The sequence below is a fragment of the Petaurus breviceps genome, unplaced genomic scaffold (assembly GCF_028583685.1).
Source record: "Petaurus breviceps papuanus isolate PSGF00001 unplaced genomic scaffold, PetGlider_PUasm1.0 77, whole genome shotgun sequence".
In the NCBI taxonomy this organism is placed as follows: domain Eukaryota; kingdom Metazoa; phylum Chordata; class Mammalia; order Diprotodontia; family Petauridae; genus Petaurus; species Petaurus breviceps.
Genome location: NW_027186492.1, coordinates 16,081,285 through 16,153,373, shown reverse-complemented (window position 1 = coordinate 16,153,373; position 72,089 = coordinate 16,081,285).

Below are 72,089 nucleotides of genomic sequence, written 5' to 3'. Positions count from 1 at the left end.
CAAAACCCTCTTCCAGGATTTCTCTAAACATACAACAAGAAAATCCTTCTTCAGGGCTTCTGAACCAACAGCAAGTTCCAGCACTTCTGCAACAACAGCATTGTTCTTCACCAGTGGACAAATCTGGCAAAACAACATCAAAACCGACAGACAAAGTACCAGCATAACAGCCATGTCTCCTCAGTCCTTGGCAGCTCTGGGTGGCAGCTCTCAAAAGTCCTGGGCAATTCGAAGTGGCCTTCAACAATCTTCTCAGTATCTCTCTGCCTCCATGATGCTGCTTTCAAAAAGTTCTTCTGCCTCTCTCTTTTCTCATGTCTATCTAAATTTATGTCACCAGCTCCTCCCAGTTCAGCCCTCTCTTTTTATATCAACAAGTCCATCCCACAAGTGGGATTCACAAGCTCTGGGTTTTAACACAATCAAACCAAAAACCAAGCCAATACAGGGGGATCTTTAAATTCAATTACTATTACATATGTACAACTACTTTCATGAATCTCTTATTTCACTGATGTGGTATTCCCTTCAATAGTGCACATCTTAATTCATGGAAGTGAGACATACTAGGTGATTAATCCATATCTGTCCATAAATCTCTCACAGTGGATCTGCGAAAGATCCTGGGGGGAATGGGAGGTGGGGAGAAAACTTTCATTAGGATTTTTTTTATTGTACCTGTCATTTCTCAGGTATACAATGCTAAGGGTATGCTGGTCCATGTTTAACATTGCCTCTAATTAAAAAAAAAAAAACAAGAAAACCTGCACATGACGCACTTTTAAGTTGTCTGCTTATTAACATTTTTCCATCACTTAAAGTATAGATAATCAATAAAACAATAAATCACTGATTTGCTATTCTTGCCAACTTCTGAGGGGTAAATGCTGACCTGAAAATTTTATAATTAGCTCTCTTAAGCCTCCAGCCTACTCCTGGTACCAATCAGGAACTCCCTCTCCTAATGCAGATCTATGCTTTCTCTTAAACCTAGAGATTAGACTGGGACATTGAGAGACTAAGTGACTTGCTCTGGGCCACATATACAGCATTCCTCAAATGTGGGACTTGAACCAAGATCTTGATTTTGATGCCAGCTCTCTATTCACTATGCAAAACTATTTTCTTAGCTAGGCATCGAACAATAGGCTAGTGTAGTATATTAGCTGCCTTTCTATTTAAGGTAGCTGTTGATTCATAGCATAGAGTATTTGACCTGGCATAGAAGGACTAGTCCAAATCATGTCTCAGATATTTAGTAGCTGTTTGACTCTGGGCAAGTCAATTAATCTCAGTTTCCTCAATTGTAAAATGGAGGCTAATATCAGCACTTCCCTTGGAGGGAATGTGATAATATTTGTAAAATGTTCTTGGCACAGTGGTGTCATAGAATAATAAATGTTTATTCCCTTCCTTTCTTCTAGGTCCCACAAAATGGTCAATCCATCTTCTTTTCTTGTCTTATACTATATCTTTTCAATGATATGTTAGCTTCAAACTCTTGCTCATAATTATTGTCATTAATATGCTGCAGCCTATTAAAAACCACCATGCATCTTTCCAATGACTTTTGGATTCATTTAAATTTTTTTTTTCACAATACCATCTTCATGGAGAAAAAGCATCTTTGATCTTTTAGAAAATGTGGCATGCTGTGATTAATAGTCAGAGTATCATGCTAAGACTATTAATGTTATGATGAATTTTTGTTTCAGGAAGAAATTTTTTAAAAATTCTGTCTAATTTTCCAAATCAAGTCATATGTGCTTTCTTCCTCCTGTTTCATTCTAAGACAAGGTTATTATCCATTTTCATTCCATGTCTTAAGCTTTAGAAGGCTGAAACTGCATAAAGACTTATGGGACCCTTCATAAGTATCAATGGACCAGTTCTATGAACTGTTCATCCAATTGAATATCACCTACATATCTGGACAATGGGCATTCATTTAAAATTTATTAAGGGCTTAACAAACATCAGAAAGTACAAACAGTGCTATCTTCAAAGAAAACAAAAGAATATTCCATGTAACTGTGTATTTCTGTTGTATAGTTTTTTTAAAGCAAAGTTTTATTTTCCTCAATTACTTTTAGAAACCATTTTTGATATTCATTTTATTTTTAAGTTTTGAGTATCAAATTCTAATCCTTCCTTCCTCCCCTTCCCTTCCCTGAGATGATAACCAATCTGATAAAGATTATACATGTGAAATCATGTAAAATTTTCCATATTAGCCATTTTGTAGAAGAAAACTAGAACTAAAAAAGAAAGCAAAAATAATATGCATTGGTGTGTATTCAGATGCCATATATTTCTCTGGATCTGGATAGCATTTTTCATCATATATCCCTCAGGTTAGTATTGGATCATTGTATTGCTAAGAGTAACTAACTCATTCAAAGTTGTTCATTGTACAATCTTCTTGTTACTTTGTGCAATGTTCTACCCACTTCACTCTGTATCAGTTCATGTAAGTCTTACTAGTTTTTTTCTGAAATCATGCTGCTCATCTTTTTTTTTTGTATCATAATAATATTCTATTACATTCATTTACCACACATTGTTCAGCCTTTTCCCAATTGATGGGCATCCCCTCAATTTCTGATTCTTTACTATCACAAAAAGAGGTGCTATAATTATATGTAGACATATAATGTGTGTATTTAACACATCACTTACAAAGGTGCCCTGTTTTATCATCTTCTGAACTTGTTTCTTTCTTTTGTATACTTTTAAAATGTTTCATTAACATCATTTTCTTTCTCTTATATTTTGCCTCAATATCATTACCTATCAACTTCTCAAAATTGAAATATCTCCCTCAATAACATAAATATAGTGAAACAAATGAATCAACATACTGTCCATTTCTAAAAATGTGTCTCATTTTGTACCTCCAGTTTTTCACTTTTCTGCTAATGAATGAGAAGCATGTTTCATTTCATCATTCCAATATGATGATTAAGTCATGATTAATCATTGCATTGAACAAAGTTCTTAAGTCTTTTTCCTGCTGTTTTCCTTCAACCTTTCATAGTCGTTGTCTAACTTGTTCTCCCGGTTCTGCTCACTTCCATTTGGATGAGTTCTTTCAAGACTTTCTAGATTCTTCCACATTAATTATATTTGTCATTTCTTACAGAGCAATAAGATTCTGTTAATTCATTTTTGGTAGTGCATTTAGCTATCCTCTAATCAATGGGTACCTATTTTGTTTCCATTTCTTCACCATACAAAAAGTGCTACCATAAATACTTTTGGTAGATATTGGTTATTTCCTTCTGGTTTTCATCTCTTTGGTGAACAACAGACATTCTTCATCCACTTTTTTCTTGTTTGTTACTTGAACTCTATTGAGTGGTTATGAATATAATTGAAAAGGCTCTAAAATTCAGGGGATTGATGTGATCCCTGTCACCTTGATACAGGAGCACAAAGTCAGCTTGATACAGGAGCAACTGAACACTCTTTCCTTCCATGGAAAGTCCTTTTGAAAAATTGACTCTGTGTTGGATATCCTCAATGCTGGAGATAGAAACCTTTCAAAAACATATTTAACCCTATTTTATGCTTATTTGGTATTAAAAATCAGAGGGTTCCCACAAGTTTATGTTTGTTGTTGTATCTCTAAAGGAACCTTGTATGATCTTTACAGGTATGTGGGAGGGACCTTGCTTGCTAAGAGAACTAAAGGCTTTTCTGTACAAAATAAAATCCTTTGCAATAAATAAAAAGTGATATCTTTTAGCCAATACATCTGTCAGTCAATTGTATATCTAAAGTTGTGATCAGTTACAAAATATTGTTTATGAAAGGCTATACATTTCTATCTCATATTTTCACTAAGAATGCCCTTATTATATACATTGCTCACTCTGAGAAATAGGTGTTTGGGTTAAAAGTTACCAATGTTCTCTTGGACATGTATTTTCTGAAGCAAAAAAAAAATATATATTTCTTGTTGACTTTTTCTTTGTTTAACTCTTCTAGTTTTTGTGATAATCATCTATCATCAACCCTTGAAATTATGTCTTGTCCAAGCATAGACCTCTACATAATTTGCTCATATTGTTCTTCCAGTTTTTGTCCTCCTTAAGATCACTTCCACTTCCAAATGCAGTACATGTATTTTGATATCAATATAGAAATGTCATGACTCCACCATCACTGGTTAAAAAAATAATACCAAGTTATTGCTATCGTTCATATTTGTCCTTTACTTTCCATTTCGTCTCTTAATATTCTTGAATAATTCTTGAGTAATCTGACTGGAATTCATACTCAGCTTTCTGTAAACAATTTTTTCTTTCCTACTATCTACTTCAAAACCAATGCTGATGATAATCTTTCATGATATTTTCCTGTAAAGTTTTGTAAATGAGTTTATATTCTTTTTTTTTTTTTTTGGCTTTTGGAGGGGGGAAGGCAGGGGAAGTGGGGTAAGTGACTTACCTAAGGTCACATGACTAGTAAGTGTCTGAAGTCAAATTTGAACTCAGGCCCTCCTGACATAAAGGCCAGTGCTCTATTCACTGTGCCACCTAAGCACCCCATTAGTTCATATTCTAAACTTGTGTTGCCCTTAGCTACTGTGTTACTCTGCTTGGTAAGGAGATTGAATGTTTATTCAGTCTTATGGTTTCTGTGCTCTTTTGTCCTCCTCATTGTATCAATTGCTTCACACAGGTTAAATGTTCCTAGAAAATAGAAATGATCTGTTTTATTGTCTGTTCCTTTCTTTCCCATTTAAAACATAAAATGCCACATTCTAATTGTATATTTTGCTTGCAAAACAAACTTTTCATACTATGCTCCCATATTCTCTTATTTATTCTTTTTTGCCTATATGTTGTTGATTTTTATTTTTGTTCTAAGAAACTGATGGTTTCATACTATTTTATCATATTGACATATATATTTATATAATATGATCATATATATAACAAAATAGTTACCTAAATATATATAATAAGAGTAAGATCCATGACATGATTAGGCATTGGCATAGAACTCTTTCAGGAAAAAAATATGATTTAAAGATAAGTAGAAATGCCTTATACATAGGCAATTTTCTGTTTTGGGGAGTGTAATGTTAATGCTAATGGAATTTGAAGATCTTCTGTGCCCATTAATAGGCAGATAGAATCGTTGCTCAGAGCAAATCAGGCTCTGGGCTATGGGGAATTTCCAATTAAGTTCTGGGGTATGAGGATTTTCAAGCTCCTCAGCATTTAGCCAATCTGATCTTGAGTCTTTATTACATATTCTGGGAGGTTGGCATTTTGCTTTGGGGGTTCACTCATGAGAAGGATTTTTTGATTTCCCATTTGAGACTCTGAGTAGCTGTTTGTTCAGAGCTCCACTCTCCCAACTGCTCAGATGTTTGTGGTCCTTCGATCTAGTGATGTATTTAAAGGGAATAGCAACATCACTTTATTCAGACAGTTGGAACCCTGTTTCTTGGTCTTTGTGAAAATTTCTCTGCTTCTATTTGTTTCACATTCAGGGGGCTGACTTTTCCCCTGAACTAGTGAATATAATTAGAAGTAGTATTGTTAACCCCCTTTGAACAGTCTTTCCTTTAAAAGCAGATCAAAGAACCTGTGGTAGTAGGCCATCCTGGGTGTGCTAGGGTGCTTGTTCCTACAGGGAGCTTTGAGTAGGGGAAACCAAGAGTAAGCAGTTCTAAGACACTTAGTGGCAAAAAATGTTGTAAGCAAGAGTGTTGAGTACAGTTCCCTGTATGAATGCTTACTGAAGAATTATTTGAGCAGCTGTTGGAAATGTCTGCATTGATCCCTTGGAAACCTTTGCCTCTGGAAAACATTCTGAGTATATCTGTACTTTACATGGTAGCACAATCCTAGGTCAGTTGTTGAGGCATTCTCCAACATTTATTCTTTATTCTCATGAGACAACTGTAGTTACTTCCTCCTTCATTCTAGTCACTATTGCACTCCATCCTTATGTTGTTTCTGACTAGCTAAACTCCTGTCCTTGAATGCACCCATTATCCTTCTGAGTCTGCTCAGTGTTATTGGAAAATATCCTATTACAAATGCAGCCAAATCCAGGTTCTCATTCTTATTTTGCAACACCGCATTAGCCACTGTAAGATAGGCTTCCTATCCTCCCCTTATTTGCTGTTTGGGTCATATGATATGCTGGCTGTTTGAATCTTGCAACTTGTTGCCCAATTCCTTTATTTAAAGTTCATTATCCCTTGAGCTACTTCTCTGGGAAGTCTAAAAATATAAGGTTATTTGCTTGCTGCCCTGATCTCCATTCCAGTACAATATTATCTCTGTGTCCACCTTTTCATTCTTCCCTACAGTCATATTTCAGGAAATGCTTTAACTCCCCCCTCAAGAAGCTTCAATCAATACTTTTGATTCTGACAGTTGTTGTCACATAAAGGCACTTATACCCACTCTATTTTTCAAGTGATATAACTTTCTAGTTTTGGTCAAAGGCTTTTCCTTCTCTTGATTTACATGATTCTGTTGATGCACAACCAAAGTAACCTCAACTTTTCTTCTTTAGACTCCATTTAATACACCACCATGATGTGATGATTCTTTTTGCATGATGTCTCAGCAATTTGCTTCTTCCTTTTGATTTTCACAACTATCCCTCCAGTCCAAAATATTTTCTCGTAGCTGTATTGATGGGAATCCTTATTAGCTGGACTTCTTGGCTCTGATCCTCCTTTATTCCAATTCATCTCACATACAGCTGCTACAATAATTTTCCTCAGATGCCATTTGATGATAGTTCTTGAGAACTGTCTACCTCAGGACTTTTTAGAGGCACCCTACTACTTACCCATAAAAGTAGGTTTCCTCAGTTTTGCCATAAAAGTTTTCTGTTTGCCAACATGTTCTCTTCTTCATGCATGATGTTATTGTAGTTCCTTTGAAACATTGCTTAAAACCAATATTTTCTGTGCATTGTTCTACTATTAATCTTATTTATTCTATATAGTAGGTCTTTAGTACTTACATTCTCCTCTAATCCTTCCCTTACCTTTCCTTTTTTTCTTCCCTTCTTTTCCCCTCCTTTCCCTTACTTTCTCTTTTCTTCCTTTCCTTTCTCCTCCCTTCCCTTCATCACCTTCCCTACAGACACACACATGTACACACATGTCTCCTCTTTCAACCCATAAACCCTATGTGAGGCTTAGGCATTCCTGAACAACACATAGTAAGATATTCTTCATGAAGTGAATAATATTAAGTCTTGCCTACTAACTGGAACTTAAAAATTCCCTTGGGGAATTATCTTCCTTGATGCTGACACCTCACTACATTTCTTGCCAGGGCTAGATTGCAACTAGATTAATTGCCTAAAACAATGCCATATGGCATTTCTTGACCAAGTACTTAAATCCTGTACCAGGGTTCAAGGACAGTTTTGATCTACCACCTATATCTGTGAGTAGCTTCAGGGTGTGGTGTTAGGGACAATTTCATGACATTATGATTTCAACAATTAAACAATGTGAAAATATTCTTTATATCTTCTGGTTTCCTGGTTGTAAAATTTCATTGAATGTGTCTTATACCAATGACTCCAGTATTGATGGAAAGAATATCCTTTCCATGATGATACAGGGCATGAAAATGAATCTATTTCCTTGATATTCCAGAAAAATAAGCAATCTTTTTTTTCAGAATCTCAATTTAGAACGAAGAGAACAAGTTGAAAAGGAACAAAAACATTCATTGTTGTGCAGTATGTGCACAAATACACTGTGATCTGCAATATATTTATTCATGGACAATTGATCATTAACTTCTTTTAACTTTCTGAAGTTACTTGAAGTGAGGGCACCCACAGCTTTCAGAACATTGCAGTACGGGTCTCATTCTGTGATTGGAACACTTTTACTAATGGAAGAATATAAAGAAACAGAGTGGAAAGGTGTGCTATGGCACAGAAATAAAGGATATTAAGGGAACAAATCATCCTTTCCACTTAACACAATCTGAAGGTTAAATGGATGAGAAATGGAGACTTGAAATTCATTTTCCAGTTTCCATTCCAACAGTACTTGACTACTAAAATACCAAGTGAAATAAACTTACAGGCCATAATTTAGTGGCTAGTAAAAATAGACCTTAAATAACAAGTACATTGATCATCATAAATAGCCATCACTTTTTAAGTATCTGATTGATGCTCTAGTATTATTTTTTTCCCCTTCTCATTGGATCATGAAACAGCCTTTATAAAAATCATTCATCAGGAGATTTTAATTCAGTGCCTACTCACATAGAGAATTAGTCAGTGGATAGAGTGCTGGGTCTGGAGTCAAGAAGATCTGAGTTCAAATCCAACCTCAGACAGTTACTAGCTGTGTGACCCTGGGCAAGTCACTGAATTCTGGTTGTCTCATTTTCCTCATCTATAAAATGAGCTGTAAAAGGAAATGGCAAACCCCTACAGTATCTTTGTCAGGAAAATCCCAAATGGAATAATGAAGAGTGGGACACAACTGAACAATAAAAGAAGAAAAGCAAAATCTGTAAGGCTTTCAGTAATCCTAAATAACTAAAAGAATGATTAAGGTTATTCCTCTTGTTTGAGTTGACAAGACCCCAATTGGTTATTTTATCCATTAAAATATCCATGATACATTGAAATCATTTAGGTGTTTTTGATGGCTACAACTACATGTGAGTTAAATGTGTATGTGATCTTAATAACATAAAATTGATCAGCTAAGTTTCTGAAGAATTAAAATTAATGATCATTCAAAGGGCGATGGAAAGCTGTATGCTGGACATGAAAACAGGCTGTGATACAGTTTTGTTAATGTTTTGTAGGTTAGTTGTGCCCCCGATTCTTTATGGCCCCATTTGGGGTTTTCTTCACAAAGATACTGGAGTGGTTTGTCATTTTTTTCTCCAGCTCATTTTGCAGATGAGGAAATGGAGGCAAACAGGGTTAAATGAATTGCCAGGGTCACACAACTGGTAAATGTCTAAGACCAGATTTGAACTTAGGTCCTCCTGACTCCCAGGCTGGCACTCTAGCCACTGCAATACCTAGCTGCTCCTATGATACTTTATAAGTAAGGAATTATGAATGAGAAATGGTATAACAATGTTCTAAAAAATGAATGAGTGAAAAAGATGAGTTGGTCATGTGGCAAGATGGACAATCTGTGTCTCCAAGTGACACCATCATAATACTAAGAAAAAGCGAGGAATACTTCTAATACTTTGGAAAGACTTTCTGTAGTGAACTCACAGGATTAGATTAGCATCAAGTATGGATGTAATTGTTATCTGCATCATTACAGAGAATATCTGCATTGGTGAGAACACAGTGTTTAAATATTTGAATCAATTTCAATCCATGTCACTGTTAGTGTCTTTGAGGGGTAATTTTTTTTTCTTTGAACACGTGGTAATGCTGCTTACCTTTTAAAATCAATTTTCTAAAAAGACGGATTTAAATTCTAATATTAATTGCCCATTCTGATGAATGAGGTGGGGCAATTAATTCCTACTCAATCTTTTAGACCATTCCCTCTACTTTATCTGCAAATTTAATAATCCTTTTTAGAATCTTATCACTTAAAATTTAATGAAAAAATTAAGAAAATACTAATTTTTTTCCTCTCGTTTTTTTTCCTGAGGCAACTTGTTGGCATAGTGGATGGAGCACAGGATCTTGAATCCTGAAGACCAAAGTTCAGATCTGACCTCAGGCACTTATTAGAGTTGTGACCCTAGGAAAGTTACCTAACCTCTCTGTGTCTCACCTCATTCATAAAATGGGCAAATAATATTCCTACCTTTCAAACTTGTTGTAAGCATAAAAAATGAGTTTGTAAAATGCTTTGCAAATCTCAAAATGCTATGGGAAAGGGGAAGGGAATAAACATTTATTATATGTCTATGATATTCCAGGTACTGTGCTAAATGCTTTACAAATATTATTTCATTAGATTCTCACAACCATGTGAAGTAGGCACTGTTCCGATTCATTCCCCTTTTGCAGGTGAGAAAACTGAGTCTGAGAAGGGTTAAGTGACTTGCTAGGGTTACACAGGTAATAAGTGTCTAAGGTAGAATTTTAACTGGGATCTTCTTGACTCCAGGACCAATGCTTCTCCATTTACGACCTTTATAAATGCTAGCTTTCATTATTATTATTGCAAAAGTTATTATGAAAAATATACTTCACGATTTGTTATAGGGGTAGTGTAATGATCTAATTTACTGTCCATGTGGCATGAATATATTCACTATTTTGTGTTGTTTTATATTTTGCCTTTCCTCTAGTAAAGGAAATGTTGAACAGAATTGGTTCCATAATTAGCAATTATAAGGAGTTATTGATTTGAATAATAAATCCCCATGATCTATCACAATTGAAGTACAATATCAAACTCTTGTACAAATTAACTGGAGTTCTATAAATTGGCCATATCTGTACACTCTTACTTTGTCTTTGTGACCTGCTTAAAACAGGCCTATGGAATATAGGTTTGACAGTCTATAAAATCATGCAGTATAGAAATTGCCATTTATAAAGATTATGCTATAGGCCAGTGTCTACTATTGATTAAACTTGTTTCTTAAAGGGACTGGTTATTTAATTTCTCTCAGTTTTAGTTCTTCATAATCTGTACCTACCTACTTGATAGGGATACCTGAAGATAAATGAGGAAAGATGTTATCAAAAATGAAAGATATTGAAATCACAACATCTTGCAGACAGACGCCATTAATACTGGACTGCCATAGTTTCCTTAAAGAAATCCTTTTTGTGGGTCATTTGATATACTTGACTGGGTAAGAAAATATATAATATCACCAAAACTCAAGGGATGCTTTCTGAATATAAACTTAGTATCAAGTCAACAAGCATTTATTAAGTATCTATTTTTCCAGGCACTGTGCAAAGGGCTGGAGATACTTAGAATGCTAAAATAAAACAGTTCTTGATCTCAAGGAGCTCCCAGTCTAATGGGGGAGACAACTTGTAAACAACTACACTTACACATAACATATCAGCAGAGGGAAGACACTGGATTTAAAGGGGATTGGAAGAAATTTCATAGGATTTTAGATGAGATTTGAAGTAATTCATGGAAACCAGGAAATGGAGATATCAAGAATTTCAGATATGATGGACTTTTGGTGATAATACATGGAGTAAGGAGATTGAGAGTCTTGTGTGAGGAATGGCAAAGAGGCTAGTGTTACTGAATCACAAGATGTGTGGAAGGGAGTAGACTCGCAGAAGACTAGAAGGTAAGAAAGGGCTACGTTATGAAAGATTCAATTCTTTGAACACAAAACAGGATTTTATATTTGATCCTAGAGGTAATAGGGAGTCACTGGAGTTTATTGAATAGGGGGATGACATGACCCAGCTTGTACTTTACAAAGATCAATTTGATAACTGAAAGAAAGATATACTTAGGGTAGGGAGACATGTGAGGCAAGGGTTAATGAAGAGTAGTATTTTAGTGGTAGAAATGAAAAATATTATGCCATGATTAAAAGGGACATAATTTTTTTTTTTTGCTTTTTGGAGGGGAGAAGGTAGGGAAATTGGGGGTAAGTGAATTGCCCAAGGTCACACGGCTAGTTTTGTGTTGTGTCTAAGGCTGAATTTGAACTCTGGTCCTCCTGACTCCAGGGCTGGTACTCTATTGACTGTGCCACCTACCTGCCCCAGAAATTTTTTGAAAATGATAAATAAGACAGCATTTACTACTCCCATTTACCACCACTACTGTGTTTTAAGAATTGATATAAGCCCTATCGGTGCCCAAAGAGTTGGCCCTAATGTGTTTATAAAGTGTTTTTCACTCACTGAATGAAAATTACTGTTGAAATACAAATTTTTCCTAGTATCATGCATACAAGTCATTATTACACATGTTATATTACTATTGTAATATATTAAAGTCAAGTAATATAGGCAATAACAATAAACATCAATATTAACCATAGTAGAAGATAAGAATAATGCCTGGAATTTGACAGAAGTTATTTTCATTATATCAAGGTAGTAGTGAAACCTTTGACATATGCCACAAGCTGCTAAGAAACAAAACCAGAAATAATTAGGCTTCATTATTTAGAGTGGGATGGGCCATATGAGTTGTGTGTGCATGTCGCATGGGGGTGGAGGGAGAGGAAGAGTTAGAAGAAGAGGCAGTGAGGTAATTTTACCCTGATGAAATGACCATGATATGTATATTATAAATGTATATGTTTATATGTATATAAGTATGCATATGTTTATATATATGTATATAATGTTAGCTTTTAGTGTGTGAACAGGACTATGTGCAGATTTTGTAGCTACTCATTAAAAGTCACTCACTTGCATTGCAACATATGCATTATATGACACATGTTACATCGTAATTAAAAGTGTCATGGTAACTCTTGCATTACTTATATTGTTTTCAGAGGAAAACAATGTTTTCGGAAGATGTTTTTTTAATAACTATTTTGCTATTGTTTTGTCAAATGAATGTCTTTTTTCCTTTACTTTTTTTTTCTGTTCAGAAGTTGAATTTGTTGATAGAAAACATGGAGCAAAAGGTTCTGTTTGTAGAACTAGAAAGGAGTATACATGAGGGGCAGAGTGTGTTTTGCTTGGCAGTTCTTTTGCTCCCATTTTGTTTTTGTTTTTAGTGCTGGAGGGCAGTAAATTGGCAGGTGTAAATAAGGCTCTAGCTAGCTGCGTACTGTATTTACAATCAGTTATTATGGGTTAAAATGTCTGTGGTGCATAGGGAATTAGGCACACAACTTCTGTTAAGAATAATAGAAGCTTGCTGCCTCATTTACAACCTAGCACACTGAAAAATTGACTTCTTTAGCTTGATCTTGCAGGTATTCCCACTAACTTTGGTGGTATTTGCACACATTGATGGGTTACTCAGGCTGGGGCTGTTTGTGTCATGCTTTATTTAGATGAAGTTTGAGATTTTTGAATGAAGATACTTTGCAGTGAAGACTCCAATTTAGCCTTTTCTAGTTCTAATTCGAATTCTAATACCACAAGACTGGAAAGAAGTGATAGGTAAGGAAAAATATATGTATATAGAACTTCAAAAAATAAATCAGGATTTCTCACTTAGCATCAAGACAATTTCTTTTACAGTGTCCGTTCATCTTGATATTATATACACTTCTTGTCTGTCTTCATCAATGGATAGTAGTGGCCTGTGATAATATGACTTATGCTTAGGTAATTTGAATGTTCTATTAGTCAAACTGTGTCCCTGGAAATATAGCATTTAAAGATAAGTCTTACTTTGTGGGGGGCATAGGGCATATACTATGTCATTCCTCAGTGATAGGGTGGTAGTATATGTATATAATGGTTTTAAGAGGTATTATATGAATAGCTATGTATAAAATTAATTTGTATGGAATATCTCTCTGTTCATATACACTGGTGACATGAAGAAAAATGTGACTTGGGAAAGCTATTGGATTCATGGACAGTGCATGGCATTGGATAGAGTTTTATGTAGACACAGACAAAGAGCTAACATATTCCTGGGTTTTGAGGAATAGGAGTAGAGTAGTTTACTGTAGAGGTGGATGAAATAAATTGCAAATAAATAAGCTGCTCTTTAATAAAACAATTAGCTTGCCCTGGGCTTTTGCAGCAGCTTATGAATTCTTACCAGTGTTCGTTTACAGCTGTAACTTCGGGATATAATAGGAGACTGAATCTTACACAGGCAATGAAACAGATGATCAAATTCACAAGGGATTGTGTCAGGCTTTTTCCAGTACCAAAGAAACATATTAATCCTTGTCACTGTTTTCAGAAACGCTGTGACAGAAATAAACCTGTACTGTAACTTGGCCCTTTTAATGAGCTTCTGGAGTGTGGGCTTTCCACTCAGCACCTGAAAAACACAACAAAACACCTTTTATATTAAAGATGTGAGGTTTGCTGCTGGCTAAATTTGTACACAGAAGTCTATAAACCAGTGCTCAGCCAGCTGGGAAGCAAGAAAGCAAATTCAGATTCTGCCATGAACTTCACAGACCAATTATCTACTTGGAATCATGGGAGTTTAACAAACAAATACCAGCTCCTGCTGAGCCTTTTCAGTCCAGCAGCTTATGGGTGATTCAGTTGCATCCGAGGCTTTTAAACTGATCAATTCTTAATCACAAAGCGCAAAAATTATTCTCAGACACGTCAGTTTCTTTGGACACCTTTGTTAGCAATCTGCTTCAAATCATTTTTTTTAAAGAACTGCAGACACTGTTTTTATTGACTCCCCACTTGTAAAATGTTTATAGCTTGTTAATTTATATTTACCCCTTTACTTTTGCCTGCAAATCAACATCACTTAGCACAGTTTGGTTACACTTTGTCCAAAGGAAATTACAGAAGCCTGCTATGGGGCTAAAATGAAGGAAAGCTGCGGAAAATCAATACGCTGCTGATTAAACAGATCGTAGCAAATTCACGGCTGTATGCTACAGCATGGAGACATCAGTGTGATGCCTATCTAGTAGTTAATGTGCTTTCAGTCAGTTGAAGGAAATTTCGGGATAAGGCAAAATCTCCCAGAAAAACATGAGCTATCTTAAACAAGCATTTCTACCCATGTATGGAACCTACATTTTGTGTAGAGTGATATTTCACTTAAGACTTTCTTGGGAATCTTTTATTTTTTTTTTTAGAAATAAAACAGGTACTTTAACTCCTTTGTGCTGCTTTCTCTGAGGATTTTAAAGGAAATCATGACATTGAAATGTATTTGCTATTATATCACTTCATTTCTTTCCCCTCCCCCCTTTTAGAATCTCAGGCTTGTGGCTGGTTCATGTATTATTTCGATTCTGTGATGATGATAATTAAAATGACAGAAAGGTAGAGCATCTGTATAGGTTTCCAAATAGAAATCACGATACCCAATGAAAATATTTAATACAAACTTCATATTGTCTGATCCAATGAAAATCATCTATCATTACTCGGGGTAATAGAGCAAATATGCAATGAAATCAGGTGGGGGGAAGAGAAAGGTCCTTGTTTATACATAATTGGATTTTTAAAAAATGCACTATGAATGAATTATGAAGGCAGTAGGATGTAATGAAGAAGACATTTGCTTTGAAATCATAGACAAAAGCAACATTCAGATGACTGGCTTTGACTTAACAACTAAAGCAAACATTGTCTGAGTTAAAAGTATAAACTCTTTTTTTCATGCCGCCTAATAGTGGACTTTCCAGATCCAATACCATTTCAGACATAGAGAACCAGTGGTCAAAAGAGGACCAGTCAAGATATGGGACCTGTATTTCACACAGTATCTCATGATGGATAAGACTTTAATACTTTAATCTCATCAATTTATCACAGAGCTAGTGAAAAAGAAAAGAGAGGGAGGGAAGGGGGAGGGAGAGAGGGGAAGAGAGAAAGGCAGGGAGGAGAGAGAGACAGAGAGAGAGAGAGAGAGAGAGAGAGAGAGAGAGACTTTTGCTTAGTTGAAACAGAATACTTTTGGAAAAACCTCTTGGCAAGGCAGTTTATTTCAATATTTGATTAGTCTTTATTTGGACATACATATAGGTAGGTTAGACTACAAGCAGAACTATTGATATGATGGTTCTACTGACCACAATTATTTGAAACCCACTGAGGCTTGAGTATATTGTGATATTATGTAAGATTAATATCAGTAGTGAATTCATGTTCTGCAAAAAATAAAGTAAAAAAAATACTTGAAAAAACTTATACAAGAGCCAAATTTAAGTCATAATATCTCAAAGTTGTTTTTAATTCTCTCTTTTCCCAAATACCATAGACTTTCAAATCATAACATGGTTTCATCCTTTGCCAATTTTCATGTGTAAAGATGAAGGTGTTTTTGAGTCATCGAAGCTCATAAAAAGACCTTTAACTAGTAAACAGCTTTTCCTTTTCTTTTTGAAGCTGGAAGATCTGCTAAGAGAAATGGATAGAAGAAAACATATTCATGGATGCCATGTGTATATTAAGTTTCAACCCAAGATTCCAATTTTAATGATACTTGAATTCCTAGAAAATGAGTCTCTTGAACTCATATTGCCAAATGACCTTATATAATATGTATATACAATATATACATAATCTATGCATTCACACATGCACACACATGTATACCCATGTACATGCACACTTATGGATGGTATATGCAATACAAATGCACACTTACACATATACACAATCTACATATTATATTAGACCTATACATTTTAATATTTACAGGGTAATTTACATAATCATTATGATTCAAAGAAAAAATGTTAGTCCACTGTAGGAAGGATAAAGCCTACAATATTTTATAAATATATAAAGTAATATTCTACATTGAATTTCCACATTTTTTGGTTTTTAACATGAATAGTATTATTATATCACTTCTTTCACCTCACCCTACTCCTTATCTCATGTTAAATGTTGCTATTAACTCTTCTTTATATTTACTTTTACTGGTAGACCAAAATTTAACAAACATGGCTATGTGACACTGATATAAGAAGGATGATAGGATGGAAAATATGGGGGGGAAAAAAACCTATGCCTCAAATCCTCTAGGGTTTGCCAGGTTAATTGTACTCTTGAGTGTGGAATTTAAGATTTCCTTTCATTGCGGCATTGAAGGAAAAGTAAAATGAAGTGACAGATCAGATTAGAAGGCGATAATGGAAGAAAAAGTCTCAATAAACCAAGTGTAAACTTTTGATTGGAAACAGTTTTATAAGTTTAGCTATTTGTGTGATATTTTCTTCTTTGCAACCCCAACAAGTTGCCAGTGGTGGATACTAAACACTTTTCCCTTTACTTCAAATAAATCTACTAGCTGGCTAGCTTGGGACTAAAATTCTCCTTTGTATAAAATACTTTTGTGGGGTTATTAATGCATAGTCATTTATTACTATTAAATATCTGTTCCATGATCCTTTTGAAAAACATTTTGATGAACATTGATCCTTAGACTGTAATTTCAACTGGTATTCATGGTGCTACGCTTTAATTGAATTATAGTTATTTTAGAAATGTATATCCTTAATTAAATTGCACCATGCACATAAAGATGAATTGACTATGGCATGATTCAAATATATTTTTAAAATGGAATACTAAATTTTGAATAATTTCTTCTTAAATGAATGCCTAACTAGGCTACAGAAATGCCTAAAAAGTCTACTAAAAATTATCGAGTAAAACTGTTTAGCCCTCTAAAGTACAATGCATTAAAATGTTGGAAGGTTCCTCTATTAAATCTAAATATACTTCTTATGGTATATACAGTATTACATTTCGAAATTAATTGCCATGTTCCCATTTGTTAAAGAATTTCACTCCATGTGAAAAGCAAAGTCTCACTAGATGTGGATTTTACACTGCACTAGATCAATCCCAATACCAGTAAATGGATATTATTAAACAGCATGGGGTAGTGCAAACTGGGAAAGAAAACTTGTAGTGTGCTGCCTTTGAGCAGACCTGGCTTGCATGCTGTGACAGGGCAATTGTCGACATGCTTTTTTCATGCCAATCTGCAGCTTTTTCAACTCTAGATGCTATGGCAACCAGGGTTTAACAGACTAAGCAGCTAACAAGCTTCCCTGATGGAATTGTCTGGTGGTGTGATTGCCTTGTCTTAGGGAAAATATAAAATAGAATGAAGACGCTTGTGGACATTTGTCAAACTGATTATAATTTGGACAGTTGAATCATAATTGTCTGTTGTATATGGTACAGTAGTGACACACACTCTCTTCCACGTCCTCTGCAGAGGACACCATTGCATTCCCGCATAGGCACCGTTTTTCTGTGGAAACAATGGGTCCTGGTTACTGACGGTTTGGTGCAACATGGCGGGCCACATCTTACACCAGATCATGTGGGCAGACAAAGTGAAATAATGCTCAAGGTTTTGTGTTTTTTCTTTCCTCTTTGAAAGGGCTTGTGTTTGATTTGAACTATATTTGTATGAAATAGAGTAATGAGAACAAGCTGATGGGAAAGTGCCCCCTTAAAAATGGTTCATGTTTTGTACAGTAGGTTGTAGATCAAAATATGCAGGTGAATTAATTTGTTATTTATGATTGGGCATAATTTTAGTTCTTTGGGAATATTGATTTTTAAAATTTGCAACCACTTAAAAATGTATTTGTGTCACCAATCATATGCATAATTTAAAACACTGAGAAAATAATCAAGCTCCTCTGATGGAATGGTCTTGTTTTAATATTGCCTTGTCCTATTGAAAATGAATGGAAAGATGCTTCATTCTATTTATTGTTTTAAATACTGCATCAATAAAATCTTAGAGTCTGTGTTAAAGAGTGGAAGATATTGATCTGGTCAAGACCATTTAATATCTTAAATTTTTTTAAACGACTATCTCTGTAACAAACACAAAATCAAACTATTTCAAATAAAGACTGAAGCATTATAAAAGTAAGACACATCTTCCCTTTTGTGAATTGGAAATCTGAAATAAGATGAACAAATCTATAATCTGTTATTGATAATTACCTTATAGAATTTCATGAAATGAATTATTTTGTACTTCTTTGGAACATGTCAGTTAAGTGGTAATGGTAATGAGTAATATAATGGTAATGAGAGGGAATTTTCTTCTCTACACTCCAGGAGTTAGCATTTCCTTAGGATGTTGATAGTCACCAGTCTTCTTCATCCATGAACAATCAGGGTTGGACTTAATGGATTCTATAAATTCACTTTACCTCACTAGATCCCCTCCAACTACTTCCCCTGTCTCCCATACCCCATGAAACCTTGTTTCCTTTCCATCTTACTGGTAAGGCAACAATTTAAATCTTTTTTAATAAAAAATACTTAAAATCCACTTTCTCCCAACCATCACCATCAATCTGAGTTACTACAGCTTCCCAAGAGGGTAGTTGTTTCTTTAGTTTGAGTTACAAAGATGATACTATAGCCTCAGGTTGTTTTCTCTTAGTTTTTTTGTTACTGTTTTCATGTTAAAATGCATACAATTTCGCCAGTTTCAATCAAAATAATTCCTAAAGCAGACAAATTGCCAGTTTTTGAAAAATTATCTTTTCCCAAATCTGTGGATCTCATAAAGAGCATCTTCTAAGGATTATTAACATCCCATATTGAAGGTCAAGAAAGAAATCGGGCACATTAGGGCCTCCTCAAAGAATACCTAGTTTAGTCTAAGGTATGAAGAACCGCTTTGCAGAGTTAATCCACAAAGATCAAGTGATCAAAAACCAAAAACAATAAAACAAAACTCAGTTTCCTTTCTTTCTTTGAGATTGACTTCCCTGAGAAAACAGTCTTTCTTTACTTGAAGCACTTGGAGTCTTCTCAAAGTGCTTCTTCACTTGAGATACCTGCCCCATTTATTACCCACACGTATGTCTGTCACTTTCTCTTTCTCAGCTGATTTTGGACTAGAGAGCTCTTTTCTGTTTCCTTCCCTGAAGAACATAACTGTTTTTCCCCCAACAGGGAGCTCAGTTGAGTTGCCTGTTGAACTGAATTAATATCATGCAAAGATAAAGGGGAGGGGGGGGTGAAGGTAGAGAATGTATTTTCTGTGAATAATGTGAAAAACAATTCTGCTTTTGGTTTGCAACATCAGGGATACAAATAAAGTAAGCAAATATGCTGAACTTTCTATTCTTTATTACGAAAATTTTTCTCCTCTCAATTGAACAGAAGTAGGAGAATAAGCTACATTTGCTACTTCTAAATAAAAAAACACTATTTTTCCTCAGAGCACAGCAATTCTTTCATGTATAAAGCAAAAGTAAAATAATAATAGCTAGCGTTTATATAGTATTTTAAAGTTTGTAAAAGCCTTTACATATGTTGTCCGACTTCATTCTTAAGGTAGGTCCTATTATCATTCCCATTTAGCGGTTGAGGAGTAAAGGCTGAGAAAAGTGAAGTGGGAGTAAAAAAAAAAGTCAAAAGACTAGCCTAAGATTACACAGCTAGTAAAAGTGACTGAGGCTAGGTTTTAACTCAAGTCTTCCTGACTTCCAAACTATTTTGATCCAAGTGGTTCAAGATCACTTTATTCACTTTACCACCTAAGTGTAAGTAGATTGTCAAGTGTTCCCCAAATATTTTTTTAATCACGTACTACCAATATATTTGTATTTTAGTTATCTAAAACTATGTATATGTATATATGGAGAGAGAAAAGTTTGGGAGAAATAATTTCTGGGTAATTAATAATTTTATTAATCATGACTGGCAAGTAGTTAATAAAAGGATGGTCATTTGGCTGTCTCAAATAAACCAAAGACCCCTCATGGAATCCACTGAACACTTACATGACTTTGGAAGAGTGGGCATTCCTGTGGGTGGAAATCAATGCTGATTAGTTAACAAGTAATGAGGGCATGAATATTATAATGAGAAGTGGGCTTATTCTAACGAGGGTCTGGGGGACCTGACTGATGACTTAGTCTTGGACAAAGAGACTTATCTGTACCATACTACCTCCTGTCTAGGGCAATCACGACAAAAGGGGGAATTCACTTCTATTCAGATCTATCTGACTAAGGCACAACAGGACAGAATTCACCACTTACCCTAGAATAGAGTTTAATTACATTTTGATAAGATCTAAGTTTTTCCAGGTGAATCCCATATTTCATATTATCATCAGCCCTGCCCTTCAAAGGCTAAGGTACAGGAGATAATTTCTGAATGAGGAAATAGGAAGGGGAAAAACTCTAGTTCTAATTCAATACTTGGTCATTAATATAAGAGAGAAATAATTTATCTCATTATATATATATATGTATATACATGTGTACGTATATTGGTGAATATAGTAATATTCATTTACATTATAACACTACACAAAATGTAGAAAAGGATGAGATAAAGATGAAACTATATTTGATTATAGAGTCAATAGGGAGCCACTGACATTTAAGGAAAATTACCTTGTCAGTTGTGTGGAGGATGGATTGGGTAATATAGAAACTCAAAGCAAGGTGATCGATTAGGAGGCTATTACAGTATTATAGGCAAGAGATGATGAAAGCCTGTATGAGGGTGGTGACTCTGTGAGTAGAGAGAATGGGAAATATGTGAGGCATTTTGGACATAGAATTGATGTGTAGAGACAAAAAATAAGGAGTTTAGGATGACAAGAAAGTTCAACTGGTGAACATTTATTGAATATCTAATATGTATAAGGAACTATGCTAGGTACTTTGAGAGAAACAAAAATGAGTGAGATATAGTCCCCATCCTTAAGATGCTTAGGATCTGAGAGAGAATACCAAAACAAATATGCAGTTAGCTAGAGTATGAAGCAGAATATACTATGTGCTGTTAAAGGTCACAGGAAACATACAGAAATCCAGAGACCAGAGAGAAATACCCCTTTGACAGGGTTAGGGAAGACTTCATGTAGAAAATTATACTTGAAATGGGCCTTGAAAGATGAGTGGGACTCTGATAGATGGAGGATTCATAGTGTGTGTATGTGTTAGGTTGATGGGATAACAAAGCATAGTTCCTACTCAGGGAAGTTATAGAAGAATAGTGGAATAGTGGGAAATAAGCCCATCATATTTTGAAAGAACTTGAGTACCAGGCTGAGGATTTGGGGCTTTATCCTGTAAGCAATGGGGATTCTTTGAATGTGTTTGAGCAGATCACATTAAAATCAGATTATCATTGCTATTTCTATTGTATATATCCTTTAATTCATTTACCAAAGATCATACACTAAGACATTTAGCAAGAACCTAAGATATCACCTATTTTAATTATTTCATTTTACATTTAAAGAAACTGAGTGGGATGGCTAAGTGGCACAGTGAGTAGAGAACTGGCCCTGGAGTCAGGAGGACCTGGGTTCAGATCCAGCCTCAGACATACACACATACACAAAAACTAGCCATGTGACCTTGGGCAAGTCACTTAAACCCACTTGCCCTACCCTCCCCCTTGCAAAAAAAAAAAAAGAAGAAACTGAGACTCAAAAAATGGAGAGGTCAAATTATTTACATAAGACCATAGAGTTGGTAAGCAGAAGAACCAGAACTGAAACTTAGGCTTTATGGCTCCAAATTCAGGGCTTTTTCTGTGTTATACCACAAGAGCAAAGAATCACAGATATTAAAGCAGAGACCTCAGAGTCCATATAACTTAAAGCCATCATTTTATAGATGACCAAATCAAGGCACTGGGATATTAAATGATTTGCCCAAGATCATACAGATAATAAGTATTAGAAAAAGATATTTGAATAAAGGACCTCCAACTCCAGAGGCAGAACTCATTCCATTGTACCATGTTTCTTCCCTGTTCTATATGTGTATGTATGTTTATATGCATGTGTATGTATGCAGATGTGTGCATATATTGATAGACAGATACATGTTGCCTCTTTTTGTTGGTCACTACTGACTCTTTTTTATTTTGATGGAATTATTTCAATGTATTTGCAAGTATCTATGACATTAGGCTCAGCCCAGCTATGTTTAAACCATGCAAAACTACCATCCCATCTCATAACCTCCCATATATATTTACCTGCAACTACTCTTATATCTATAAAAAATTCCTATCATTCTTCACCTCTTGGCCTTAGTCTTTGAAGGACCCTTTTGAAATGTAAATGAATAAGGAAGAAGTAACACATTCAGTCATCAGCTATTAACACTTTAGAATCAATTATGTTGAATTAAATTGATCTAGTTAAGCAGATTAGCTAGCAGGAAAAAAAAACATATATATATATATATATATATATATATATATATATATGAGGGATCAGACCTAGGACAGTTAAGTTGAATAGAACAGAGAGATTAAGGAAAGATGTGACATGTGGGGACTTCCAGAGGGAAAGGAAGCCTAGGATGATTATAGCAACATGAATTGTACCACATAAGAAGACAGAAGTATTAAAGAGAGATTAAATAAATAAAATTAATAAATAAAATTAAATAAATTCTGTCTACCTTACTATATTCCCAAAGACTAAACTTGAAGCATAGATTCTTTTTTCTTCTCCTGACAGTAATCCTGGAGCTGAAATAGATATACTAAGCTATCTGATCACACACAGAGGTTTTATTTTCAAATCATTTTTCAATGTAAGAAGAGAAAACCTTGAATCATCAAAGTATGAGCTGCCTTTCCTCACACATGTCTTGGATACACTTGATCTCTCTGTGTCTGCCTCTCTACTTGAAAACTCTTGTGTTTATACTTTCCATTGACATCATTTATATGTGTGGGAGAATATCCTCTACATTGATGAAGAAATGTTTTCTTGCTACTGAGTTAATTTTCTTTTCTAGATGATTAGAATCATGGTAAACATAGCAGTGGGACCTCATGAGATTTAGCTTTTAGGATTCCAGACCCACAGAACCCCTGGGGTAGTCATTTTCCAAAGGAACCCAACCTATGTGAATATGAGCAAAGAGGAGTAGCTCAGGCAGGTGTTATACTTTCCTCAAAAGATAAAGATCAGACCAGTTTTTCCACATTGATATTCAGTTGGAAACTGACTTAAGTTTTAAAGTCTTCCTGAGACGAATAAAGATCCTCAGATATTTCCTCACTTATTATGACAGTATCTTTATGATGTAGGCATGGAAAAGTTAACTGTTCTCATTTTAATCTGTGAAAAGATGAAAAAGGAGTTACGTGATTTGCCCTTGATTCCTTAGCAAAGCAATGAAAAAAAAACCTGTATAAGGCCAGCATTTTTGTACTATATTAAAACATCTCTCTTTGGGGCTGTCAATTATGTTGAGAGCAAGCTCTTCAAGAATGGGAGATAGCACAAAGGAACCAAAAATCTTTGACTCAAATTTGGCCAACATGGTAAGATAATTGGAACAGGGTCCAGAAGGACCAAGTTTAATTTCTTCCTTGTCATTTTATATGTCATCTTGTCCAAGTCACTTTTTTATCTAACTCTTTATGTCCTCATGTGTAAAATTAAAAGGTTGGACAAGACAATCACTGAAGACTCTTCTATCCTTAATATTATGTGATTCTGTGACGCTCTTATAAGGCTGGGCTGAACTGTGGTGACCTTGATAACAAGAAAGCATTATATTTACCCCCAAATGCTACCCTAGCCAACAGACACAATGAATTTGGATAGAATTTGAATGTCCATGGAAAGTTGTTTTTATATGACTTTTTAGGCTTTGCTACCAAAATTCCACCTACTTCAACTAGCAAGTCACAGTATATATTTTAAGTTGTCTTCTTTGAGTTTAGATGAGAGACTCCAACCTTGTTTCTATGGATAGCAACTGAGTACTAACCTAGTTTTCTGGTAAGGGATTCCTGAAAGACTATATTTATGTGTAAAAAGGGAAATGACTAAGTGTATTAGGCATGTAGGGAGAACAAAGGATAGCATATGCACAGTGTAAATGTTGCATTGGTACCCATAAACTTTGAAGAGTCCAGAGAAAGACCACCAGGACATTGGGTAGATCCTTTGTGGAAGATTTATAGAAAGACATGAGTGCAAGAATCATGAAAAAAAAATGAGAAGACACGGAAGGTAGCCCTTCTAAGCAAACAGAATGAATATATGTCAGATAATGCCATTATCTAACGATTTAAGCTCTTTTTACTTATCGTCAAAGGTCTAGCTTTATTTTTGGAATAAAATCATTGAGTAAAAATGATTCATGAGATTGCCTGTTAACCAGCATATCTGGCTGAAGTGGTTGTTGGGGCAGGATTTGGACACTGAAGCATGTCCACAGAAAGCTATGCATTCAAAAACCTTTGAAATTAGCATTAAAATGACCACAGAATCATCAGTGGTTATATGTCTATTGCCAGATTCTAGAGTATAGAAACACCTTCATTATCCCCAGCTACTGTGGAAATAGTGTGAAAAGCACTCCATCTGTCCAAACTGCAGCTTCTCTTCCAGTTAATAGGGATAACAATGCTTTATACCTTCCGAAGCACTTTTGAAAGACACAAGAGATTATTTAATGAGAGCTTTTGGCACTAATATAGTATCTCTACCCTTCATTCTGGACAGTGGAACTTCCATATTCAGAGACTAATATCTCCTAGGTGAAGAAATGGAACTTATGAAAATGAAATTGGGGAAAGCATCTGGAATTAATAATAGTGGCATGACATGACCAGACCTGTGTTTTAGGAAGATTGTTTGAAAGCTGAATGAAGGATGCATTAGAGTAGGAAGAAATTTAAAGTAGAGCCCAACTGACAGATAATTGAAGTCACTCGGGGCCTGTACCAAAAGTGGTTGCAGAATGAAAGAAGAGAAAGGGACAAATACAAGTGATGTCATGAGGATAGAAATGACAAAATATAACTCTCATCCATTTGGTCTTGTGAATTACTTGACATATTTCTTTTGAGTATCAACGGACCTCATTGGGGAGGCCTTGTGATATTTTGAGACCTGAAATTAGGACAATGGCATGTGTGAACAGGAGCTTCTAGAGGATCCACTGTTTCGAAGGGGATCCTTCTTCCATTTGTAGTCCACACAGGATATCTTCCATGACAAAGACAAACATAAGCCTTCCTGTTTTATGCCTCACTTGGTAGCAATAATAAGGGATTTCTCCCCCCTCTTATAGCATCTATTAAGGGACTCTAATAGGATCATGGATCTAGAGTGAGAAGGGACTTCAGAGGTCATCTAATTCACTCCTTTGTTTATCAGACGTGGAGACAGAAGTCAAGGAAAGTTAAATGATTTGACCAAGTTCACAAAGGTAGTTTTAGAGGCAAGATCTGACGTCTGATCTTCTGACTTGGTTGCTGCTCTTCCACTTTATCATACTGGTCTTTTACCTTAAATAATTTTAAAATGTGTTTTGGAGACACTTAATTGAAAGAAAGCTTTTCAGATTACTCTCTATGCTACTTAATCAAATGCTCCTTTATGTCTGACAAACAATAAACATGGTAGGATCTTTTATTCCCTTTACCTTTCAGTAAATTGTGTGATTGAGAAGCTACAATTGTGAAATAAATGTTGGTGTTTCATAAAAATAATTTGTGAAAGGCCGCCTGTGACATATATACATATACACACACATACATATACACACATATACAAAATAAATACATCCACACATATATGCATGTATATATAAACATATATATGTATACACACATGTGTATGTATGCATACATATAGGTGGTAGCCTGGAGTCAAGAAGACCTGAGTTCAAATCTGGCCTCAGACACTTATTAGCTGTGTGACCCTGAGCAATTCACTTAACCCTGATTGCCTCAGTTTCCTCAAATGTACAAAGAAATGGATAAGGAAATGGCAAATCACTCAAGTATTTTTGCCAAGAAAACCCCAGAGGGGGTCACAAAGAGTCAGACCTGACTGAAATGACTTAAAAAACAACAACATGTTTATATAATCATGCATGTGAGTATGTGTAAATAGAACTCTCAATGCATGTGTAGATGAGTCGTCTAAAACATTTAGAGAGATGAGAAAATGATGAAACAGGTTGTTAGTGCTGATGTCTTCATGAGTGACTTCAAAATTAATATTGTCCTAATTATTTCTAATCACTCCATATCTTACCATTTTTGAGCAATCTTGAAAATCAGTTCCTTAAAAATTTCAAAATTGTATAATCTCTTATACTTTTAAATTTTGTATGTATTTGTTCTGGTCTAGTCACTGATTTCAACTTCAACATAGGTAAATTTTTCACTTGCTCACAGAATATATCAAGTACTGATATGCTAGTGACCAAATGCCTCACTGGTATCAGTTATGAGAATTACTACAGAGATGTTGGCAAATTGATTCCATTTGGCATCCTTTTATCGTTTTCTTACCACTTTTAGTTGTCAATGTTCTTGGGATGATCTGGCTTAGTTCAGTCCCTTTGTGTAGATTCATTTTCCTTTGCAAAACTTCTTGCTATTTTTGAGAATGTACTGTTGTGATAGTAATGGCATTTAAAGATTCCCCTGTATTGGCTTGGTTTTTCAAATTGATTGTGTTAAAACCTAGAGCTTGTTAATCCCACCTGTGGGATGGACTTGTTGATGTGAAAAGAGAGTCCTGAACTGGGAGGAGCTGGTGACATAGATTTGGAGAGACAAGAGGGAGGCAGAAGAACTTTTTGGAAGCAGCACCTCATGGAGGCAGAGAGAGAGACTGAGAGAATTGCTGGGAAGTTGCCTTTCCTTGGCATTATATTACATTATGGCATAGTCGGCAAGGAGTACAAAGCATAGTGCCTCTATTTGTTCCAGGATCCATGGCCATTTAGATTGAGATTGTAAGGCCAAGGATCCTGGAGGGGTGGATATTATGCCAAGGAAAGGCAACTTCCCAAGGTTCAAAATACCAGCATAGGTGCTCTCCATTTTATTCAGTGACAAAGTAAGAACAGAGAAGGTCAAAACATGACATCATTCAAAATACAGCATTTACTAAGTGTGATTAAATAATCTCCAAGTACTACCCCACCCCAGGACCTTCCAATCATTCAATCAATTACAAAGTCCCTGTTCTAAATACTACTCTACCCCTAGGCTGTACCTTCATTTAGTCCACCACAAAGTCCCTCTTCTCAAATGGAGATTAGTTTCCAAACATAAGTAAAGTACATTCATTTGCTCAACCATAGAACACAAAAAGGTCAAAAGTTCCCCACCCCTGGATCACAATTGAATCTACCCCAGAGTTACATCAAGTTTAAGCACAGCACTTAATACCCAAATGGAGGTCTTTTCTTCATCTTGACAAGAGGCAAGTTCTCAGCAATCTTAGTTCCTGGGGAGACAAGGCTTAGCAAGGCCACAAGATACATTGCCAGTCTCTTCATTAATTCATCCTCTGTCTGCAGAACAGTCCTAGAACCCCTGAAAACATTAGCAAAATCCTCTCCCAGGATTTCTGTAAACATACAACAAGAAAATCCTTCTTCAGGGTTTCTGAACCAACAGAAAGGTTCCCAGAGCCCTGCAACAACAGCACTGTCCTTCACCAGTGGACAGTATTCATTCTGTCTGCAGGACAATCTCCAGACCCCTGCAACAACAGCACTGTCCTTCACCTGTGGACAGTATTCACTCTCTGTCTGCAGGACAGTCTCAGGGCTTCTTAACCAAAAGCCAGGTTCCAGGATTTCTTCAACAACAGGACTGTTTTTCACCAGAGGACAAATCTGGCAAAACAACATCAAAACAGACAGACAAAGTACCAGCAAAACAGCCATGTCTCCTCAGTCCTTGGCAGCTTAGGGGGCAGGTCTCAAAAGTCCAGGGCAATTCAAAGTGGCTCCCAGCAATTCTCTCAGTCTCTCTCTCTGCCTCCACGAGGTGCTGCTTCTAAAAAGTTCTTCTGCTTCCCTCTTGTCTCTCCAAATCTATGTCACCAGCTCCTCCCAGTTCAGGACTCTCTTTTCACATCAACAAGTGCATCCCACAGGTGGGATTAACAAGTTCTGGGTTTTAACACTATCAATTTGAAAAACCAAGCCAATACAGGGGAATCTTTAAATGCCATTACTATCACAACTGTTTGCTATAAATGTTGTACAAATGAATTTTTAATAGTAATGTATTTTATCTTTGAATGCCATATCTTAGAAAAATAAGTTTATTATTGGGATAGTATTCTTTGTTCTTTTGTAATTCTGTTTGTGGTGATTACTTTATATTAGTTAATTTTTTTATAAACATGATTACAATCAGATTCAATGTCTTTACCTTTATCCACTTTTCAATTATTAATGTTTACAGCTTGTATGCATAGGTGAGGTTGGAGCTGTTATAATTGTATATACAATGCCTTCTTTATATCTTTTACCTAACTTCATAGTAAATATGAAGTATACTTTTAGTCAGTGTTCTGACTCTACACAGACAGCTGTTTTCCCATTGCTCCCACATCAGCAATCACTTATTTTCTGCTTATTAAGATATGATCAATTCCATTTGAGAGGTTTGTGTGTGTGTGTGATTTTTTCTATGACTTATACTTTCCAAAATGTTTTCCTTGAAGAAAGCATTTATGATATATTGAAGTTGTCTTTTAGTCTTCTGCCATTTTTATTTATTTAATATGAATCATATTTTCCAATATAGCTTTCACTATTCTCTTTCACACCCACCTTTAAACTGTGGTCACTAAATACCTAGGTATCTGTCCAATTACATTAGAGAATCATGCCAAGTTCTTTATGGAATCTCTCTATTTTATTAATTGTCTGTAACTTTGTTTTAGCAAATAAACTGCCATATTTTTGTGATGATATAATGAGGGTCTGGTCAGTGAAACCCTGATCTCAGAGCATTGTACTTTGTTCTGCCTACTGTCAGTCCAAGTGGAAGAGCTGGGAGTTTGCTCTCATAAAAAGCATGCTGATATATAGTATAAGGGATCTGCACATATAGACATTCTGTAAGTGATTCTGGTCATTTGACCAAGAGGTAAAGAGAAGGGATTTTGATTGAGTGTTGAGTCAGAATTTGGTATGCAGTTAAAAGTCATCAATTGGCCAAAGAGAGGTACTTGATTCTTTCCTGCCAGTCTCTGCTTCAAGTGAGGAGACAATAATTCCTATAAGTTACCATGTAGGAGACATACCTCAGGCCTTTTTCTCTCTATTGGGACCAACATCATGTTGTCTCTGAGTGCATGATCTTATGGTTGCTTCTGTCTCTGTTGTGTCCATTGTTCTTGTTTTTAGATGAAGGCATACTGGAAATGGCTATGACCTTGTGTTCCTTGAATGACTGGCCTATTAAGTATCAGAAGTCTGTGAGCTAGTGTCCCTACTAGGATTTGTGGGAGGCAAATATGAGTGAAGTAGTAGATGAGGGCTTGAAAACTGACCTGCTTCATCAAGCTAGAATTAACAGAGACTGAGAATCATGCATTGGCTAGATTGCATTTGGAAGGAACTTAGTGGAGCATTGCTCAATATCAAATGATTTATTTATCAAATGAGCCTTCTCCTCCCACAGACTCAGGTTATAGATGAGAATGTGCTTCCCTAACCTCACCCCATCTACTACATCAGAAGAGTTTTGGTTCTTCTGTTCTAGCTGTATTTTCACAATCAGTAATAATAGCTAATTGAAATAAATGAAAGTGAACCCTAATCACTGGCACCTTTGTTCTCTACAGAGAACCCATGAGAATGGGGAACAAAACCAATAGTATCACAGAGGAGTCACCCAGACTACTCAGGGATATCCATGTAACCATGATGGGCAAGATGTGTCATTGCTCTTACAGGATTTGACTCTTCAGTGTAAGGGTGAGTTGGGGGAGGATGTTTTAGAGCTTATACAGTCTACAAAGCTATTTTTCATTAGTTTCCTTATGAATAGTACAAGGGGAAAGACCAGGTATCCAATGAAATCAAGCTAAATACACGATATTGGCCTATGTCTTTGTTAAATAGACATAGTCTATTAGTCTAATAGTCTAATAGACATGTCACAAATAGAACCTGTGAACCAAACTTTCATTTAATGGCAAGTTATTTTTTTCTTCTGATTTAATTTGTAGCAAGAACATTAATAAAAATATGATTCATCTCCTCTGGTAGTATAACAACTCATAGTTGTTATAGTCAGTCATAGAACGAGGATTTCAAATTGAGAGTGCCACCAGTTAAATTGTTGTTTATAGGTCTTCTAAAAACTATGTTTCTTAGTATCCTCTGATCCTTTTCCCACCTTTCAGTCAAGTTGAAGAAACATGAACAAAATCAATATAGAGATAAGAAATTGTGAAAGGCATAATATACAAGATATATAGCAAATTTACACTAAAATGTAATGATATCAGGTATTTTTCAGTAGAGACATGGTCAAAGGATATAACCAATTTTCCAAAGAATTGCAAACTCGGAAGGTGTGGCCGGCAGACACAGAGGAAGGCCCAGAAGGGGCCTGATCAACTCAGAGGGCAAGGCTTCCCACCAACCACAAGGGCCACTACCAGGCCTATCACCAAGGGGCTGGGACTGGAAAGAGCAAGGTAAGAAGCAAATACAGGAGCCCCTGTCCTGGACAGCAAATACTCCTGGGGCTACCATTTCATAGACCAGAAATTTAAAAAGAAAAGCTGCTATCAGGACCTCCATAGACCAGGATGACAGAGTAAACCTCACCTGCTCCAAACCACACCTCTGACCCTGAAAACATAGTAACTCTTGCTCCAGGACAAAACTAGAGGAAGGGTGTGGCTAGGGCCCTGCCTCAAAATGGGTAGAAAGCAGACTACAAAGACAAAGACTCTAGAGTCCTACTCTCCTCAGAGGGAGGAACCAAACTCAGAGGGAGACAATGTGGACTCCACACCCACAGCTGAAACATGACAGAAGGCTCTCCTAGATGAGATCAAAAGGAACTTTGAAAACAGAATGAGAGAGATAGAAGACAAAATGAATAATTCTCTCAAAACCAAAACAGCAGAATTAGAAAAACATTATAATGAAGAAAACATCCCTCTAAAAAGAAAAGTGTATGATATGGAAAAGGAGCTCCAAAAATTAACCAAGGAAAATGATTTGCTAAAAACTAGAATCAACCAAATTGAAACAAATAACTCTATGAGGAACCAAGAATTAGTCAAGCAAAACAACAAGAATAAAAAATTAGAAAAAGAGGTAAATACCTCAAAGAAAAAATAACTGACCTGGAAAACAGATCCAGGAGAGACAATCTGAGAATCATAGGCCTACCGGAAAATCATTATGAAAAAAATGATCCTGGACAACATTCTCCAAGAGCTCGTTAAGGAAAACTGCCCTGAGATACTAGAACCTGAGACTGGAGTAAATATATATCAGCTAAAAGTAAAAAAAAAAAAAAAAGCAGGGGTAACAATCCTTATCTCAGATAAATCAAAAGCAAAAATTCACCTAATTAAAAGAGATAAGGAAGGAAACTATATCCTGTTATAAGGCACCATCGAGAATGAAGCAATATCATTACTTAACATATATGCACCAAGTGGTATAGCATCCAAATTCCTAGAGGAGAAGGTAAAGGAATTAGAGGAAGAAATAGATAGCAAAACTATACTAGTGGGAGACTTGAATCTCCCCCTCTCTGAACTTGATGAATCTAACCTCAAAATAAACAAGAAAGAAGTTAAGGAGGTGAACAGGATTTTAGAGAGGATAGGTATGATAGATCTCTGGAGAAAACTAAATGAGGCTAAAAAGGAATATACTTTCTTCTCAGTGGTTAATGGCACATTCTCAAAAATTGACCATGTTCTAGGGCATAAAAACCTCACAATTCTATGCAGTAAGGCAGAAATATTAAATGCATCCTTCTCAGATCATGATGCAATAAAAATTATATGCAATAAAGGGCCATGGAAAGACAGACTAAAACCTAATTGGAAATTAAACAATTTAATCCTAAAGAATGAGTGGGTCAAGCAAGAAATTATAGAAACAATCAGTAATTTCATTCAAGAGAATGATAATAATGAGACAACGTACCAAAATTTGTGGGACACATTAAAGGCACTTCTTAGGGGAGCTTTTATATCCCTGAGAGCATACATGATTAAATTAGAGAAAAGGAATGTCAAGGAATTGGGCATGCCGTTGAAAAACCTAGAAAAAGAACAAATTCAAAATACTAAATTAAAAATATTGAAAACCAAAGGAGAAATTAATATAATTGAAATTAAGAAAACTATTGAATTAATAAATAAAACTAAGAGCTGGTTTTATAAAAAAAAAAAAACAAAATTGATAGACCCTCAGTCAATATGATAAAAAAAAAACAGAAAGAAGAAAACCAAATTATTAGTATCAAAAATGAAAAGGGTGAATCTACCTCTAATGAAGAGGAAATCAAAACAATACTTAGGAATTATTTTTCCCTATTGTATGCACATAAATTTGAAAATCTTAGGGAAATGGATGAATATTTACAAAAATACAAGTTGCTCAGATTAACTGAAGAGGAAGCAAATTACTTAACCCCATCTGAAAAAAAGAAATTCAACAAGCCATCAGTCAACTCCCTAGGAAAAAATCTCCGGGGCCAGATGGATTTACTAGTGAATTCTAACAAACATTTAAAGAACAATTGATTTCACTACTCTCCAAACTATTTGGGAAAATTAGTGAGGGAGTCCTACCAGATTCTTTTTATGACACAAATATGTTACTGATACCTAAATCAGGAAGAGATAAAACAGAGAAAGAAAATTATAGACCAATCTCCCTCATGAATATAGATGCAAAAATTCTAAATAAAATACTAGCAAAAAGACTACAGCAACTTACCAAGAATAATACATTTTGATCAGGTAGGATTTATCCCAGGAATGCAAAGATGGTTTAATATTAGGAAACCATGAGTATAATTGATCATATCAACAATAAAACTAGCAGAAACCACATGATCATCTCAATAGATACAGAAAAGGCTTTTGACAAAATACAACATCCATTCCTATTAAATACATTAGAAAGTATAGGAATAACTGGAACCTTCCTTAAAATAACAGGTAGCATCTATTTAAAGCCATCAGCAAGTATTATATGTAATGGGGAGAAGCTAGAAGCATTTCCCATAAGATCAGGGGTGAAACAGGGGTGTCCACTATCACCCCTCTTATTCAATCTGGCACTAGAAATGTTAGCAGTATCAATTAGAGAAGAAAAAGAAATCAAAGGAATCAAATTAGGCAAAGAAGAGACCAAGCTGTCACTCTTTGCATATGATATGATGATATACTTAGAGAATCAAGTAAAAAACTACTTGAGACAATAAATAAATTTGGCAAAGTTGCAGGATATAAAATAAACCCACACAAATCCTCGGCATTCCTATATATTTCCAATGAAATTCAACAGCAAGAGATAGAAAGAGAAATCCCATTTAAAGTTACTGTACACATTATAAAATATTTGGGAATCTACCTGCCAAAACAAACCCAGGACCTATATGACCACAACTACAAAACACTTTTCACACAAATAAAGTCAGATCTAACTAATTGGAAAAATATCAATTTCTCGTCGTTGGGTCGAGCTAATATAATAAAAATGACAATTTTACCTAAAATAAATTATATATTTATTGCCATAGCAATTAACTTATGAAAAAAACTACTTTATAGAGCTAGAAAAAATAGTAACAAAATTCATTTGGAAGAATAAATGGTCCAGAATATCAAGGGAATTAATGAAAAGAAATGCTAGGGAAGGTGGACTAACTATACCAGATTTCAATCTGTATTATAAAGCAGCAGTCATCAAAACTACTTGGTACTGGCTGAGGAATAGGGGAGTGGATCAATGGAATAGATTAGGCACATGAGATTCAGAAGTCAATGACTATAGTAATCTATTGTTTGATAAACCCCCAGACCCTGGTTTTTGGGATAAGAACTCACTATTTGACAAAAACTGCTGGGAAAACTGGAATATAGTATTGCAGAAACTGGGCATAGACCATTATCTAACACCATGTACCAAAATCAAGTCTAAATGGGTGCATGATCTAGGTAGAAAGGTTGATACTGTAAGCAGTCTCATAAAACAAGGAATAGTTTACCTGTCAGACTTGTGGAGAGGGAAAGACTTTATGACTAAACAACAATTAGAGAACATTATAAAATGTAAAATGGATAATTTTAACTACATGAAATTGAAAAGCTTCTGTACAAACAAAGCCAATGTAACCAAGATTAAGAGATAGGTGGGAGATTGGGAAAGAATCTTTACAGTCTATGTCTCTGACCAAGGACTCATTTCTAAAATATACAGAGAACCGAGTCAAATTTATAAGAATAAAAGTCATTCCCCAATTGAGAAATGGTCAAAGGATATGAACAGTCAATTTTCAGAGAAAGAAATTTAAGATATCTATAAGCACCTGAAGAAATGCTCTAAATCACTATTGATTAGAGAAATGCAAATCAAAACAACACTGAGGTACCACATTTCACCAGTCAGATTGGCTAAGATGACAAAACAGGAAAATGACAAATGCTGGAGAGGATGTGGGCAAATTGGGACACTAATGCATTGCTGGTGGAGTTGTGAACTTATCCAGCCTTTCTGGACAGCAATCTGGAATTATGCCCAAAGGGCTATAAATACTTTCATATCCTTTCACCTAGCAATATCATTCTTAGGGTTACATCCAAAGAGATCATAGAAGTGGGAGGAAGACCCATATATACAAAAATGTTTTTAGCAGTTCTTTTTGTGGTGGCAAAGAATTGGAAATTAAGGGGGTGCCCATCAATTGGGGAATGGCTGAACAAGTTGTGGTATATGCATGTTATGGAATACTATTGTGCTATAAGAAACAAGGAGCAGACAGTCTTCATATTTACCTGGAGAGGCTTATACAAACTGATGCTGAGTGAGAAGAGTAGAACGAGGAGAAATTTGTACACAATTACAGACACAATATATGTGCGATGACCAACTTTGATAGACTGGACTCTTCTCAGCAATGCAGTGATATAAGTCAATCCCAAAAGACTCATGATGGACAGAAATATGTGCATCCAGAGAAAGAACTAGAAAGACCTGAGTTTATATCCAGGTGGAAGCAAAATACCTGATCTTTTTCCTTCTCTTTTTTGGTTTTATACCCTCTTTACCATTTTTCATTCCAGCTCATACAATCTGTCTTTATAACTTGACTAATGTATAATGTTAAAGTATTTACAGATCCTATACTTGACTATATGCTGCCATGGGGGGAAGGGGAGGGAGAGCGACAAAATGTGAAACTCAAGGAATTCTGGAATTAAACCCTGTAAACTAAAAGGAAACAAAAAAATTAATTAAAAAATAAAAAAAGAATTGCAAACTATTAAAGACTATATGGAAAAAAATGTATCAAATCACCAATAAGAAGAGCAAAACAAAATAAAACAGGCATGAGGTTTCACCTTACTCTGAACTAGTTAATGAAAATGGTATAAAGACAAATAATAAATTTGGATTACTATGAGCAGGCAAATATACTAATACATTGTTGATGTAGTTGTGCCTGGGTTCAAAATATTCTAGTAAACAATTTGTAATTATTCATAGCAGCACATTTGTGATAGCAAAGAAATGGAAACAAAGTTAGTATCTCTCTAGTAAACATATTTAAACAAACTATCACGTGTAAAGGTAGTGGTATATTATTATTAAGTAAGAAAGGGGAATGAGGAATTTAGAGAAACTTTTGAACACATGTATGAACTGGCATAAACGGAAATAAGCCGAAGCAAAAGGGTATATAATGATATAGAAATGGAAATGAAAAGAACACTAAAAAGAAGCCAAGTTTTTGGTAATTGTAATGTCCAATCTTGGTTTTAAGAACATGTAATAAAGCACACCTTCTTTTCCTTGGCAATATGAATGTAAAAGAAGAGACCACGATGTATACTTTAAGATGTCACTGGGTTGTTTGTTTTTGCCTAACTTTTTCTTTGATACAAAAAGAAGGTTCAACAGTAGGACTTGGAATGAGGTTTTACCTGGATCTAGTTGTGCTAGGAAAACAAAAGGCATTGATATGAATTATTGTTAAAAAAAATAGGAGGAAGTGGGAAGAGTGGCTTACAGAAGTAAGATCCATCCACCCCCCTTAATTGCATTTGTTATTGTGGCAAAATGTTTCATCACCTAGTCTTAAAAAATAACTTGAGCTCAAAATAGAACTTTGTACTATTTGAAAATATACATGACTCTTATCTAAGCAGAAATAGTCTATGCATTTGTCTTTGAGGGTAGAAACTTTGTCTTAATCACTTATCTTACTTTGTGGCTAAGAGAGTGTTTTCATAAACTCAGTTCCTTATTGGCTGGCTGTATTACTGTGGAAAGAAACAAGAAAGGAATGGAGAGAGAGGGAAAAAGGGAGAAAGAAAGGAAGGGAGAGGGGAAAAGAGGAAGGAAAGGAGAGAAAAAGAAGAAGGAAGGAAGAGAGGGAGAGAGTAAGGGAGAAAAGAAAGAAGGGATCATTTTTCAGTACTTAATATGTATAAGATATTCATTGTAAGGTCTTATTCTTACCTCAAAGAGTTTGTAATTGATTTGGTATTTTTTGGTTTCTCTGATACCATTGGTTCTTCTGATTTTTCTTTGCTCAATCTCATTTGACCTCTTGTTAGTTTCTCTTTCTTTTATTGACCCCTAAATGTGCACATCCACACATCACTTCCACTCCCCCTCATTTCTCTTCACACTCTTACTTTTACAGATCTCATCTAACCTTGTCTTCAAATGCCACTTCTATTTTGATCATACATACACACATATATGTATGTGTGTATATATAAAATATATATAGAGAGAATATATGTATGTATGTATGTATATATATATATACACACACATATAGCCTCATCCTCTTCCCTTCTAGTACAATCTTTCTGTTTTCTTTTTTCATTGTTTTGTTTTAAATATTTATTTTTGTTACATTTTGAGTTCTGAGCTCTTTCCCTCCCTCACAATCCTGCAGTAGATAAGGCCAACATTTGATGCAGATATATGTGTGAAACCATACAATATATACATTCATAAATCAGTTTTTTCCCTCCTCTGGAGGTGGATAACATCTTCCCTCATAAGGCCTTTGTAGTTGATTTGAATATTCATACTACTAAGAATAGCTTAGTCATTCACAGTTACTTTCTGAACAATATTGCTGTAACTGTATACAACGTCCTCATGGTTCTGCTTCTGTTACTCTTTGTTATTTCACGCAGGTCTTTCCATGTTTTTCTATAATAAACCTGCTCATCATTTCTTGAAGCACAATAACATTCCCTCACAACTGCAGACCACAACTTATTCAACCCATACCCAACTGATGGGCATCTCCTCCATTTCCAATTCTTTGCCACCACAAAGGGAGTTGACATAAATATTTTAGAACATATAGGTCCTTTTCCTTTTTCACTGATTACTTTGGAAACAGATCTAATAATGTTTTGCTGGGTCAAAGAGATACATAGTTTTATGACTCTTTGGCAATAATTCCAGATATCTCCTTAAAATCTTTGTATGATATCTCCTTGAGTCACTCATTGAGTGACAATCTCTTCCTGGATATCTTGCCAAATCTTAAATTCAACAACAAGGTGAAGTATAGGAAATATGGTGCCATGGAATGCGGCATGATATAAGGGAAAAAGAATTCTACAGAGAGTCAGAAGACCTGTGCCCAGATCCCAGATATGGTAATTATTATTTCAGTTCTATTATCCTGTTATCTCTAAAGTATGTGTGTGAATGGGTTGGGATGAGGGGCAGACAGGGAGAGGGGCTGAGGCAGAGAGATCAGATTAGATCTCTAAGGTCCTCTATAGATCTAAATCCATAGTCTTATGTTAAAAAATGAATTGATCCTTCCTGAAAAAGCTAAAGCTCCTCTTAACTTCCTCATGTCTATCATTTATACCACTGCTCTCTCTATTTCCAGGACTGCTTGCTGTTCCACCTCAAACCAATTGAAAAACTGGATTGAATCAACCCCACAGAATATCTTTCACATTTATTCCCTACTTTTCTATCCCCACTAAGATTACCCTAAGTCAGAGTATTAATTCGTCTTGTCTAGACTGTATTTTTTATCTGGTCTCCTTGTTTCAATTATTTTTTTTTAAATTAACTGCCATTGTAATCTGTCTTTTACAGTGTGCCATAGTGGATGGGATACTAGACAGGGGATTAGGAAGACCCGGATTGAAATCCTATCTCAAAACACTTACTAGGCATGTCACTTAACCTCTCTGTGCCTCAGTTTCCTTATCTGCAAAATAAAATGGTTATACTCGATAACCTCTACATTTTCTGCCAGATCTAAATCTATTGTCCCATGCTCATATGATTCTTGCTGGGGTAATTTTTCCAGTGCAGGGATCTGACCATAGTCTTTGCTCAAAAATCTCTAGTGGCTTCCCATTACTCAACAAACAAACAAATAAAATGTACTTTGAGCTGATATCTCTATTCATTCATTTTATGTAGCAGCTTAACGGCACTGATAACATTTCATGGACATTTTCATTTCTCTCCTGGTTTTTTATAGATCATTTCTCATAACCCCATACCTTTTCCTTTTATCATCATCCTCTGAGGTCAGTGTCAGGTTCCAACTCCTTCATGAAGCCTTATGCCCCAAGCTAGAAGAAACTCCTGCTATCTTTAATCTTCTGTGTCACTTGGATTCACCTCTCATCATATTCTAAATTATATTACAATCATTGGCATAATTACTATCCTTTCTCTCATGCTACAAGCTCCTTTGGGACAGGAATTCTGTCATAATTCTTATTTGTATGTCTACGACTTTAGGATAAGATAGTTATTGTTGTAATGCTGTCATTTTCAGTTGTGTCTGACTCTTCATGACCCCATTTAGGATTTTCTTGCAAGAGACACAGGAGTGCTTTGCTATTTCCTCCTCCAGCGCATTTTTCAGATGAGGAAACTGAGGCCAAAAAAGGGCTAAGGGACTTGTCCAGGATCACACAGCTAGTAAGTATCTGAGGCCAGATTTGAACTCAAGAAGATAAGTCACTCTTACTCCAGGCCTGGTACTCTATCCACTGTACCACCCCGTTGCCCCATAAGAGATTTAGAGGTTATGTAATCTGAATTCCTCTTTTAAAGAAGAATCCTAGGAGCAGAGAATTTAAACAACTTACCTGAGACCATGCTGATAGCAAATGCATGATAATAGGAATATAAATTCAGAGTCAGACAGGATCTTAGAGACTATTTAGCCCCACCCTCTCATTTTAAAGATGAAAAAAACTGAGACTTAGACAGACAAGTGACTTACCCAAGTTTTCAGAGACAGTACCTGGCAGAGCTTAAATTCATCACCCAGATCCACCAATTGCAAGTTCAGCATCCTTTCCCATATTCCCTGACCACCTCAAGTCCTCTGCCTCCAAATCCAATTTTTCCCCCTTTGGCTTTGTTTGCTTAATTGAACTGAATTGGATTTAGTTGAATTGAATTGGTTTCTTGTTTTGTGCAGACTCCTTCTTATGACATGTTTGGAAATTAGAGGCGCCAACATATTGTCTTACGCTTTAACCTGATGCCATATACTTTTATGTGTATCAGTTCCCATAGTTTACAAACACTGGAAATGGGAATTAAGTTCTTTTAAAGAGATTCCGGTACCTCTAATGGTCTGAGATTCAGGAACAATGCTTTTGTTCAGGGATGAAGGGGGATGAAAGTGAGCTTGTTTGCAGACACACTCCCAAAGATCCAGTTGGAAGAAAATGCATTTATATCTTTTAGGGGTAAATACCTTTTCTATATAATTCTAGAAAATTATTCTTTGGTTAATAGAAGCAGATATACACACGTTTTTCAGTGTACCAGTTCTCCTTTGAAAGGTTTTTGCTGTTAACCATGGTGTATTTAAGAACTCAGTTTTGAACTTCAACCAATCTGCTCAAGATTTAATTAGTTTTTATATTCTTCACCAGCCAAATTCATTTCCTGTAAAAGGACAAGATGTACACAAATCTTATCACATGTTAACTATGCCAAAACAACTCAAGGGGAATTGCTGAAGGTAAATTTCTGGCTTACAATTAGTTCTAATCCTAAAAAGCATGTGAAATGTCTTTCTTTTTTTTGTGTGGAGCTGGAAATAAATACTCAGCAACCTCTTTTCCTTTGGAATTTGCCCTTTTTTGTTTTTACCTAAGCCAACCTCTTTCTTTACAGCACCTCCCAATCTCCAGGTCATTCTTCTTTCTTTTTCGAGTTCACTACCTGTTCCACATACTCCAACCCCTCATCTTGTTCTTGAGAACGTCAAAGTATTTACTGATCACCCTTTAAGTACTCTGGTCTCCTGGTACATCAGCCTCCTAAACTTCCATGACATTTTAATTCTATCTTACCTACTCACAGAAATACTCTTGAAATGACTTTCATGTATAAACTATTCCATCTCAAGGATTCAGACCTCTGAAATTTCTCTCTCCAATTACACACTTCCAGGTTTTGCTCTTTTCTGTCTCATGCCTCCTAAATTGGTTCTTCATCCTCACTAGGATACCAATTCCTTATTTCCTCCATGTTCATCAAATTTGTTTCTTCTGTTTTTGGCCTCCCTTTCCAGGCTTGACCTTATAGCTGACCAGTTCAACTAGGTGCTGTCAGCTGTTCTCAAATACCTAACCTCAATCATCTGCACATCATCAAATCCCAACTCTACTCCCCATCCACCAGATGCCTTAGTACTCAAGATCAATTTGAATTCATCCAATGAAGGAGAGCCCACTGCCTCCTGAGAGTCAATTTCTCTGCAAAGCAGCTCTAATTATTGGGACATTTTTTTTGTGATATGAAGCCTAAATTCTCCCCTTTACATCCCCATTTACTCCTGTTTCTGCCCCTTGGGACCAAACAGAAAAAAATCTTAACCTTCTAGTACACTGACCACCCTTCAAATACTTGAATGCAGACATCAGGTCCCCTTTTCCATACCACCAAGACTGATGACTACTTATTGGTAAAGTTGTAATGAACATCTTTTAATGATATGGGTTGGAAGAGATGGCTCCTAATGTCACTTTTGACCTTAATGTTCTGTGATTTTGAAGGTTGGTTGTGGAATTGAGGAGGTATCACAGCTAGAGATATAGGTTTAAAGGTATCGTAGGATTGGTTAAGATAAGCAAGGGGAAGAATTAAGAGAAAGTAGAGGACTTAGGACAGAGACTTGCACAATAATTGCATGAAAGGGACAGGAGGAAGAGAAATCAATAAAAGTGATAGAAATGGTAGAATAAAAATGTGATAAGAGATGTAGGAGAACCAGCAAAGAACAGTACTATGGGAACCAAAAGAGTGGAGAACATAAAAAGAAGTTTAGTGAAATGTTATACTTTCTCTCCCGGTTCCTAAGCACATTAGTAGGTTGGGTTCTCAGGGTGTGGCTGGCTATGTCTTTCCCTTCGGTACTCTGAGGGATAGTGGGGTTCATCTACAGTGGATGTTTACTGAAAAGAGCCAAAGTCCAACAATTTCGAAAACCAGTCATCCTTTCCTATGAACATACTCCTTAGTTTGTAGAGAGAATAGATTTAAACTTAAGATGGTGACTGTAAAACATTTCCTGGGCCATCAGGTGACAGAGTGCTGGGCCTGGAGTCAGGAAGACCTGAGTTCAAATATGGCCTCAAACAACTTGGTAGCTGTGTCACCCCTGGGCAATCACATAAGCCTGTTTACCTTAGTTTCCTCAGCCATAAAATGAGCTGGAGAAGGAAATGGCCAACCATTCCAGTATCTTTTCCAAGAACACCCAAATGAGATCATCAAGAGTCAGACACAACTGAAGAACAACTGAACAAATGGAAGAAAACATTTCCACCTCTGAATTCACTTCTGGATGTAGCATAGTTGATGGACAAGTCTTGCCCCTACTTCTAGGATGTAGCATCTTTTCTTGGCTGATTGATTGATTGGTCCTTGGTTTATTTGGGTCACTTACATTGCTTTTTAGAGCTGACTCCTTCAAAGCTGGCTGCCCTTCAATGGTTCTTCTGAATGTTCAAAGCTCACAAAGTTACAGTCTGTTTTGTTCATTCTCTGATATTCATTTACTTAAAATCAAGAATTAAGAAACAAAAGCCACAGAAGGAAAAATGGTGCCCTATATTCAAGGCCACATATTGGCACTGGTGAGGAGAATAGGCTACTTCTCTTCCCACTTAGAGGTTTATTAAATGTCTTCCCTCACCACCAAGGTAAAGAAAGATCAAGTTTCTCTGTTGAAACTTTTTTTGTGTTTACTACTATTTCTAGCTCAGCAGTTAGTTAAAAGACTTTTCTTCACTGTATATTATTTTCAAATAGTGTGCATTCTCTGAACCAAGAATAATGTCTTTCCATTAGATACACTTCCAGAAGCAGACTCATCAAAGCCCTCCTGTGGATTGGCAACATAGGGAAAAGGGAAAGGTATAAGAATTTATGTAGTTCCTACTATGTGCTAGGCATTATGTTAAGCACTTTACAGACATTATTTCATTTGATCCTCAAAACATTGCAAGGTAGATCCTGTCATTAACCCCATTTTACATTTGAGGAAACTGAGGTGAACAGGGTTGAAGTGACTTGCCCAAGATAACTCATCTAGTAAGTATCTGAGGTCAGATTTAAACTCAGATCATTCTAACTTCAGTCCCAATACTCTACCCACTGGTCACCTAGCTGTCTCAGATTCTATGCATATGATCTGGAGAGTATCTTTCTTTCTCCTTCCACTGACTAATTTTCTCCATGTTCTCCTTCCTACCTAAAATTTTGCAAATCTCAGCAAATTGGCAAGGGTGCATTTTGATCACATTATCCCTATCTCCAAACCAGAACAATCTTCTGCAATCCTGAGGAGGCATTGTCTTCTGTGTACATGGTCAACAACATCAATTATTCGAGAGGCATCAATTATTGGAGAGGATAAGAACTGAGTTTTGGAAATTATAAAATCATTGGTGACCTTTGAGGGAGCAATTTCAATAGGGAGGTAGGGACAAGATACATTGTAATTATAATAGCTAGCATTTATATACCATTTTAAGACTTTTAAAACACTTTACATATGCTAGCTCATATTTTCCTGACAAGGACCCTGGGAAGTAGGTGCTATTATCATCACCCCCATTTTGCAGATGAATAACTGAACCTGAGAGAAGCTAAATGACTTGCCTAGGATCATATAACTAGTAAGTGTCTCAGTCAGGATTTGAATTCAGGTCTTCTTGACCAAAAGTACTGTACTCTATCTATTATACCATCTCACTGCTATTCAATGAAGATTATAAGAGAGAGGACCCAAGGAAATGTCAAATTGATGACTAATCAAGACTAGGTTAGAAGATTTCAAATTTATCCATAGGCATTTCTGGGGGTTGGTGCAGTGGTAAGGGTTGGTTTCACCCAAGACAGCCTTGAAATTGCTTTAAAGTCATAGGAGTTTCCCAAAGCAAGACCAATGAAGTCACAGTGTAACTCTGGGGAAGAGATCAGGTCAGAATTGTCTTAGTTTGGTTCTACATCCCTTGAATGACAGTAGTCCCTTGTCACTAGGCAGAATACTGGAGATGTACTCAGGATGTAAACTACCACCTTCTCCCCAATAGATTTATTTTTCTTGTTTTGGTGCTAATTCATAACACTTTCTTACAAAATACACATATGAACCAACCCAGCCACTAATATAATTTTAGATTAATAATGTATTAGCCTAACATTTCATATATTATTGAACAAAATTATATATTGCTACAAACTATAATTTTAGTTATTCAACAAAATGATAAACATCTATTAAGAGTCCTCAGTTCTACTCTCTTTACAACATTTATAGCAGCTCAGAAGTCTTAGTCTATGGCCATAGCAGCTTGAACGGCAGGGATTTCATAGCTCCAGAATTTAGGGTCTCCTTCAAACTTAACATCAGGACAGGGGGTGCAGTCAAGATGGTGGAGTAGAAGCAGGACCTCCCTGCTGCTCCGGCTTCCACCTTCCCCAATCCATGTAAAAAGCGGCTCTGAACAAACTCTGGAGCTGCAGAACCCACAAAATGACACAGAGAAGCTAAGCTCCCCCTGAGGACAGCCCGGCAGGCCAGCAGGAATCTGGCCAGCACAGTGCTCTGGGAGCCAAGCCCAGCTCCATGCCCAGACTTTAGTCTCAGTGCAGGCCTGACCAGCCTCCAGCCAGAGGGACTCCAGATCTACAGCAGCTGTGGCCATTTCCAGATTTATCAACACATAGATGCGAAGGACAAAGTGAGAGGTCAGTGCAGTCTGGACTTTGGGACCCAGTAAGTGGGAGTTCATGGCTTTTGCCCCCAGGGCAAGAAGCCTCTGAGACCCCCAGCATAGGCAGCCAGCACCACATGGTAGCATCAGCTCCTGGCCTGCAGAGTGTAGGGGGACCAAGCACCAGTCTGAGGGGTAATTGCTCTTGCTTTAACCTTCTTGGATCTGGATTGCAATCTAGGGTGGAAGTCCTGGGGTGTGTGTCCAGCTTGCCAGAGTGTGTGGAGACCTCAGAGAGGGTACCCATTTAATACCTCTGGCAGCTGAGAAAACCACAGCGTTGGGGACGAAAGCTCCCCTCTCTGGTGGCAGAGTCCTACTGTGGCAAAAAGCCCAGGGATCAAGTGACTGAGGGGTGACATGACCAGGCAAAGGAAACAAAGCAGACAGAAGATTCCAACATTAGACTCCTATTTTGGGGACAAAAATGAGCAAAGCATGGAACAGGAGGAAGACAGTGAAGTCAGAACTCCTGCACCAAAATCTTCAAAGCAAAATACCAGCTGGTTACAGGCCATAGATGACCTTAAGAAACAGATAAGAGAAGTAGAAGAAAAATTGGGAAGAGAAATGGGAACTATGCAAGAAAATTACAAAATGAGAGTCAACAGCCTGACTGAGGAAAATAATACCTTGAAAAATAGACTAACTCAAATGGCAAAAGAGGCTCAGAAAGGCAATGAAGAGAAGAATGCCTTAAAAAGTCAAATTTGCCAGATGGAAAAAGAATCTCAAAAGCTCACTGAGGAGAATCATTGCTTCAGAATTAGATTGGAGCAAATGGAAGCTAATGACTTTATGAGAAATCAAGATGCTGTTAAACAGATCCAAACAAATGAAAGAATAGAAGGCAATGTGAAATATCTCATGGGAAAAACCACTGACCTGGAAAATAGATCCAGGAGAGACAATTTAAAAATCATTGGACTACCTGAAAGTCATGATCAAAGTAAGAACATAGAAATCAACCTCCAGAAGTTCTCAAAGAAAACTGCCCTGATGTTTTAGAACCAGAGGGCAAAATAGGTTGAAAGAATCCACTGATCACCTCCTGAAAAAGATACCAAAAAGAAAACTCCTAGGAATATTATAGCCAGGTTCTGGAATTCCCAGATTAAGGAGAGAATATTAGAAGCAGCCAGGAAGAAACAATTTGAATATTGTAGAAACACAATCAGAATAACCCAGGATCTGGCAGCTTCCACATTGAGGGATCAAAAGGCTTGGAACATGATATTCTGGAGGTCAAAAGAGCTGGGATTAAAACCAAGAGTCACCTACCCAGCAAAACTGAGTATCATGTTTCAGGGGAAAATATGGTCATTCAGTGGAATAGAGGACTTTCAAGCATTCTTACTGAAAAAAACAGAGTTGAATAGAAAATTTGACATTCAGATACAAGAAGCAAGAGAGCATGAGAAGGTAAACAGGGAAAAGAAATCATAAGGAACTTATCAAAGTTGAACTATTAACATTCCTACATGGAAAAACAATAATTGTAACTTATGATATCTTTGTCAGTAGTTGAAGGGAATATATATATATATATATATATATATATATATGTGTGTGTGTGTGTGTGTCTATATATGAGGGTATATGGGCATATGAATACATATGTGAATATGTGTATATATGTTTAAAGGTATACATAGATAGAGAGCACAGGAGCAATTTAACAGGAAGGCATGATACTTAAAAGGTGAAATTAAGAGGTGAGAGAGGAATATAATGAGAGGAGATGGGGAGAGAGATTGGGGTAAACTATCTCATATAGAAGAGGCAAGGAAAAATGGTTACAATGGAGGGCAAGAATAGGAAGGCAAAAGGAAATGGGTCAACCTTATTCCCATTGAATTTGGCCTGAGTAGGCAATGAAATACACACTAAATGGGGTATCTCACCCTCCAGGTCAGTAGGGGGGAAGAGTATGAGAGGGGCGATGATGCAAGGGAGGGCAGGCTGGGAGGGAGGGAATTGGAAGCACCCACTTTTGAAAAAGGACGGGATCAAAGTAGAGAATAGAACAAGTGGGAGGTGGGATAGGAGGGAGGGAAATATAGTCAGTCTTTCACAATATATCTACTACCGGTATGTTATTGTTTTGCATTAGCCATACATGTACAACCTATATTGAACTGCTTATCTTCCCAGTAAGGTTGGCTGACAAGGGAGGAACAGAATGAATCTGGAATTCAAAGTTTTAAAATCAAATATTCAAATATATATATATATATATATAATATTAATACTATTTTACATGTATTTGGGACATAAGATATACAGGCACTGGGGCATAGAGATCCACTGGAAAAGTCGAAAGGGATATGGGATAAAATATGGGGGGGAGCTGATTGGAGGAGGGCATATCCTGTGGGACTGCTATTTTGGGGTGGTGGGTAGGGGAAAAACGGGGAGAAAATTTGTAACTCAAAATCTGGCATAAATGAATGATGTAAATCAGAAATTAATAAAGCATTTAAAATAAAAGAAAAAAAAAACACATTAGGACAAAAGTCTGACATCCCTCTCTCCTGAAAGAGGAACCAATATATTCCATACAGTGTAAACAAACTCACTTAATTGTTATTGGGGCTGTATTTGTCAACCAAGTTAGAGACAGGACTTTTACACACACACACACACACACATGCATACACATGCATACATATACATATATAGTTATATATGTCTGACTAATGAAATGAGGCACCTAGGCCACTATAAAGGCCTGTGACTTTGATAAGTGAAATTTCAATTTATTCCCTGTGAAATTAAGTTTTGGCACCAGATGATTTCCAAGGTTTCATATGATATTATATTAGACTTTGAATCTAGTCAACCGGACATTGGATGCATAATTCTTTCGAATATCATGGAGTGAGTATCTTTTCTAGTCAATTAAAAGATAAGGTAAACAGATCTGTATACTTAGGCAAATACTTCACTTGAATCCATTGAATCCCTTCCTTCCTTCCTTCCTTCCTTCCTTCCTTCCTTCCTTCCTTCCTTCCTTCCTTCCTTCCTTCCTTCCTTCCTTCCTTCCTTCCTTCCTTCCTTCCTTTTTTCTTTCCTTCCTTCCCTCCCTAAACATATTAAGCATAAACAGGAAAACCAAACAGTGTGCCTGAATTGCTACTATGAGGAACTTTGTCTTGAGGGGAAGGAAAAACATCTTGCATACACTTGTATTACAATCAGTACCTACCCCCAATACATGCTATATATTCAATAAATATGTGTTGAATTGAATTTGCTTATGTAAAATTATCTCCTTCCAAGTGTACAAGCTACATAAGTATATAACTGGATAGGTTGCTCATTTAAGTATGTTGCTCATATTTTTTCAGTTGACAATTAAGGACTTCATTTGTTTTTAGAAGATGAACCTGGGCCTTATGTCTGATTCATTTGATTTGCTAAGTCAGATTCAGGTATGTGTGCATATATTTGTGTGTGTGTGCTAATTATCTCATCATCTCACTTATCTTTAGTTAAAATGATCAGGGTTTGCACGTATATATTAGTTACTAACAACTAAACTTGTAAGACTTAATGTCAGCAAATAGTAAAAAAAAAATTCTGATTTATTTTACTATATACACACTTCCTAATAAGATTAGTGGTAAACAAAGTTATTTATAATTATTTATGTCTGTCAAATATAGCTATTTTGTGAATATTTAGCAAACAAAAATATTTTTGTTTAAGGTATGAATATTAAAAGGTGCTCAGGTGTGTGAGGATGATCATAGCTCAAAGTAGTCTAACTGTCCATTAAATTCTATTTCATTTATTTGAAATAGTGAAAAACCTCAGAAGATATTCTATAGAAGGTGAAATGTCCGCAAAGCACTACATGTAATCTCAGAAGCAATAATGAAGTGGCTACTAGGTAGCCAGATAGCCAGGCACTGGAATGTGTTTTGTGGAGAAAATATCATTTGAAAATGAACTTGACTAAACAGGAGATCCTTTACAAACCATTTGCAGTTAGTTGTGTTCAGACACAACAACAACAATGACAGTGATTAACATTTATGTAATGCTTATTGTGTGCGAGGCACTATGCTAAGTTCTTTACTGTGATCTCATTTCATCTTCACAACAACCCTGGGGGGTAGTTGCTATTATTATCTCCATTTTACAGATGGGGAAACTGAGGCAAACAGAGGTTAAGTAACTTGCCCAGGGTCATACACCTGTATCTGTCTGTAGCCAGTTTTCAATCCAGGTCTTTTTTACTGCAAGCCCATCACTATCCTTTGGGTCACCCAAGTGCCCCAGGGGCAATACTATCATACAACTTCAGCCTGTTCAGTGGTTCAGAAGGATCTTGTAACTGAGTACTTGGAGGAATTGGGGGTAGAGTTAGATCATGTGTTCAATTACTTATTCTTCGCAAAAGGCTCATAGAATAACTGGTTTTTACTTAACTCCATTTATGAAAATAGCCACTGTGGCACATTGGTTTTTATCAAAGAGGTGGTTTCCCCCCTTCTTAAAGTGATTACACATGGAAAGCACCAAACTACCAATTAATGTAATTTGTTTGCAAGGATTTTTGCTTTGTATATCATTGAAGCATTAGCTTTCAAAGGTGAACAGTAAATGGTGAGCCAAAAATTGAGCATGGGGCTATCCTGGCAACTTAAGTAAGATCAGGGAAGGAAACAATTGCCTAAGACTTTAACCTAGCTTTGCCTTTGACTGAGGATCTTAAACTAAGATTGATAGAAAACAGTTTTTGGGTTGAAATAATGCATACTGATTTATAGAAAATGCCATTTGCTGTATTTTTCTTTTATGTATTAGACTTAATGAATAGATATGCCTTTTTATTTTGTGGTACCCTACCATTAAATGATACCATCATTTTTTTTCTGCCTAAATAAATTCAAATTCTTGTCACCTACTATCTGTACAGGAAGATTTGAGACATTATTCCTAATTGAGATTTTTACTGAATATCTTTTAAAGATAAATTTGTTTTATTCTTTCACCCACTATTTAAAAGGATTTTCACATTTTTATCTTCTAAAGGAATTGTCAATGAGAAACTAAAACTGCATAGACTATACATTAAAATCACTTTAGTTTTTAAAGCTGTCATGAACTGTTTCAAAAAAATGCTAAGTTGCCATTGTTTAATGTCTGTCATTTTATAATGCTTTAGAAGTTATCTATCCTGTAAAATTATTAACTGATGCTAAAATTGCCTTGTAAGTATTAGGACAATAGCAATTTTGTAACAGCTGGGACACTGCCAATGTAAGATAAGTACATTTTGCTCTGTAGATTCATAAAGTGCTTTGAAATGGTTTGTAACTGATGGATGGATGCATTTTCTAAGTGTAGAAAGCAATATTTTGTAGAAGGAAATGGCTTGAAAGCTGACACACATGCATGCAAATGCCATTCTCTTCAGTAAGTAATTTGCTTTTTCTTTCAAAAGCATAAATGGCATAGTTAGACACATTATTTTGTATATTGCACATAACAATACAAGATGCACAAAAACAGCAAGTACAAAACATTTCATATTGATAGAAGAACCCATGGCTGTGGTATATGATTAGCATAAATGTATACACACTGAAGTAATGCCTTCAGGATTAAAAAGTGAAACTAAAAAAAAAGTTCTGCTAACTTCAGGAAATGACAATATTTAGAAGGCTTTTCCTTCTCTCCACTAAATTGTGGCACCTAATCCGAATACAATGAGTATCTGTTTAATGGGCCTGCTTTGGCTGGGAACCATTAAAGAGCATGGCGCCAAGACCATGACAATGTCAATCTGGAACAGGAGCCCGTTGGCCGTATCTGATATCTCTGTGCTTAGTTTAATAAAAGTTCTGCCATGGATCTTCCTTTACAAGTGTTCAGAATCAACCCTTAAAAACACACACGTACTAATCAGAAGCTGTCACCTGACCCAAACCATGTGTGTTTTCATCTAGAAGAAAGACAAAGGTGAATCGTCTTTCAGAGACACTTGATTAAAATCACAGTTTGGAGTTCCTGCAATCAGGAATCATGACCAGCTCTGTTCCTGCTAACCCCACTTTTGTTCTGCTGCGTTATTATTGACATTTTATCTGCTGTGTCGACACAGGTTTGTCTCAATGTCTTTAAAATGTGCTCAGTGGAGTTGGATCCTTTCCCTGGAAGTGTTCACATAACACCCATTAGTTAATGGGAGGTGTGAGTTGTCAGTGAGAGGAAACTATCCCCCTGAGACTTTGACATGTTTTCTGATTTTTAATAAAACAATACCTTTGACTATTTGGGGCAGGTTCTCTTTAATACCCTCTAAAGGAAAATTAAAATGGACAAGAACTACAGGCAATGGGGAGTGTCTTTGGTTGACAACAAAGAAATCATCTGCATTTTGATTTGGGCTCCTGCCATGTTCTCTGAACCCTCTTTATGGGATCATTTAATCAAACATCCTGCCATTATAGGATCCTTAAATCTATTATACAGCTGGCATTTCTCCATTGAATTCATTGGCTGGCTTGCTAGTTGATCATTGGATATTCAACTTTTGAATAGCTCCTTTGAGCATTTAAAATCCCTGCCCTGAGACTTTTGCAGGACAAAAAAAAAAAAAAAAAGAAACCCTGTTTAACACATCACAGGTGTTTATGTTCAAGATATTATCACTGGAGGGAACCTCATTCCTCAATAGGGAGGATTCTTTTTTTAAGAACTGAAATAAATGCATCCCTACCTCCATCCTCTTTGGATTGTAGGCCAAGTAGAATTCTGTGGTTAACCCTGTTAACTTCTCCTGGTTTAATGAGATCCACAGTTTACTAAGTAACTATGGACTTTCACATGGTTCCCTATTTAGATCTCCTATAAGGAAGCAACAAGTTACAAAAGAAAGAACTCTGAATTTGGAGGCAGAGAATCCCGGGTATGGATCCTCCATCTGATCCTTACTGTCTGTGTGACTTTGGGCAAGAGACTTAACCTCATTGGGCCACATTTTGCTCATCTTTAAAATGTGAGGGTTAGGTCAGATGACTTTTTAATGTCCCTTCCAGCTCTAAATCTCTGACCCTATTTTCTTCACATCTTTTCTTTTCTTATTATCCTAATTAGATTTCATAAGTAAGCCTTCTTAATTAGATATTATTGCACAAGATTGTATTGCATAGATATATGCTATCAATTTTATGATATCTACACATGTTAATTCAGTGCCAAATATTCAAAAAGAAGAACAGAATGAAAATATGGCTTCTGAGAGCAGAGTGAAAGAGTAGCTTTCCTACCAAATGAAATTCATCTGACTCTAACGGAGAGTTTCAGATGGTGATTCTGTACTGATGCTTTCTATATACTACAGCTTCCTGACATTTGAGAAGCATTAGGGACAGCAAGAATTCTTTATTGTGCAAGATCTTAGAGCTAGAACCTAGTTTCGCCTCTTGCCATTGATGCCAAGGGCTTACAGGGGAAAATTTGTCTCTAGTCGTTGAAGTACATAGAAAGCTGGACTTGAGGTCAAGAAGACTTGATTTTGAATCCTGTCTCAAAGACTTGCTAGCTGTATAACCTGGCTAAGTCATTTTCCTTCTCTTATACTTGGTTTTCTTTGAGCCTCAGTTTCTATCTATAAAATGGGGATAACGTGTAATATGATAAATGAATGTATCTAAGATGCTTTTCAAACCTTAAAAATATATAAATGCTAACTACTATCTTCTATCAAATGGAGAAAACTTTGGCAAAAGGATGCTGGGAGCAAGAAGATTCATATATTTGTGTTGATTTTCATGTAGAAATGCAGAGTGTAAATGGGTCACTGTTCCCTCACATGTTCTACTGCAAAGGCAATTAACATAAAAGTCACATAGATTGGACATACAGTGGTAAGAAAAAAATTGAATTATAATATGAATAATCATGTGGAGATATGCATGTATGCATGTGCGCATACATTTATTTTTACGTTCCTTTTCTGTAGGTGGAGCTTGATCATGCATTCAATGGTTTAGGTCATAGATATATATACCTACATACATATGTGTTTATACACATACATGTATAAGTATAATCCACATGCACACACAAAAGAATAATCTACATGTAGATATATAAAACACATGTATGCATGCAAGAACATACGAATGACAAGGAATAAAATTACATGTGTGTTTGTATATGTGTGTACATGTGTGTTGTGTGCATTTATGCATCCATATGTATCTGGTGTCCCAAGCCATTGAATGTATGCCCAAAATTCACCTAGCATATAAAGTAAAAACAAATCTCCACCAAGGAGAATTGATATTGCCTAAAACCTAGGAATCATTGTTACCAAATATCTAATACTACATTTTCAGTTAAGACTCAAATAAATGCACACATAATATACACACATACCCAACATTTATATAGTTCTTACAATATTTTAAATGCTTTAAAATTATTATCTTAATTGATTTTCACAACCACCTGGAAGGTAGGTGCAATTCTTATCTCCATTTTATGTGAGGAAAGTGAAGCCTACATAGGTTAAGTGACTTGCCCAGAGCCAAACCACTAGTAAGTATGTGAGGTCAAGTCTTCTGTACTCAGAGCCTGGTGCTCTATTCACGAGGTCACCTAGTTGAGAGAACAATAGAAACACTGAGTTTTTGAAGTGCAAGTAAGCAAATACAGGTACTCTAAGGACCATTTTCTGTAAGATAATAATGAGGTATAATGATGATAATAATAATAACATTTAGCATTTATACATTGCTTTAGGGTCTGCAGAATATTTATACATTGTATCTCATTTGATCCTCAAAATGCCCCTAGGAATTAGGTGCTATTTTTATTCCATTTTATAGATAAGAAAAATGAGGCAGGCAGACAGAGGTTAAATGACTTCAGAAAGCATAGTTGGGAAGTGTCCAAGGACTGATTGGAACTCAGCATCTACTGACTCTAGGTCCATTATTCTTTCCAATGTGCTAAATAACTGCCTCATTTAGAAACAGGAGACCAGAAGTTTGAATTCCCTTACTACCTGTGTGATGTTGTGGGTGTCAGACACATATACCTAATATGTTCTATCACTCAATCTTTCTGAGTTTCAATTTCCTCTGTTCAATAAATTTGGTTCCCCACCCCTGCATTAGGTGATCTATTGATGTCTTTTTTAGGTTTGTATGCTGTAATCCTTTAATAAAATGCTATAGGAAATACTTATTATAATGTGTCTTTAATTCTGTTTGATTACTTTGTCTGAGCACAGGTTTGCCCTTTCAACTGGCATTCTATATAGTAAGAAAAGAATTTGACTGGGGGTTACAAGTCCTGGCTTCAAATCCTTGTCTGCCACTTGGCAATTGAAATGCTGGATAAGTCCGTAAACTTCTCTGAGTTTCAGTTTCCTCATCTGCATAAAGAAATGGAGCAAGAGGGAGAATACCTCCTTCACAGGGTCGTCAGGAGGCAAACACTTTGAAAACCAAAAAGGACTCTGTAAATATGTTATTCAGAAGAATAGTCAAGGTCTGTTAGGGCCCAGAAAGAATCTGTGCCTCCGTCTTGGTGCTCGTATCTGTTAGAGATGGGTGTTTCTGAACATTGAAAATGAAAGGTTACAATAGTAAATGTCAATTGGACAGCAAATTGGGAGGGAAGGAAGCTGAGGAAGAAAGTTTACTCTAGCAGGAAATGTCAAAAAGTGCTTCAATATGCAAAATATGAAAAAAATATGCTGAGAAGAAAGCTGTAAATTCAGGTCAGGCAAAGGCTCAGATCCTTCCAAGTGATGGCTAACTGTCATATTGTTAAAAAAAAAAAAGAATGAGAGAAGATAGGATGCTAATTAGAATTTTAACCACAACGTGACAAAAATAATTTACCTTATTTCTCTGCTATTTGCAGCTCTGTTGACATCCTTAATATTACTAAAGCTGTTTACTTTTTTCAGATGACTGCTCAAAGAGAGAACCATCATTTTTCAAGGACTCATCAGCGGCTAAATGTAAATTCCTAGACTATTCTCTATTTAAAATTGTGAAAATATGTCTGATGCCACAGAAATAAGAAGCTGTATTGTCTTTGGAGGTATAATCATGATCCATGAGATAAGTTCACTGTTTTGGAAAGTCTGACTATTACTAGTCTTTGGAAGTGTGACATATATCTACTAAAATAATCAGGCTTTTTTATTTTGAGAGTAACAGAATGTTTTAGTGACTTGACGACTTGATATCAGGAAATTACTGTTGTTCAGTCTTTCTATTCATGTCCAACTCACTGTGACCCCCTTTGGAGTATTCTTGGCAAAGATACCAAAGTGGTTTGCCATTTCTTTCTCCAGCTCATTTTAAAGATGAGAAACTGAGGCAAACTGGGTCAAATGACTTGACCAGAATCCAGCATCTGAGGTTAGATTTGAACTGAAGTCTTCCTGATTTCAGGACTGGTACTCTATCCACTGAGCCACCTACATGGCCCTGACAGAAGGAAGATCTGGCTTCTACATCTGCCCTCTCCTAGCTGTATGACTGGGCAAGTCATATTAACCTTTCTGACACTCAAGTTCCTTAATTGTGAAATATAGTTTATACTACCTATATTTGACTACTGTGAGGCTCTAATGTAGTTATATATATATATATATAAAGAACTTTTCCACATTTAAAGGGCCACAAGAATATTAGCTGCTACTTTTAGTTTTTTTTTAATATTTTGATATTAGTTGGTAGGAAAATGAATGGTAGAGAGTTGGTTAGATGTTCTTATGTGGGCCTCTGGAGTCTGGGATATATGTAGCCCCCTACCAAGTTAGGTCTTACTCAGTGTTTTCCATAGGAAATTAGCTTGCAATATAGTAATATTTTTTCCACTGTTCTTTTTCAGTCAGATAACATTTATAAAATGCCTAGTATGTGCCTGGCATTGTGTTAAGCAGTGTGCACACAAGGAAAGGCAAAACAAAACAAAACAAGCTTTTGTTGTCAAGGAACTCACAGTCTAATGGAAGAGACAATTTGCAGACAACTACATACAAACAACACATATGTGCATATGTATATGTACATACACACAGATGTATACATACATGCATATACATATACAATATAATATATATTTGGATATAATCAGCAGAGGGAGGGAAGGCACAAAGATTAAGGACTGGGAAAAACTTCTTATAGAAGGTTATACTCAGACTTGAAGGAAACTAGGTATTTAAAGAGATAGAGTCTAGAACAGAGAGCATTCCAGGCATAGAGCACAATCACTTAAAGGGCATGGAGTTGGAAAAGTGTCATGTGTGAAGAGTTACAAGGAGGTCAGGGTCACTGAATCACAGAATTCTGTCCACCAAGCATGGAGAGGGTGTGGTATAGTAGACTTCTAGTTCAATTCAGACTCTTCCCAATTACTTCTTCATTCTGAATCTCAGCCATAAAACTCATTAATCAAAATGGATATGTTTGCCATTACTTGGGTTTCCTTGTATATCCATGACGATTAATCATTGAATAAAGGTCATTGGAAATGTGCAATTCCTATAATCCATAATTTTAGTTCAAAAGAAAGGATGGTGTCTGAGATACCTTGTAGTGGAAAACATGAGACTGAGAAGACTCACAACTATTTTATCAGCCCCAAGACATAAAATACTTTTTTTTTAAATTGCACAGCCGTGCTCTCTTTTCTTTTTTTTTAATTTTTCTTTTTTTGTATTTTTCAAAGGCGTTACTAACTTCTGATTTATATCATTCATTTCCGCCAGACTTTGAGTTACAGATTTTCTCCCCCTTTTTCCCCTATCCACCGTCAAAAAATAGCAGTCCCACAGGATATTCCCTCCTCCAATATGCTCTCTTCTATATTTTCTCCCATACCCCTTTCAACTTTTCCGATGGATCTCTAGTACCTGTATATCTTATTTCCCAATTACATGTAAAATAGTATTAATAATAGTATATATATATATATGTATATATAAATATTTGACTTTAAAACTTTGAATTCCAGATTTATTCCCTTTCTCCCTTGACACCCACTCTTTACTGGGAAGATAAGCAGTTCAGTATAGGTTGTACATGTGTGTCTAATGCAAAACAATAACGTACTAGATATATTGTAAAAGACTGACTATATTTCTCTCCCTCCTATCCCACTTCCCACTTGTTCTATTCTTTACTTTGATCACATACCTTTTCAAAAGTGGGTGCTTCCAACTTCCGTCCCCCCCCGAGCCTGCCCTCCATTCCATCATGCCCCCTCTCAACCCCTTCCCCCCCTTACTCTCCTGGAGGGTGAGATACCCTATTTAGTGTGTATTTCATTCCCTCCTCAAGCCAAATTCAATGGGAATAAGGTTGACCCATTCCCTTTTGCCTTCCTATTCTTCCCCTCCATTGTAAACATTTTTCCCTTGACTCTTCTATATGAGATAGTTTACCCCATTCTGTCTCTCCCCATCTCCTCTCATTATATTCCTCTCTCGCCTCTTAATTTCACCTTTTAAGTATCATCCCTTCCTGTTAAATTGCTCTTGTGCCCTCTATCTATGTATACCTGTACACATATATACACACATTCACATATGTATTCATATGCCCATATACCCTCATATATAGACATATCTATATTTTTATTCCCTTCAACTACTGAGAAAAGTTTCATAAGTTACAATTATTGTTTTTCCATGTAGGAATGTTAGTAATTCAACTTTGATAAGTTCCTTATGATTTCTTTTCTTTGTTTACCTTCTCATGCTTCTCTTGCTTCTTGTATCTGAATGTCAAATTTTCTATTCAACTCTGGTTTTTTCAGCAAGAATGCTTGGAAGTCCTCTATTGCACTGAATGACCATATTTTCCCCTAAAACACGAAACTCAGTTTTGCTAGGTAGGTTACTCTTGGATTTAATCCCAGTTCCTTTGACATCCGGAATATCATATTCCAAGCCCTTCGATCCCTCAGTGTAGAAACTGCCAGATCCTGGGTTATGCTGATTGTGTTTCCACAATATTCAAATTGTTTCTTCCTGGCTGCATGTAATATTCTCTCCTTGATCTGGGAATTCCGGAACATGGCTACAATATTCCTAGGAGTTTTCTTTTTGGGGTCTTTTTCAGGAGGTGATTGGTGGATTCATTCAACCTCTATTTTGCCCTCTGCTTCTAAAACATTGGGGCAGTTTTCTTTGAGAACTTCCTGGAGGATGATTTCTACATTCTTACTTTGATCATGCCTTTCAGGTAGTCCAATAATTTTTAAACTATCTCTCCTGGATCTATTTTCCAGGTCAGTTGTTATTCCCATGAGATATTTCACATTGCCTTCTATTCTTTCATTTGTTAGGATCTGTTGAACAGCATCTTGATTTCTCATAAAGTCATTAGCTTCCATTTGCTCCAATCTAATTCTGAAGCAATGATTCTCCTCAGTGAGCTTTTGAGATTCTTTTTCCATCTGGCAAATTTGATTTTTTAAGGCATTCTTCTCCTCATTGCCTTTTTGAACCTCTTTTGCCATTTGAGTTAGTCTGTTTTTCAAGGCATTATTTTCCTGTCAGGTTGTTGACTCTCATTTCATAATTTTCTTGCATTGTTCTCATTTCTCTTGCCAATTTTTTCTCCACTTCTCTTATCTGTTTCTTAAGGTCCTCTATGGCCTGTAACCAGCTGGTATTTTGCTTTGAAGTTTTTGGTGCAGGAGTTCTGACTTCACTGTCTTCCTCCTGTTCCATGCTTTGCTCATTTTTGTCCCCAAAATAGGAGTCTAATGTTGGAATCTTCTGTCTGTTTTGTTTCCTTTGCCTGGTCATGTCATCCCTTGACCCCTGGGCTTTTTGCCACAGTTATGACTCTGGCACCAGAGAGGGGAGCTTTTGCCCCAAACACTGGGGTTTTCTCAGCTGCTGGAGGTATTGGATGGGTGCCCTCTCTGAGGTCTCCACACTCTCTGGCAAGCTGGACATACACCCCAGGACCTCCACCCTAGACTGCAGTCCATATCCAAGAAGGTTAAAGCAATAGCGATTACCCCTTAGACTGGTGCTTGGTCCCCCTATATTCTGCAGGCCAGGAGCTGATGCTGCCACTTGGCACTGGCTGGCTATGCTGGGGGTCTTAGAGGCTTTTCGCCCTGGGGGAAAAAGCCATGCACTCCTACTTACTGGGTCCCAAAGTCCAGACTGCACTGACCTCTTACTTTGTCCTTCACATCTATGTGTTGATAAATCTGGAAATGGCTACAGCTGCTGCTGATGTGCAGTCCCTCTGGCTGGAGCCTGGTCAGGCCCGCCCTGAGGCTAAAGCCTGGGCATGGGGTGGGCTTGGCTCCCAAAGCACTGTGCTGACCAGATTCCTGCTGGCCTGCCAGGCTGTCCTCAGGGGGAGCTTAGCTTCTCTGTGTCATTTTGTGGGTTCTGCAGCTCCAAAGTTAGTTTAGAATTCCCTTATTACATGGATTGGGGAAGGTAGTATCCAGAGCTGCGGGGAGGTTGTGTTTCTACTCTGCCATCTTGACTCTGCCCCAATATGAAATACTTTTGAGATTGTGTCTAAGAATTAAAGGTAGTATGTTTACTTGGGAGTGGGGTAATCCACTTGTGATTTTGCTGTCACTTATGTGTTTTCCTAGAAGTATTAAATTCACATATCTGAGGTTTCATCGAAATTTTGTACAATGCTATAAGACATGATATTACTGTATTCAGTTGGTATTTCAGAAATAACATTTTTCAGTAAATGGGTTCTAATTTGAATTCAACACATTTTATTCAATTGAATAAGCATTTCTTTAGCCCTTTGTATATGTAGAGCAATGAGCTAGGTGCTGTGGGGATGTCAAGTTTGGATCATACATGGTCCCTGATCTTACAGTCTATAAAAAGAGACAGGAAAAATACTTAAATAACTGCATTTCAAAACATTCACGTGCATCAGAAAATATACATACAAAATGCTAGTGATAACAGCAAATTTTGGGGGTGTGATAGAAAAAGTCAGGGAAGGCTTTCTAGAAAAAAATGGCACTTGATTTGGGCTTTATACAATGGGTAGAAACTCAAAAGGCTGACATCAGAGGCATTCAAGGTATATGTAATAGCACAAGCAAAAGCTTAAGTTTAGGTTCGTAGATCAAGGAGAATGAGTAGTGAGATTTAGCCAAGGAATGGTATGTATGGGAATAGGTATGTAAGGGAATATCAAATCCAATTCAATCCAAAACGTTTATTAAGCACCTACTTACTATATGTCAGGCACTGTATTAAGTGCTGGAGATTCAATTAATAAAAAGAAAGAGGGTCCCTGCCCTCAAGGATTTAAAATACAATGAGTGTGGGGAAACATAACACAAAAGGAGGCAGGAAATCAAAGGTGAGGAGACAGGAGGGACAGGTGGGGGAGGAGCATTTTGTTCTGTAGAGTTGTGACAGATGCAAAACTAGAGTGAGGTGAGAGTCTAGGTTCTGCCCTCTATAAAGATGGTATGGGGAAGGGTTTGATACTGTACCCTCTAGTCATCCAATTGTGGGGGGTGGGGAAGAGGAGGCTAAGGAAGGTGGCACCAATGAAGGCTTCTTTTAGCAGCATGGTGGTGACTTTAGAAGTGATGAGCTTATACTGGGAGGGGCATCATGTTCCATGAAGTTAAAATCAGGCAGGGCAAGTAGTAAATGCAAAGTAGAGTGGCATAATGGGAAAATAGGCTGAAGTAGTTTGATGTCAGATTGTGTAAGATATTGAAAGCCATGAAAAAGATATTAGGTTTTTAATTGTTGTTATTGTTGTTGAGTAATCAAGAAATACATTTGGGGGAGTAAGGGCCAGATCTAAGTTTAGACCAGATCTATCTATCTATCTATCTATCTATCTATCTATCTATCTATCTATCTGTCTGTCTGTCTGTCTGTCTGTCCATCTGTCCGTCTGTCTGTCTGTCCGTCCGTCCATCTATCCGTCTATCTATCTATCTGTCTATCTATCTATCTATCTATCTATCTATCTATCTATCTATCTATCTATCTATCATCTATCTCTATCTCTATCTCTATATCTATCTATCTCTATATATACATCTCTATATCTATCTATATATCTAAATCTATCTATCTATATATGAAAGATTAATCTGCAACTAGTATGAAGCAGAGAGGGGGAGGACATGAAAACCTGCAAGGAGGTTAGTGTATTAGCACTGGTGTGTAATAGGAAATGTTGGTACTAGGGTAACAGCAGTGGAAATTGGGAGATGGGGACAAACTGAGAGACTCCATGGAACTAGAACAAATAAGATGAGGATATAAAACATGAGGAAATGGGAGAGTCAAAAGTGATTCAAGATATCAAAAACAAAAGACTCATAATAGTAATAGCTAATATTTATATGGTAAGTTAAGTTTATAGAGCAACAAATATAAATATGCATATATATGAATGTGTGTGTATGTCTATATGGGGGCAGCTAAATGGTATAGTGGATAAAGCATTGGTCCTGAGTTTAAATCCAGCCTCAGACACTTATTAGCTGTGCACACCTAGTCAAGTCACTTAACCCTGTTTCCTTCAGTTTCCTGAAGAATAAAATATCCTGGAGAAGGAAATGGCAAACTACTCCAGAATCTTTGCCAAGAAAACCCCAAATGAAGCCACAAAGGGTCAGATATGATTGAAAAACAACTGAACAACAACAGAATATGTTTATAAAATCTCATTTGATTTTCATAAAAACCCTACACATTAGGTTCCATTATCATTCCTATTTTACAGATAAGGAAACTGAGGCTGTGAAGTCAGGACTTGCCCAACATCACAGGACTGGCAAGTTTCTGAGATGATTTAAACCCAGGTTTTCCCGACTCTATCCAGTCCAGTGCTCTATCAACTATGCCTAGATGAATGATGCAACTACAAATAGAAAAAGGGAAGTCGGAGAGAAGAACAGGTTTGAGGGGAAAGATACAGAATGTGGTTTTGTGCATGTTGAGTTTGAAGTGCTGGTAGGATATTCAGGAAGAGGCTTCCTATCGACCATTTGATAAACAGAAAGGATTGGGTTTATGCAAAGAGGTCAGCATTGGAGATAGATCTGGGAGTCATCTGCTTTCAGACGGCAGTTCAAGCTGTGGGTAAAAAAAAGAATTTTGAAGAAGAATGACTAGAGAAGGGAAAGAAGGACCAAGAACAGATGCTTGAGGATAACCCACATTAAGGAGGCACTTAGACGACAAGGATCCAATGAAGGATACAGAGAAGGCTTGGTTAGTTAGGAGGACAATGAGAAAATAGGGTGTCTTAGAAGTCAAGGAAAGAGACAGAATCTACTAGAAGGAGTGTTAGCATTTAAGTGCGGCAAAGAGGTCAAGGAATACAAAGATTAAAAAAAAATTCTCCATTACTGTAAGTCAAGAATTATTGGTCACCTTAGGGGGAGCAATTTCAGTAAACTTGTTGATACTGAAAATAGATTGCACAGGGTTATCATTTTAAAACTGTAGCAGTACAAGGAAAGGAAGAGATGGATTGAAGGAAAGGCCAAAATGTTTTGTTTTGTTTTGCTGGGAAAGTCTGAACATATTTGAAGGGAGATAGAAATAATATTCAGCATATATAGTCCACTTTTAAGGTTTGTCAGAGTCAGTCAGCTAATAGAAAATTGAATGTCAACTTATCTTCTTGACTCCAGGTCTAGTAGGGGCCACATAGTTGCTCTACCTAGCATAGAAAACTAAGGGCTTCATCTAGAAGGAGAAATAGAAGATGCACGGGAAAGGGGCAGGGAGGGGGTGTTGGAGTTCTGGAACAGGGTATTAGAATAGACAAGACAAAATGGAATTGGAGAACAAGTAGAGAAATCACCTTCTGCAAAGAGTTAAGAGTGAAAGAAAAAAAGGACAGAATGGATGAAACTGCTTATGACATTTTGAAGACCAGAAAAGAGGTATTCAGGGAGTGCCCCTGGTGATGGTCACTGCGTTTTCAGTAAAGGAAGAAGTCAAATCATTTCCTGAAAGCACAGTATGTGTGAATAGAGTTAGGGTACTTGACATGAGGAAAAGTTCCTGTGGGGAGTGAAATAAGGAGTCAGTAAGAGTCAATAAAAAGATGGCTAAGTACCAATGAAAGTCCAGAGTTTGTGCATGGTAAGTTTGTAGATTTGCCTTAATATTTAAAGCTTTACTGTCAAGACATGCTTCAAATAAAATTTAAATGACAACTACTCTCCAAATTTCTTTCATTTTAAGACCACGAAAAGAGGCAGAAAGCTATAGCAGATAGGGAGGCAATGTGGAAGCCAGGAAGGCTGCCTCTGGTGCATTTGTTACTGGTTGCGTAACCCTGGGCAAGACAATTAATTTATCAATGCTGACCACAACTCTGGAAAAGTATTGGTTACAGAGAAGGGTCTCACCTGTTGTAGTTTATTTTTTTTCTTCCAGTAATTAAACATTTACTAAGTGCCTACTGTGTAACAGGAATGTTTCTAAGTACTGGGGGTTCAAAGAAAGGTAAAAAAAAACAGTGTTCTCAAAGGACCTCACCGTCTAATGCAGGAGACAACATGAAAACCACTATGTACCAACAAGTTCTATGAAGGGTGAATTGGAAATGACAAACAAAGGGATGCACTATAATTAAGGGGAATTAGGAAAACCTTTCCGCAGAAGATGAGATTTTATCTGGGACTCGAGGAAAGCCAGAGAAACCAAGAGGTGAAGATGATGAAGGAAAGCATGGGAAGGTCAGTGAAAGCATGGGAAGGTCAGTACAGAAATGGCGTGTTGTGTCAAAAACAAGAAGGAGACCAATGCCAGTGGATTTCAAAGTATGTGGAGGGCTGTAAGGTATAAGAAGACTGGAAAGACAGAGGGAAGAACAACTGACCTACTCTAATTTTTGGAACAGGAGTTCCCTATATCAATGGAATCTTAGGTCTACTCCCTGTCCTTATCCTAAGGACTGATAAAAAGCAAACTAAATTTAATGCATGAGTATGTACACACACATATATGTATATACATACACACATATATATGATGAAGAAGCAAAATACTTAAAAGAACTTTATTCTTTATTCCAATCCTAAATATTGATATAAACTTCAGTGAATACTCAGTACTGTTCCTGAATCATAATGGGCACCTTGGATTAGTGAATAGAGAGATGGTTAGTTTGGGGATCAAGACCTTAGTTCAAGCTTTATCTTTGACTTTTATTCTAGCCCTATGACCTTGAGCAAATCATTTAACTTATTGGTACATCAGTCAATTCTCAGACTATAAGTTGTAAATAAGTTCCTAATTTGCATGTTGGTGCAGACAAACCATAGTTCCAGAGTATATATACATATATACACACACATACGCATATACAGACACAGATAAATATACACACATATATATGCAAACATATCCTTTAAATTACATAAATATTGAATTAGATTCTTCTACCATTTAACCATTTCATAATAATAATGAAATAGACACTCACCTCTAAATAGATACTACAGTTTTCCGAATTTCCTGGTTTATTCCCATAGAGAGGTTCAAGAGAATACAGAGAAATTTAGGGATCTAATACTCTAAAAGAGTTATTGTTTCTACTTAAATAAGTATTCACCCATCTGTAAACTTGATCAATGTCAAAGTCGTACTCAGCACCCAAATAGATATTTCTAACATTACAACTTGTAACAAGACCACCAGACCTAAGCTTTATCATATGTCACTCTCCAAGGGGGGGAAACAGCTTTTTCAAAGACTTCATCAACAAGCATCATGCTGGTTGTTTATTAAATTATTTTATGTAATTTATTCCAAGTTATTATTTCATGTAATTTGTTCCAGCCTATCTTTTTTTCTGGATTCCCCACCATTTTGAAGTAGTCTTCTATTACTAAGAATTTAATTTCATGCTGCTCTCAAGTATCTTGAATGGAGACCAAAATGTGTATGAGTTCTGGAATAGGAAAATACTAATTTTGTATAATTCATCCAAGATAAATATGTTAAATGTTCTGCTCCAGAAATGCTTTCAAAAATTTAATCAACCAAAAGAGATACAGGAGAATTCCCTTTGGTAAAGATGAATCCATGAACAGCACATTTTAAAAAATGTAATCATTATAAAACTTGCTTCAAATAAATCCATATTTGGTATTGAATTAAATGTTCCATTGTCCCTACTTAAAAGTAACTATATAATGATTCACAAACGCCAACATTATAAAATAGTATTAATTTAAGGTATTTACATGTAAGACAATTTACAAAATTTAGACAACGGTTTTTGCCCTTTAAGAGCTCATGATATTTTGATCCACAATATAATATGAATATTTACAACATATTTCCATGAAGTATTGAAATGAGAATTCTTTAAACCAATGAAATCTTCTTATGTAGCAAAATATGCATAGTTAGGCAAAATGTATAGTGCATTTCAAATAAAGACAGGGGAAGAAGGAGGAGGAGAAGAAGAAGAAGAAGAAAAATGGGGGAAGAGAGGAGGAAGTATTGTTCTTGAATTATGGCACATCTCTACTTACTCGTACCAAAACATACTCTTTGACTGCACCCATTTTCATTAGATTGTTGCAGATATTAAACTGACTTTATATTGTGTATATGTATATATATATATATATGTGTGTGTGTGTGTGTGTGTGTGTGTGTGTGTGTGTGTGTGTGTGTATAGTTATTTTACAACTCTGTCCCTTCATTGTAGGGAATTCATCGTATGCTCTTAAGTCTATCCTACCCAGAAACATTCTAGATATAGATGTATCTTTCTTTATTTTATCTTTGCTAAGCATGAATTTCTCAATCTCTTTTCCAAATGGTATAGGAGGGATAAACTCAAAACTATGTTTTACCCTTATACTCACTCCTGCCTAATTATATCCCTCTAATTTACCTGCTCTTATTTCCTTTATTTCCATTATCCTCTCACAATACTATAGAAATACTGAGACTTGAATCCTATTTACCCAAGAGTATTTGCTCCAGTTAATGATCCTAGACCTTAAATGGAAGTCAGGCCCTAAACAATAACCTGAGATAATGTCTGCTATTGCCCTGATGATTCTAAAGCATCTCATACTTGAGATCTTTTGACTGATGTTCTAGGTCCTGGTATTCTGTTGAATCAGCCCATTTCCCTAGTTGACTGAGAAGGAAGTCTGGTTCACAAGCTGGTCAAAACGACTTGTTAAAACCATCCACACTGGCTGACTGACAACTCAAGGAGTCAGTTACATTTTTGGTAAGGGGAAGTAACCTCCTTCTCTTATGTTTTCTATGACCACCATCAAATTTTTGTTTCCCTGTTAATACAGGATTCTTGTAGAGAATGCTGAATGAAATTCTCTCCCCTAAGCTTCCTTCATTTTGGAAAAAAAATACAGAAAAAAATATTTTCTCAAATGAGAGAATGTATGAAAAGCAATTTGCGAGCCCTAAAGTGCTGTATAAATACTGGCTATTATTATTACTAACTTGTTTATCATTGATAAATTGTTCATACCCAAAGGGGAAAGACTGTGATATTCTACATCTGGCATAGCATTATCACAAGCCAATGGGTAACTAGTAAACAATTATTAAGTTATACAGATCTTCCTCTTGGATTTTAAAGTGTGTATCTACATTTACAAAATGTACTTGCCTGGATTGAGAAGTGCAATTTTTGCAATGATTCCAGTCATTGTTAAGAATTAAAAAATAAACCCTCTTTTAAAAATATGACATATGTCAGAGTAGACCAGCAAATGAGGAAGAAATCCTTTGAAAAGAATCAAATAAAAAATGGCAAAAGTGACTATTATTTAAGAAAATTGCAAGGTTTGAAAACTTAAGAGAGGACTAAAATAAGTACTGGGGGCAAGGTGGATTCATACCTCATATTAACTTGTGGATGACATTTCACACCTAATCAAAGAATATCCTTTATGGGAAGAGCAGAATCTTCATCAGTAGGTGATAATGAAGACATTTTTCTCTTGAATGGCGAGACATGCACTTCCAGAACCTAGTTCTTAACTGACCAAGGACAATGTCCAAGCACAGTTACTACATTTTCATACTGAAAAATAAAAACTAATCCCAAGGAAAGGGAAGATAACTGTTTTAACCACAGCTGTGGGTCCAGCAAAGCAATGTATATTATTACTAGTTATATGGGAGAAAATAAGTTTAAAAAAACACGAAAGATGAAGTTAAAACAATACAGTATTTTCCCCATTGCCACAGAAATAAAAGAAGTAAGCAAACAAACATAACATATTTTGGTTTTAGGCTCTATGTAAAATAATTATTATCAAAAAGGAAATCATTTAGTGTATTATAGACAGTTGACCCCAGTGATGATATGGAAAGAAAGGCCATGCAAAATCTTCCAAAGATTTGTAAACATTAGTGATGGTGAACCAAAGAATTCTTTTGGACATCTGAATAGAAACAAATGACAATTGATTTGTTCTCTCGTATACTTGCTTACCATAGTGGGAACATTGGAACGGTTACAAATTATATTCTGTAGGATAATTCAGGGGTTGTTTATGCAGCACTGATCAGGGGGTTTTGCATCGTTAGTGTAATTCTGCTGTGACAAGTATGCAGACTTGGTATTTTCCCATCTGGGTTATCTCCTGGCATTTGGATCTATTTGTTACAATGGCGTGAGTGTGGAAATAGTGCATTGTGAGTGGAGAGGCAGAGCGGTGTGGGTGGAGAGGAAGTTTGGTAGAGATGAATGAGCATCAGATTTGGAGTCCAAACATCTGGCATCAATTCCCAGCTCTACTGCTTTTCACCCTTATGACCTTGGTTAAATCACATCCTTTCTGAGCCTCAGTTTTCCTACTGTAAAAGGGAACAGTTGTAGCAAAGGTGTAATCTAGGCCTTCTAGCAAAGATTAGGAGACCTCTTGTCAGGTGTATTGTAGAGAGGGATTCTGATTCATGCCCAAGTTGGAGTAGATAGATGCTGAGGTCCTTTCCAAACTTTGTGTTCTATGATTCCACAGGTCTCTGCTAGCTCTAAATCATCCTGTATTTTGATAAGAACATCTTATCCTGTAATTTCATGTCTTTGAAGGTAATATTTTAGTACTTCATATTACACATACTCTGAAATTGTTCACACTAAATGATGTGAGATCATATAGTTCTATGAATGAGAAACATCTGCTGTGAATAGAATATTATGGAAGGCATTGAGGAAAGAGATGAAAAAAGGACATAGTCCTTAAGGAGTTTATATAGAAAAGTATAGTACTATTATAGGTAAGGATTACTCAGAAGAAGAACTGATCCAGACTATATGTCATAGGAAAATTTGATAGGAAAGAAAATGCTTTCATCCATAGAATAGTGTGGAAAACCAAACACTGCTATTGTTTTTAGAGATTTGGATTTGGAATATTATGTATCATATTTTTAAGACCATTTCATTTTTTCCCACCAGGAATCTTTTTCCCTAACAATAAGGGACATTGTCCATTTCTGTGCTTTCCAAGTCAATCTGTATAATGCAGGACTAAAATCATCCCTTTACTCAGAAGCAAGGGGTTTTATCTGAATCATTCAAGTAATCATCTAAACCATACTATTCATGTTGTATTGAAGCAACATTTATATATAATAAAAGTGAAATAAATCCAGCTAGCCTTTATTAAATACCTACCATATTCAGGAACTGTAATCCTCAGTTTCATTATACTCTAGAAGCATGAATTTAATCATAGTTTGTGTTTCATAGGATCATAAATTTAGAATTGAAAGAGATCTTAGAGGGGCAGCTAGGTGCCGAAGCTAGGTGGAGCAGCCAGATGGGCCACTGGCCCTGGAGTCAGGAAGACCTAAATTCAAATCCAGCCTTAGACACTTAACACTTACTAGCCATGTGACCTTGGGCTAGTCACTTAACCCCAAGTGCCCTCCCTTCCCCCCTCCAAAAAGCCAAAAAAAAAAGAGATCTTAGGAAGCCTCTATTCAATCCAAGTTTCTCAATCAACCAACAAGCATTTATTAAGAGATTGCTATTTGTCACCTATGCTGTGCTGGAAATACAAAGATAAAAATTATTCCTACCCTTGAAGAACTCACATTCTAAAAGGATAGATAAAATTTAAGTAAGTCCATATAACAGAGTAGATGGGAGGTAAACTCAAAGAGGAAGGCTCTAGAAGCTGGAGTGACCAGGAAAGAAAGGCCTCTTTCAGAGACATGGAGGAAAATTCCTGAGCTGAGGCTTGTATGAAGTCAGAGGTGGAAAGAAAAAGAATTCCAAGCATTGGTGATAGCTAGTGTAAAGTCAGAGAGATGGGAGAAGGACAGCAATCTCATTAAATAGCAAGTGGGCTGTTATGGCTTAAATAGAGAGTACCTGGAAGAGAGTAAAGGATAAGGAAACTGGGAAGATAGGAAAGGGTCAAGTTATGATGGAGTTTAAGTTCCAAATACAGAACCCTATAGTCAGGCCTGGAAGTAATAGAGAATTTCAGTAAATATAAATGTACTGAGGAGGATGGTTATATGGTCAGCCCCTATGCTTTAGAAAAATCACTTTGTCAGCTGAACGGAGGATAGATCAGAGTGGGGAGACACTTGAGGATGGCTATTGTAATGGTCAGATGAGAAATGATGATTAGGGTCTGAAGTAAGATGTTATCTATATGAGTGGAGAGAAGATTACACACATGTATATGCATGTGTATATGTATGCACATATGCGTATGTACGTGTGAATGTATATATATATATACATATACACCTCTCCACTCACACAGAACTGCATAATAGTTCATACCTAACTACATATATACACATATATCTATCTTCTTTCTGTTACCTATTATGCAAGTAGAAATACCAAAACTTCATATGACATGAGTAATAGAGAAAAATCAAGAATGACTTTGAATTTTCCAAGTCTACATGACTGAGAAGCTAGTAGTAGCCTTAAGAATAATAAGGAAGTTCAGAAGATAAAAGGGTTTGTGGGGAAACATTAGTGAGTTTTGTTTTGTATATGCTGATTTCAAGATGTCTAGAGGATGTCCAGTTTAAGATGTCCAACACACATACATGAACAGGGCATGAACCCAGTTTTTCCTAAGTCCAAGGTCAATTTTCGATCCAAAAAGTCATGCTCAATAAGTGTATATATGTCTATATCTATAAATAGATACATAAACCTATACATTTACAATGCACATATGAATATATGTGTTTGGAAATATATTGTGTGTGTATAAATACATTTCTCTACATATACAAATATGAATATGTTTGTAAATATATGACTAAGTAAATAAATAACCTTGTCCGAGGTAGAAGACAGCATTTCATTAATTTTAGATAATGACAAAAATGTATTTGACATTACCAGGAAGAATTAATTTATAGAACACTCCTCTGTTTAAAAAACTTTAATTGTTCTCTATTGCCTTTATGATAAAAAGCAAACTTCTCTGTTTTGCCACTTAAAGTTCTTTAGAAGGTGCCTGAAATATATTGTTTAACTTGATTTTAGATAATTCCCCTCATTATCTTTGTGTTCCAGTAAAAGTGGCCTGCTAAGAGGGCATTTTATCCTCCTCACATTTTTACCTCTTCAAAGCTTTCCCCCTATACCTAGAATGTATTACCTCCTTTCTTCCCATCTGTTAGGCCTTCTAGCTTCTTTTAAGACTGGTCTCAAATTTGCCTCTTTTTACACCAGACCTTTCCTGATTGCTCACTTTCCCCCATCCCCTAAATGTTCTTCAAATTTATTATGTTATTTTTTTGTGTTGATTAATCTCTGTATATGTTGCTTCTCCCTATAAAATGAAAAATTTTTGAGGGCAGGGACTATTTTAGGTTTGTCTTTGTATCCCCAGCTTTTATCATAGTTGTATATAGTAGGATAGAGATGGACTGGACTTAAGATTTTAATGGTTTTGGGAACTACCAGGTCAGTAAATTACTTCAAGGAACATAGACCAGGGCTTATTTGCAATTTATTATTTTAAAGAGTTTTATGTAGCACTTAAGTTAAATAATTTATCTAAGGTCACATAGTTGACATGTGCTAGAAGTGAAATTGAATGTGAACAAGCAATTTTCAGAAGAAGAAATCTAAACTGTCAATAGTCATATGAAAATGCTCTGAATGACTAATAATTAGAGAAATTCAAGTTAAAACAATTCTGAGGTACCGACTTGTACCCATCAGATCAGATAACATGACAGAAAAAAAGTGACAAATGCTGGAGGGGATGTGGAAAAAATAGATACACTAATATTCTGGAGAATAGTTAGAAACTATTCTTAATACCAATACTAGGTATATATCCCAAATAAAAAAAAAGAAAAAGAAAAGGGACTCATATGTACAAAAATATTTATAGCAGCTCTTTTTGTGGTGGTAAATAACTGGAAATTAAAGGGGATGCTCATAAGTTGCCTCAACAAGTTGTGGATTGTGGTGAAATATTACTGTTATAAGAAATGATGAAGGGGAGGCTAGGTGGCGCAGTGAATAGAGCACTGGCCCTGTAGTCAGGAGGACCCTGAGTTCAAATCCAGAATCAGACACAACACAAAAACTAGCTGTGTGACCTTGGGCAAGTCACTTAACCCCAACTGCCCTACAACAAAAAAAAAAAAAAGAAAAAGAAATGATGAAGGGGATGATTTCAGAAAAAAAAAAAGGAAATCTTATCTGCACTGATACAAAGTGTACTGAGCAGAACTAGAAGAACATTGTACAGAGTATATCATCAATATTCTGATGATGATCAGATGAAAGAGTAAGATTTTCTTGTCAATACGATGACAGTTAATTACACTGTGATAATTCCAAAGGACTCATGACAAAATATGCTATTCACCTCCAGAGAGAGAAATAATGAACTCTGAGTACAGATGGAAACACATTTTTTTTTAATTTTTATTGCTTTTTTATTCACAGCATAGAGAATATGGAAATATTATTTGCATTTGACTTCACATGTAAAATGAGTATCTTATTGCTTGCCTTCTCAATGGGTGGAGGAGAGACTGAGGACAGGGGAAGAATTTAGAACTCAAAATTAAAAAAAAAATAAATTCAAGAATAAATGAATGGATGAATGAATAAGTGCATAATAAACAAATGAACAAAGAAAAACCCCAAAAGAATAGAACTTGAATCCAGGTCTTCCTGACTCCCAAGCCAGGTCTCTATCCACTACACCATGCTGCCTGTCTACACAGCACTAAATA